At 42.8% G+C, this 72,089-nt stretch overlaps 3 protein-coding genes across 3 annotated transcripts; 2 read left to right on the top strand and 1 right to left on the bottom strand.

The window, feature by feature from the left end:
- Positions 1–3,672: 3,672 nt before the first annotated feature.
- On the top strand, positions 3,673–4,614 carry ora6 (olfactory receptor class A related 6; the record flags this gene model as incomplete). The annotated part of the gene is made up of 1 exon (XM_079215718.1): positions 3,673–4,614. The coding sequence occupies one exon, from the start codon at positions 3,673–3,675 to the stop codon at positions 4,612–4,614; it is 942 nt and encodes a 313-aa protein (XP_079071844.1).
- Positions 4,615–28,968: 24,354 nt separating this feature from the next.
- Positions 28,969–52,920, top strand: LOC306734359 (mitogen-activated protein kinase-binding protein 1-like; the record flags this gene model as incomplete). Its single annotated transcript, XM_079215717.1, has 33 exons — positions 28,969–29,070; positions 30,023–30,114; positions 32,016–32,078; positions 32,178–32,235; positions 33,313–33,483; positions 34,245–34,382; positions 34,745–34,927; positions 35,621–35,781; positions 36,259–36,448; positions 37,727–37,870; positions 37,970–38,157; positions 38,255–38,346; positions 38,455–38,580; positions 38,948–39,018; positions 42,126–42,247; positions 42,345–42,420; positions 42,587–42,698; positions 43,211–43,274; positions 43,592–43,702; positions 43,839–43,993; positions 44,190–44,227; positions 45,350–45,550; positions 45,654–45,799; positions 45,942–46,060; positions 46,826–47,017; positions 47,517–47,583; positions 48,598–48,753; positions 49,178–49,341; positions 49,624–50,178; positions 50,247–50,361; positions 50,446–50,534; positions 51,421–51,506; positions 52,681–52,920. The coding sequence occupies 33 exons, from the start codon at positions 28,969–28,971 to the stop codon at positions 52,918–52,920; spliced, it is 4,587 nt and encodes a 1,528-aa protein (XP_079071843.1).
- Positions 52,921–54,339: 1,419 nt separating this feature from the next.
- Positions 54,340–56,875, bottom strand: LOC306734358 (uncharacterized protein; the record flags this gene model as incomplete). The annotated part of the gene is made up of 5 exons (XM_079215716.1): positions 54,340–54,587; positions 55,360–55,531; positions 55,665–55,753; positions 55,918–56,559; positions 56,834–56,875. 5 exons carry the CDS (start codon positions 56,873–56,875, stop codon positions 54,429–54,431), a joined length of 1,104 nt encoding a protein of 367 aa, XP_079071842.1. The 3' UTR covers positions 54,340–54,428.
- Between the last annotated feature and the right edge of the window lie 15,214 nt (positions 56,876–72,089).

Here is a 72,089-nt window from a genome sequence, read left to right as displayed (position 1 = left end):
TAAGGTCTGCGGATGTAAATCTTGTGACGATCCCTCCGCTCCATTTAGTGTCCCTGGTTCATCTTTATCTAGCAGGATCTGGGTTGTCAACTGAGTACAAGCCGTTAGTGTGGCTGTATACATGTTTATGTATGTGTCCCTAACCCCCCTAAATATATATGTGTGTGTGTGTGTGTGTGTGTGTGTGTGTGTGTGTGTGTGTGTGTGTGTGTGTGTGTGTGTGTGTGTGTGCCAAACCAAAAACCCATTTTGGTTCTTTCTACTTAGGGAGGTTATAGCATTTTTTGCATTGTCATTTAGAGTATGTTAGCGTATTATGACGTTAGCATTTGGCTCAAAGCACCGCTGTGTATAAGTAAAATCCATTAGTGGCTGTAGACTTTATGTCTAATAAGGAGGTTATAGTTGTCCACTAAACACAGTCCAGTGAGTTTACCTACAAAATATGCAAGTCAACAGATGTGATGTGTGGAAACCCCAAACTAAATCTCACTGTATTGAACTGAAACAACAGTGCTTTGTGGTTTGGGTTGAGCTATTAAGTTATCAATTAACTATATTTCACCTTAACAGAATGAAACAAGGAAAATGCTGTTCGAGCAGGGCCCTATTTCTCGTACCTGGCTTACTGAGTTAGCGGGCTAATTGTCAGGATAAGATTACGTAGGTCAGGCTTTCTCGGTTTCTCGAAGCAAGCTTCGATTAATCACCAGAGCAACACAGCCAAAAATGTAAACCTGCTCCCGGGCAGGCTTACTGAAATTCATTGGGTAAGCTGGCCACTCCCACGGACAAAAAAGGCAGCTCCCTTCCTCATTGATGAAGGAGCAATATTAGTTATATTAGTTTTATAGGGAGAGAGTTCTTTCAGATCACCAGGATCCATCCTTTACATTATCATGACTTTCTGCACGTGGCGATATAGATTTTGCAGGCAAGAAATACTTTATTTCCGAAAGCTTCTTGAGCTGCAGACAATGAACACCACAGGTGCAGCTGATCGCCCGTCTCACAGACATAGACTATCAGCCGCTGCAGGCCACACTGTTCTAACGTTTATTTAGCGCTTCGGAAACTTATGGATGTGTTGAAAGCACTCATAATTATATGACAGTGCTATTAGTACACCATACATATCATTATTATAGAACATGATTAAGGTGATCGTGATAAGAATACAGAGAATCACACACAATTTATTTTCACTGCTTCAATTGATTGAATTTCTGATTATGAATAATACATACATACTGATCCGCCCATACAGATATTCAAACTCATAGTTATATGGTAATCGACACATACATGTATATACACATATATAATACATGATTCATACGTGCATGCAGTACATATATCCTCATAAGTATATATTTATTTGTAAATAGAATCTGATTGATTTGGGTGATGAAGCACTTACAATTTGCCGATACATTTTCCCAAGACTGACGCATTTAACTTGTCTGATATATTTGCGACGCTTATGTCTCGCAGCGGGGGCGTTGTTAAAGTTGCGTTCACGGCAACAATGTTGCAAAAACTTTGGAATATTCGCAACGCGTTTGCTGTGAATGACTACGGTATTGACTTCCTCATATGCCTTCATGATCATCTCCTGCTTCTCAGTAGAGAAATAAAAAGAGGTTCCTCTGAGTTTATTTGCCATTGTACTGTTAGAACATCGTGGTGTCAGTGCTCGATTATTATCCCTTCTGAAGAGGAGCGGGCGCGCGCATTTATCCAGATGACTGACGTCTGGCTAGAATTAACGAGACCGTTTCAGCGCGGATCAGCCGTGAAGAAACCCAGATAGCCTGATGTCAATCATCTCGCTAATTTAAACTGGAGATTAGGACATTTGCTTGACTTTGTTTAGCCAGGTACGAGAAACAGGACCCAGCTCTCCGATTGATAGCTATTGAATGCTGGAAAAAGGACTTTACAAAGCTGTCCAGGTTCTTTATGTAACTAGTTTATCCATTTACTGCCAGTGTAGAGCTTATCCTTCTTTTTGCACACACACATACACACACACACACACACACACACACACACACACACACACACACACACACACACACACACACACACAGATACACACAGTGGGATTCACAATTAAGCTGAGTCAGGATGCAGGGCTTGATTGAAAATAAAGTCTGCTAACTAGCCGACACACTAAAAGAGGGAAAGAGACAAGCTGGAACATGAACTGGTTCTGGGTAAACAAGGGTCCAGGAGCCATTATGTCCCATTATGTCTTTTCCTCTGTTTGTCCACCACACACACACACACACACACACACACACACACACACACACACACACACACACACACACACACACACATGCATAAACACAGATTATTTATGATATTCTAATTATTTACATTGAAATCAAGAGATATTCATCTAACATCATCAAATTGGTTTGTCAAAGTCAATATATTTGCAACTTTCTCAGTTCTTCTCTCCTCTTCACAGATTCTCTTATTCCGAAACAGGAAGTGATTCCTGATTCCACTGATTTATAGAGACATAACTGGCACTGTGAACTTCTGGCCTCAGCTGCTATCATTTCCTCTCTGAAATATACTTAATACTGGCAACATATATGCAGTAAACAAGTAGAATAGTATCAGTTTCTCAAAGTCAAACCACTTACATTACTTACCTTTTTCCAATGGTATTACTATCTCAGTATCTCAATTATATGTATTTTACTTTCCTGAAGAGGTGACAAAGGCTTTGACATTATCCCCTCAAAATATGTTACACTTCTAATGAATGGAGGAAGAAACATAACTCAAATGACTAATAGGACAATATTTGAAACTGACTTCTCTGAGTTCTTTTCTCATACTCTTTAGTGTCTTATTCTGAAACGTAAACTTGTAGCATCATGCTGAGATTTCTGCAAAGCAATGCCAATTGTCCAAACAGATACCGGTAAATTAAACACACACATATACACAGGGTGGATATTACCAGTTAAGAGTTTCTCAAGGTGACACTATTTAAATTGCTGCTCTTTTTCAAATCAAGTATCATGATTTTAGTATTTTAATACTTTCCTGAAGAGGCAGCAAAGGCTTTGACATTATCCCCTCCAAGTGTTTTACACCTCTACTTAGTGGGTGGAGAAACTTAAGTTCCAAATAGTTAATAGGAGGGGTTCAAAGGATGTCATTAGTTGATATATATTTTTTGTTTTTGGTATGGCACAGTTGTGTGTGGTAAGTCGATAATATAGCATGCCAATTAAAGCACGTAATGACAAGGACGAGGCGAGGAACTAGTGGCAAAGGATGTAAATTAGCTCTTGCAGGAATTGCACTCGGTGATGTCAGCCGGTGGAAATAAAAGAAGGAAAAAAAGAAAAAACCTGCTTTAAATCACTGTGCTGGTCTCAAGATGAGGCTTTGAAAAGCTCAGAGGTAAAACTTTAATGACTCCAAGCCTTCGATGTTTCCAGCCTCTCGTCTATAACGAGCGAAGCCAATCACCGAGCTACGTTCTTGCCACCTTTGAGAACTTGATGACAAGGGCGCCTGGTCAGTGATGCGTCAAAGAGAGATGACACAAAACTTCGCCCCGCGCTGGAGGAACATATCTCTGTCTGACGAGAGGAACACGTACGACGCTTGTTTTGTGTGATCAAGGCTATACGTTCAACAATGGTTGGTGTTGCTGTCAACCTCCTGGGCTTGAGAGTATTCATTGTGTGCATAGGACTTGTAGGTAATGTTTTTCTCATCCTCGCCATCATTCAGACCAAGTTCACCCGACTCAAATCCTTTGAGTTATTTCTCTTGGGGCTGGCGGCAGCCAACTTGGAGGAAATTCTCATCATGACCGCCTTTGACGTCGTCGTCCTCCAGACCTCCTCCGCTGCTGTAGGCACTTGGTCGTGCCGCTCGCTCAAGTTCCTGACAAAGTTCGGGGAGATTGCCAGCATCCTCTTCACCGTCCTCATCAGCGTCTTCCGCCAGCAGAAGCTGAGAGACGCCGACAAGAGGGCCAACCATCCGATCTACCTGGACAGCATCCGGTCGGCCTGGATGGCGAGCGGAGCCTGCGTGCTGTTTGCCGCGCTGCTGAGTCTCCCCGTTTTCATCATCGTTGCTGAAGGCCCTGCGGGGAACGCCACGGGAAACGCCACGGCCATGGGAAACGCCACGGCCATGGGAAACGGCAGCGGCTGCCTACCGGACTTCTTTCAGTGTAGCGAAGACCATTGCCCCGCAATCAACGGCGTTTACAAATACCTGTTCCTCCTGCTGTGCAACATGCTGCCCCTGGCCGTCGTCACCGTCACCGGCTGCCTCATCATCGCGGTGCTGCTGGGTCATAGGTCGAAGGTGAGACCAGCGTCCATAGGCCGGAGGGGCAGAGGTTCGAGTCTCCATCGAAGCACCGTAGCCGTGCTGGCGGCCATGGGGTTGTTCCAGCTCGACTGGACTCTCTACCTGATCCTCCAGCTGACCATAATCCCCACTGACTGGAATTTCTGGGCCGAAGCCGAGTTCCTTATCTCATTTTCCTACACGTCCATCAGTCCGTACGTGTACGGGATGGGGAATAACCTGTTCTCTCTCAGGAACTTTAGAAAGAAGTAACCTCAAAGTTTCCTCTGGCTCAATGTGTTTTTTTTTAATGGAATGAGCTCTTATTGTTTTTAGCGATAAAATATAATTAAGCCGAAACAAATCACAGAAGGGCTTTTTGATTGCCAAGATATGCCATCTTGTTAAATTACATGTTTTAAAGCGACAATGATATTTTGTTAGTTCAGGAAGGGAGCGGTTTATTTTTTATAAATGCTTTCAGGCTCAGACATTTGTATTACCTTTTACAGCTTTAATTGTGTTACAATTAAATAATTGATCTTTGATTAAATCTCATTTGAAATTTTAAAGTTCCTTTGCTACACATTTTGTTTTTCAGTCCCAAAGTTTGATATATTTGTATAAGAAACCTTAGAGCGAATGCCTTTTTTTTGGAATGACAAAAGTACTAAAGAACTGTCATTGTTTTGGCTGAAAAAACAAACGTCTCTGCTCCAGGAGATGCTTTCTTACAGACCGGCAGTTGGAGGATGTGATGCAGCTAGAGCCAAAACAGTCTCTGCCTTGCATACATGCCCAAAAATCACACCTTATTTTTAAGTGCAACTATTCACATAACCGCTGCATTTGTATATAAACTTATACAACATGACCACTGAATTATTTTTACAGTACAATACATTGTCAGCTTTCTCTATTTTCTTCTGCAGTTTAAGCTTTTGTAACGTCGCTGAAAAGACGGGTCACATGTTAGTCTTACTGGTTTTATTGTGGCCAGTTTATTTAGATTCATGAGATTAGAGATTGATGTTAAATCTCTGCTAAAACTACATGATTTAGCCTCCAACTGAACAGCAAAAACTGTATGATGTAGGAATCCCTCTGTGAGCGATATGAGTGTCTGACAGTAAGGAAAGACCGGCTGCACTCTGAAGAACTGGTAATTTTCATTCTGTCTTGGCATCTTAATTTGGGTTTCTAAATATGATCCTGTGACAAAATACGGATCACTGTTACATCGTGCCCACAGTCTAAACTCAAAAGTCGTCTCTTATTAACACCGGTTTTGAAAAGGCGATGATAGACTAAATATTGTGCCTGTTTGTGGACATTTTTTATTTGGTTTGACAGTTGTGATAGAAGCTCACAAAGGCCATTCAAAGTCTGCACGCTGCTCTTTGTCTGTGCTGCCACCACTGATGTTACATTAGTGACAATTTGGTGGATATACACTCTGTATTGTTTGTGTGGAAGTAAAACACAAAGTCACACATATTAAAGAGTTCTTATATACTGCAGAACTCTTTAATATGTGTGACTTATTATGCAGCAAAATATGAAGAGCCCATGGGAACTCTATATTAAAAACAGTTTGCATTAAACATATTCAGCGTCAAGATGGGAGCAATAACGTGTGGTTAAATAGTAATAATGTGGGGTGTTTTTCTCTTTAAAATATAAACAATAAGTGTTGTATGTCTGCAGCATTGTAGGTTAACGTCCTGATTCATTTCTTTTCCACCAGAAAATAAGTTTATTCAAATTATTGAAGATATATTCTTAATCCAATATGGAAGTTGTACAGTAAATATTTTCATGAATGACAGTTCAAACAATTGTCTTTTAAAAATGTTTTTTATGGGAGGTTTTGCCTCCTGCAGATTATTGTCTTAATATGACACATGGCCATGGAAGCTTTATGTGAAAGCCTTTTATGTTTTATTCCAGACGGTCAAATGTGTAATTCGTTTCTATATTTTATGAAAGCCACATAACTGTACAGGTATTTTTAAGATAAACTGCTGCTCCACAACAGAAACACGGGAGCAGCAGCATATCGCCACGAGATCCCCACGTGGAGCACAAAGATCGGTAGATTCACGTGGGCTCCCCCCCCCCCCACACTTCCTAGTTCTCCGGGTTAGACCCCGCCCTGTTGGTTTAAACACATATTACTCCCGATGTTGTATTATTTCAGGCTTTCGGTTGGTGTGGGATGAACTATGTAACCCGTTATTGGAGTTTAATATATTAATAGAAGCGGTGTTGTTTGCTTGTGCTAAAAAACACAAACAACTCAGATGACATTTCACTTGATCGTCCCGGCGTTAAACCCGTGTTTACACTCGTGCACAACAGCTGTGATGCACACTCGCCATATTTATTGCCTGTTTTATTTACTTGAAGCATCGAGCTGTTGGAGACCCACCTCTCTCTCTCCCTCGTCGCCACTGAATCACTGAGCCATCTTCCTCACATTCCGTATTTTACTTATATTTACCATCACGTTTTTTTCTTCTTTTTCTAAGCCATAATAAGACACAATAAATCAGCTTGGACAGCGAGCTGCTTATCAGTGTCCAGTCCAGTGTCGCCTGCAGGAGCTTTTGGTGGCAAATATGCGGAATATCTCACACGTTTAGACATCATTTTGGGTGGAAGATGTAGTTCCGGTAGTAGATATATTAAACATACATTAAGGGGATATTCACTTGAGTCATCAACAAAGACTACACATTTTAATTAAAGCTTATTATTTGCTATATATTGGTTTGTTTGGTTACATTATTGACCTGTATTTATCACATTTAGCCGCCATCTTATCAGAGAAACAAAGCCAGTCAACGTTGTTTTGTGGCGTGTTGGTCTTAATGTTTTAGAAAGAGTAGATCTGAAGTTATTGATAGATCATGCGGGTTAATTTTGAGGAATTGTTGCTAGGGTATATTTCTAACTACATTGACTGCCCCGTGCTACAAATTAACTTTTGTTTTGTTTGATTAAATCGGCGGTGTGTTTGGGTCGAAGTCTCAGACCCCCCCTGGCACCACGATGAAACAACTGTCCGGTGAAGTCCTGGGGAGGGAGCCTGCGCATTGGCTGCTGGAGCTCGACCGCTATGGTGAACGTGTGACGTCACCGCTCAAGAGCACGGATGTGTGTGTGTGTGTGTGTGTGTGAGCGAGAGGGACATACAGGAGAGCGTGTCTGTGTATATGAGAGGGTGAGAATAGAAATGTGATCGAGAAAAAAGTGAAGTGAAGGATATACAAAGGAAAGGAAAATAAAAGTCGCGCGTCCGTGCTTTTATATCGGGAATTATCAAAAAAGCGAAACATTGTCGCGCAAACTTGTTGAGAGTTGTCCTGCGCGCGCGGACTGAGCTCGAGGTGGGAGCAAGCGAGAGAAAAAAAAAACATAATCTCCGGGATGGTGGACTCCCGCTTCCCTCGCTCTGACGGCCCGGGAATCACGCGCTATTGAAAGGGGGCCGATATCTTACGTGCATGCGCCTTTGAGCTTCACTTGGCGGCGTGCACGCTCGGGTCGGTCGATCGCGAGCACACACACACTGGCTCGTGGCTCTCGGCCTCCATTTGCCAGTTCGTGTTCACGTTCGAGGGATTCAACCCGAGGAGGCCCCCGTGCAAACGGCGACGACGACCGCGCGCAACAGTTGGAGTCTTTGCCGTAAACGTTGACGTTATGTCGCCGTCGTAGGCCACGAGGCGGTCGAGCCCGACGACGAAAAGGTAAGGCGTGAGTGAAACCTGCAACTTTTCCAACTTGGTGAGTGGCGGAGCGGGAGGCCTTCCCTTTTTCTGCGGTGTGTGTGTGAGGAAGAACAAAAAAAAAAGAGCTGTTGTCAAACAACTTAAATTGTCAAGCGTGGCTTTTTTTTTTTTTTTAAAGGAGTTGAAATATTTACACGGAAAACCGTTGGGAGTTTTTGTCGTAAACAAGCCGTTGAAGACCGATTTAACGTCCTCGTTCGGCCGGTAAACACCTTTTTTAGACCACAGCATCTGCACTGGTGTGATTAGTAAATTGACCCAGAAAGGGCAGGATGACAACAACACAAGGTAACGTTACTCTCCCGTCGACGGAGGTGGATTTCTTCGGGGCTGCAAAGGTGGACACGTTTTTTGTTTATCACGGAAATGTCCCGTTTGAGGGGGTTATCGATACTTAACTTGCATGCCGGTCCTCCGCTGTGTGACGTCAGACTATTCGTCGATCACACCGAGGTGGTCTCCAAATAATATATGAAACTTAAAAAAACGCACTCAAACGTTACTCCCTTTGTGTTATTAGATGATGTAACGCTATATACTATTAGTCAAACATATTGTTTTAAGGGGGGTGCCAGCCAAGGGTCTTGGGGCGTATTTGTTTTGGTGTTTTCACCATGTGCATTGTTCTGTAGGGTTTACAATTAAATTACCATCTTCATGTGAAGTCACACTTGCATAGTGATAAAGCAGGCTTTTAAAAAAAATAAAAAAATCCATTATAGCACGTTGGATATAATTAATAAATGCATATTTGACATGTCCTTACACAGTGAATCAAGTCACCACGAGCTCATAGAAGGACCACATATGATATGTGCCGTGGTTGTAAATAATTAAATCATAATATTCTCCATTAGGAGCTGATTTATTTTTCAGGAGCGTGCATGCAGCTTATTCTAAAGTTGCTCTGGTTTGAGACGATGGCTTTGACCTGATGAGCTGCTCTATGAAATCATGCAGATCAGACATCAGACATCTTGAGATTTAGTCTGGTGTGCTCTGTAGTTTCACACAACCAGCAATGTGAGAAACCAACGGTTTAATGTCTTTTAATTTAGTATAACATGTGAACATTGCTTTGATTTTGGCTGTACATTCAGAGCATGTTTACCACTTGCAACGCTACTGTTGCTACAACTAGCAGTATATTTGCACATTTGTTTGGTTTTGTTCCGGAAAATGATACAATATTTATTATTTTAAGAATGAAGTATGAAGTAAATAACACTACTAGGGTTGTTTCCAGTAGAACTGCACAGTTTTGGATGCATTGACTGCTATAGTGTGTTCACATTTCTTGATGCATCTTTTGTGGTTCTATGGTATTTGCTGTACTTGGTTTTTATCATCTGTCTTGAGCTTTTGTCTGATGTTAGCACTTGTGTTTAATTGGCTATGAAATGTATACTGTACCCACGAAACATCTTGGTGCTGTTTAGTTAACATTGTTGTAATCGTATCATTTTCTCTTAGGCATCAAATGAAGTGGGACAGCCGTTGGTGATGCCAGCCACCGACTCCGACCCCACATCGATGGAGGACCCCCATGCATTGGACGAAGCAGAGAGGAGCTTGACTAACATGCTCTCCTCTGCGCCTTCTACGACCATCCCTTCTTCAACTCCTCTTGAGCCGACCGCCACGAGACCAAATCATTTCCCGAGCGAGATAAAGATTGAGAAAATAGCCGTCTCCGTGACAAGCAACGCTTGCAGCTCAGCTCTCTCTTCACCCGCTGAAGCTAGCCCGGCCAAGCCGGCTACAACGCCGCCTGTCGCCTTTGATGGGACTGTTGAAACGAGCCCAGCTACCTCACATATAGCGTCGGCGTCAGACTCCCTAACATGCACGGGGGCGAGCCTTGTCAGCGTATCAGAGCCGCTGCCGTCGACTGTGTTGCCATCTACCACATATGGCAATCTGGGTGTGAAAAATGACTTTCCCGCAGTGCTGACCTTCAAAGGTGTCAGCGTCACTCTGGAGAATAACAGCGTGTGGAAGCAGTTCTACGGCTGTGGGACGGAGATGATTCTCACCAAATCGGGGCGCCGCATGTTCCCGTATTGCAGGTATCGCCTGTCTGGCCTCGAGCCCGAGCGGAAGTACAGTTTGGTCCTTTCCATCGTTCCAACGGACCAGTACAAGTACCGCTGGAGCGCAACCAAATGGGAGATCACTGGTTCAGCAGAGCACCAGGGCCAGGGTCTGATCCGGGCCTTTTCCCACCATTACTCACCCACTCTGGGCTCGGAGTGGATGACTACCTTGGTTTCCTTCTACAAACTCAAACTGACCAATCATCCTCAAGACCTCGATGGTCACGTGGTCCTACAGTCCATGCATCGCTACATTCCTAGGCTACATGTGATACCTGTCCCAGACGGGAACGTACCCACAGCTGCCCAGCCCATGGTTATGGGACCAGAGAGCATGACTTTTACTTTTCCGCAAACCGAATTCATGGCCGTGACGACTTATCAGAACTTTCGGATCACCCAGCTGAAAATTAATCACAATCCGTTCGCAAAAGGCTTCAGGGAGGACGGGAACAACACCCGCCTGATCCGGGTCACGACTGATGCTCAACCTGTGGTGGTGACGGACACGCAGCCTTCTATTTTAACACCTGCTGAACCAAATGAGAACATTGAGGAGGTTGTGGATCTGAGGTGAGTTTACATATCTTTTTTTGTTGTTGTATGTATGTAATTGTTCTGTATGCAACACATTGATGTACACACCGCTGCATTAATAGGTGCCCCGGTAAAATCTAAAACAATCCAATACCTCTACCTTTTTAGGTAATAATATCCAGTTTTGATAAATCTTGTCTGGGAGCTATTCATTTAACTAGATGTTTAATTTTTTTGCGGTTGTCATTTTCAGTGGCTTTGAAACAGTTGTATTCATACATGTAGCACAACAGAAATGGCAGAGTTCATACACAGGAAGGAAACACAACAAATCTGTTCAGACAAGAACAATAAAATAATAACATTCATATTAATAATATTGTGGGTTTTTTTAATTTGTTTTTTAAAGATGCTTGAGTAACATCTTTTTTTCTGAAACTTTCATGCCAACAAAGCCACACATAAACAGCCATATAAAGATCCTATAGTTGGGTCCTTTTGGGTACCTTTTGACCTCGCCTTAGTGCAAGTGAGTGAGCCCAACACTAGTGTTCTGCTAACTCTCTCTACACGGAGACAGGCAAAACGGGCTTCATAATGTTCAGAAATGACGGGTTATTATCATTTAATCACAGAGGTGGTCCTCTCCTGGTAGTACATAACATTAAAGGTCTTTTGATCCAGTACCACAGAGTAACAGAAGGAGAGGAAAGTGACACATCTGAGAGGGAGACCCAGCTGAAAAATCGTCTTTAAAAAAAAAAGTTTTTTGTAAAAAACGTTCAGCTCCTTTACTGTGCAGTTCTAAGAAAGTGATTAAGTGATAAAGTGATAACTGAGTTTGAACAAAAACTGGCCATTATAAATGGAGGATATGCGACAGCTGGATTGTATTAGACTTTTTAGGTGTACCCAGTAAAGTGGCCAATAAGTGGATCTACATTTGGCATTTGACTATGTGCAACTTTTGTCAAAGCTTATTTTGGCATTCGACCAAAAATAATTTAGTATTTTGATGTTGCTGTTAACAAAATGTTGGCAGACTGATTGCTTTGGTTTAGTTTATTTGTTATGGACATCACACTCATAAGAATATTAACAAACATTCATGCACAAGGGCCAGATGCATTGTGTTCAGTGTTTTTTAGCAAAACGCTAATTTATCTCACCTGCACCGAAGGCTTTTTTGAAAAGGAAAAAAGAAAAATGAGTGGAAATACAGCCACAAAAACGTATACCAAAATAAAAAAATCATCATCTTATTATAACTGTGGTATACAAACATCCGCTGCAGTTTCCTTTCATGAGCATACATTCTGTCAGGTCACTTTAAGACTGAATTTAAACCTGTTTTGAATTCCCAACACAAATTATGGATTGTATGGAGTTTCAAAGTCAGCATTTATTGCAGGGCTGTTGTATTGGATTGCATTAGAGAGATCCGGTTGGGCCGATCGTCTGTGACCGATGGATGAAAGTCATCAATCACACAGCCCGACATTGTGTCTTTCTTGCTGCCTTTGTTACCCATGGCTGCTTTATCAGGTTTAGGATTTGGGGCATGTTAGACTGGTGGTCTTACATCAGTTAAACTGCTGGTATTACCTTTTTTAATAATACCATTACCACATGGCGTGCCATCCCCAGTTATTATATTTTCATAATAGATCATCATTTTTAACTTTTTAGTCGTTAAGCATCCACAAACAAGTACTCCATTTTGTTTTTACTGTCTTACAGCACAAAGGCTCCTGCCGTCTCTTCTTCTTTCTCCAATGAGCAAGGGGACAGACTGGTCCTGAAGCCCATCATGTCTACCTCCTCCACCAAGGATGAACCATATGTCACCTGTTTAAGAGGCAAGCATGCCCTCGGTGAGCTTGTGCTTGTCCTAAAACGTCCGCTTGTCGAGCCCAAAGAAGAACCCCATGCTGAAATAGCCATCACCCCCGCTACCTCGACGCCGACCTCGGATTCACCATCCGGGTGCCACAAGAGGAGAAAGAGGATCAATAGAGGTTGGGCCAATTCGCGGGGAAAAGATTGGAAACCTACAGCTGCCTCCCCCACGGTATACCACAGCCCATCATTGACTGTCGCTATGCAACCAGAGCTGGATGATGTAGAGGGCCTGCTGTTTGTGTCATTTACCTCAAAGGTAAAACCATAGACGATTGAGTGACAGAGGATTATCTGATGGGGGTTTGTTGTTGCATACCAGAATGATTTTGGTTGCACGGTAGTAAAAGTTTTGTCGAGTTTTTAAAGCTTTTATTTTCTTCTACGTGGCAGGAAGCTCTTGAGGTTCACGTTGGGGACAAGCCAGCCAATAGCACACCAGCAGCATCTCCAATTTCCCCAATGACACCGATGCCCTGTAGGGAAGAAGGTAAGCGACGCAAAGACCTCTTTCATGTGTCTCACGTCTGACAAACGCTTTTGTGTTTGAGCTGATATACTGTGAATGTTATACCAATTAGGGCTGCAACAACGAATCAATAAAATCGATTATCAAAAGTGTTGGCAACGAATTTCATTATCGATTCGTTGTGTCGCGCGATTATTACGCCGGGCAATAAGTCGCAGAGGAAAAAAAAAGAGCGGAGCAGAGCAACTGGCCGGCCAGCGTTTCTGAGATTGGAGTGAGACACGAGAAAAGCTGAGGTTGTGATCATCTCAAAAATAGAACATCTTTGATGAATCGAGTCTTGGCCAATCAGCGTCTTCATGTTCCTCAAACTTGTTTTTAATGGAAGCTAGTCAGCTTGCTATCACGTTAGCTAACGTGTTTGGGTTGTGTATTGTCGTTAAAGTTCCGTTATGTTCCGTTACAGTTCAGTCTTGCTTGTAAAAAACCGTAACGTGATGAAACATGCCGTAACCCCCCGGTCTGGTTCAGTTCACGCTGTCACTCGTTCACGTTGAACCGGCACACCGGTGGATCTGGCTGCAGTTTTTTTTTTTTTTTTTTTTACTCAAAGTAGAATGAAGTAAATCACGTAGTTGGGCTTAGCCAACAACGTGACGTCGTGGTCATAAGAGACCCAGAATGAAAGAGTTTAAGGAAGAGGATGCTCTATATGTAGCAGTACAGCCTCCCTCTGTCCCAGTATTTCATACATATTGATAAAGCAGGGTATGTAAATGCAGCCTCTGGAGGGATCAATTACAGTAAAAAGGGCTCACATTTGGCAGATGTAAAGCATACATGTGTATGTTTTTAGTGTTAGTCCATTTTATTGTTTTAATTAACAGCTCAAGGATGTTCAAGGAGCAACCTGTTTGTGCACTTTCTGAAGATGTTTTGCACTGTCACTTCTGTTTTTGAATAAAGGGTTGGAAATGAACGCTTTTTTGATTAAAAAATGTTTTTATCCGATTCATCGATTAATCGAAAAAATAATGAATCGATTATTAAAATAATCGTTAGTTGCAGCCCTAATACCAATGTTGTGAAAATCCTGCGTTAACCTCTTGTCACCTCCTTTCTATTTAATTTCACTAACCATGAATCGAATGTCATGTGCGTGATCCTTAGAAAACATTGCAGTGGATGCAATTCCAGAGACGGATGAGGAGAAGATAGCCCGCTTGGAGGCCATCCTGCTGCAGGACCTCAGGGTTCTCAAACACAGACAAGTCATCCATCCTGTGCTGCAGGAGGGTGAGTTCATACAAACGCACGCAAACATACCAGCGGTTGATGAGGTTAGAAAAAGTATTAGTGTTGATATTTTTCTCCTCCTTTTTGTCCGCTTTATAGTGGGCATGAAGTTGAGCTCCTTGGACCCAATGAAGTGCATCGACCTGCAGTATCTCGGGGTTCATCTGCCACTTCCTCCCCCAAAGCTGCCAGAAAAAAGTGAGGACAAGGATCTGTCTCCTGGTGGTAAGTTGGACTGATCTTTGACAGTTTGACGATGTTTATTGAAGGTACAATCTTGTCTTTAATTAGCTCGGTCTGGACACAGACATGAGATGCCACTGATAACCAATATACGTTGATTTGTGCGCGTCAGAAGAAGTGACTGTGACAAAGCATGTAATCCCCGTAGAACCAGCTGCAGCTAAAAAAACATCGTCCACGGTCAAAAATGACAAACCATCCTGATCTAATTTACAACCGGCCTTACCCATAAATTGTGAGAAGAGCAAATGTGTGAGTAAATAAGCATTCCCGACCATTTTTACTGACATTTCTGCATCACTGTAGCCATTTAGAAGACATCTACTTTTGATGAATCTCAACTTTGTTCTATTGATGCGTTATTGAAAACATACATGCTAAATACTTAATAAATGAGACCGAATTAAAGCATTTACATGGCGTTAACAGGCTCTCATTCATTTCCTATCATCAGTAAAACAAACAGAATATACGCTCGCTTTTTATATCAGATCGGATGTTTTATTTAGACCACAATCATCAGAACTATACAAACATTTAGGCTCCCTCCTGCAGGCATCTGACAAATGGGGTCTATTATCTTGTTGCATTCGTTTTTAAGAGAAACACACAAATGGATATTGAAATAAATGTGTCTTTTGGCCACTTGATGGCCCAAATAAACATATTGTAAGTAAATGTGGTTTTTTTCTTTGTCAAAACAATTCTGAAATTGAGAAATTTGTATTCTACTGGAGCACTTAAGCATTGTGGAGTATCGAATGCTATTGTGCTGATTTTTTTCACAGATAAAGGATCTTCCTTCATGTCACGGACAGGAAAGACAAGTGACATGACGAAAATAAAGGGATGGAGAGACAAGTTCATTAAAAAGAAAGAAACGTTTCCTTCCATCAGTGACGGTAAGGTTATTATAGCTATAGTGTCTCTTTTATCATGCTACAGCACTAATTACCAAGCGATTAACTGTACTGAAACCAACCGTATGTACTTGTGTCTGATTCATCCTAAAGGATCACAAAAGAACCATTCTGCGTTCTGCAGCAACATGTTGGACGAGTACTTGGAGAGCGAAGCTCAGTACATCAGTGAGCGTGCCGCTGCCTTCTCCACATTCTCCGAGGATTCTGTGGCCTATCAGCTGCCCGTCAAGAGCTCCAGCTATGTAAAGACCCTGGACAGCGTACTCAAGAATCGGAAAGTTGCTTCCAAATCCCCCTTTGGGGCCAACCGACCCTGCCCGCTTTCCTACAAACCCCTCCTCTACTCTGCCCTGGCGGCGCCGGCGCCTCCTCTGGCCGGCCCCGAGACCCCTGTTCCGGCTGCAGTCCAGTCCACGCAGCCGCCTGCATCTTCACAGCTGCAGCCCGTAGCACAGAGGTACGCATGTGTTTGTAAATTCATTTTTTTTTTAGGTTCTCAACTTTGAATGAACCTCTTGATTGGGTTCTCGTTCGGTGTGTGTTAAACATCAAAGTCTTTGGTGTTTTTGCCCCCAAACACTTTATTTTCTTTCAATCAACTGGTCTATTAATTGGCTAGTATTTTAAACTCCCAGTTTTTTTTGACCCAAGAGTCCTTTTAAAAAAAAAAGGAATTTTTTACAAATGTTTCTTATCTGATGACATGGATATGAAATACCTAGGGACGTACATTTTACACAATTCATTTTCCTCACTTTCAGATTTTATAAACATGTACTTGAAAAGAGTGAATGTTGCAAAATCAATATCATTAAAAGCTTTTCGAGGGCTCCATTTCTGTTTTGAAGGTTACAGCTGTTATGAATTGCTCTGCTTTTCTTCTAAACGTACGCCTTTTAAATTCTGCTCTAGTCTTTTTTTTAAATAAAATGAACAACACTAATCAGATCGTCCTGCTTCTTCAGATTATCCGCATACCTCCCAATGCTCGACCAAAGACAGGCACCGACGGCAGGCGTTGGGCCGAGCCACACGATGACACACAAACCTTCAGGCCTCACTAAATTCCAGCTGAGAATGACACAGATGGAGTTCGGAGCCCTGAACCAGGGTCTGGACAAAACTCAGCTGACTACAGACCGGCTGTCAGTGGCTCTGGCTGGTTTGCTGACTAAACAGGTATAATATACATATTGTACAAGTGTACTCTCGCAGGGTCCGTTTACAGTGTCATTTGATATTAACGATGCGGCTGATGTCATTTAAATGTCATGTAAATTGATGACTCGGACAACAGTAGTTTTGAGCCAACTTAAACCCTATTCACCGCGGTGGGGTGGGGCTTAAAATCTCCCGAGCTGTTCCCAGCCTCATCAATGCCAACCATGGATGTTTAAAGAGACTGGATGCAGCGTTGTAGGCGGCTCCCAGTTCATTCAAGATGCTCAGTGGTGTATGAAGCAAAAAAAAAAAAGTCTGAGTATACAATTCAGATACAAAATACCCGGCTCTTCTGCATTATGAGGCCCATAGAGCAACAAACACGCGTTTAATTCAACCCCTCCTCCCAGTCATCGGTCCAGCCTCGTTCACGGGCTCATTCACATCAACGGAAGAAGCAAATAACTCTAGATTTGTTTTTTTGTCAATTTTAAAACTTTTAGGACCTAATGATTTGAATAAGGGCGGTTAGAGTGCTCCTACTGGAAAGTTGATTCACCACAAAGAAAAATGTCTGCTGTGTTATAAATGTCTCTTTCCCAGCCAAGTCTATGGGGAAAACAGTATTGGATCACATGACAGACCCGTAAATTGTAATGCCACCATATGGTCAATTTGCTTCGAAGGCCTGCGCTCTTCCAGGGAGCTTGGTGCCACCCAGATAATTACCAACATGTTTGACATCTAGGAGTTAAAATCCGGACTATAATGTCAATACATTCAAAGGGACCATAGTAGCCAATGAAAGAGACGAGCTGCAGCAGCTGACGGTGTTTCCAAGCAACACTAACTGTTCTTGCCCTTGAGGCTGACCTTAGCTAACAAACTACTGTTGACATATATTAAAACTGCCAGTTAAAATCTCACCTCCAGTTCTCGCTGACTAACAGACAACCTGTGTTGACCGCGTCTCATTTTCCAATCCAGACTCGTTCAGCCTTCTGTTTTTTTTTTTTTTTTCACACTGCAAAGGATTACGACAGCAAGTTGTAGTATAACGTCAGTGTTTGTTTTTATTTACATCTGCTTCCCCACGAGATCTTGGGAGGTGGTGCATCACTCCCTCTGCCACGATAATCTTGATAATATCCTCCAGTGTGTGTGTGATGCGTCATTATTTTCAAATCTTGTAGTGTGCATGTTTGAGATTAGAGACAAGAGACAGTGGAGATGGTTGTGGACTTCAGAAAGAATGCAGCCCCACCCGCCCCTCATCCTGTGTGACTCCCCCGTCGACACTGTGGAGTCCTTCCGCTTCCTGGGCTCCATCATTTCCCAGGACCTCAAGTGGGAGCTGAACATCAGCTCCATCACTAAGAAGGCCCAGCAGAGGATGTTCTTCCTGAGGCAGCTGAGGAAATTCAACCTGCCAAAGAAAATGATGGTGCAGTTCTACACCGCCATCGTTGAGTCCATCCTCTGCTCCTCCATCACTGTCTGGCATCATGCAGCCACTGCCAAGGACAAGGCCAGGCTGCAGCGCATCATCCGCTCTGCGGAGAGGGTGATTGGCTGCAATTTGCCATCCCTCCAGGTCCTGTCCACTTCCAGGTCACTGAAGCGGGCAAGAAAGATCGCAGCTGACCCCTCTCACCCTGGACACAACCTGTTCGTGTCCCTCCCCTCTAGCAGGAGGCTGAGGTCCATCAGGACTAAGACCTCACGCCACACTAACAGTTTCTTCCCGTCGGCAGTCGGGCTCAATAGAGCCCGGGTTCCCCACTGACTGACTATCACAGGACTATTCACGGACCTTTTATTTTTATTCCTTTCTCTCCTCCTACCGGTCACTCCACTGCACAATTCATATTTAAACACTCATGCCACATACACTTAACTTTAACTTTAACTTAAACGCACACGTCACTTTAACATGCCACATACACTTAACTTTAATACACTTAATACATACACTTAACTTTAACTTAAACACACACGTCACTTTAACATACACTTACATTAATGTTATCTGTTATCTGAGCACTTTATCCTTATCTTATTTAGACTTTTTGCACTGTTGCTGTCGTTGATTGTTGTTTGTCTCGTCTAATGTATGCACCTTCCGCCCAACAAAATTCCTCGTCTGTGCAAACATTCCTGGCAATAAACGGTGTGTGTGTGTGTGTGTGAGTGTGAGTGACAATGCTCACAACAAATTGACACGTCACATGAGGAAAAGGCTCACATATTTTAAATTGTTTTTTTTAATGGCGCTCCTCTGCTTTATTATCAGATGCTGCCCAGTCAGGTCTGGAAAGTAACCAGGTGTCCAAAGTATACAATGACGGGACCTGAGTGCGGTCAGGAGTTCTGCACACTGGGCTGCGTGTGTTCAAGTCTCAAGCATCTAAACAGAGCTCCCTTCCACTGCCGGCGGCCTGAATGCATGTTTGGCTGTGCTTGCTTCAAACGCAAGATCACGAAGCAGTTGAGCGCAAGCGAGAGAGAAGAGCTGATCCAACCTGTTTACTGTAAGATCAAGTCATTCTGATATTGTTTGTACTTTTTTTTTTTTTTTTTACATACCTACTTACCTAAAATACAAGCATTTTATTGTTTTATAGTTTTATCACATAACTCTCATACATTTTGATGAAATTTGTGTAGCTTTTCTTTCCTGCCCAGTTTGGTCACCGACCCTCTGTAACTCAGACGTGTTAATGAGATGCTTTTATCCCTCTCCAGCTATGACTAATATGGAACATATGGTCCAGCCTCACCCAGGCTCCCATGCTAATAAACTGTGGAACCGCAACACTCATGGAGTGGATCCAGAGCCACTCTTCATCCCCAAAAGTGCTTCAGTGTGTTTGCCGCCTGCAAAGGTCCTGAAACGCAGCAGTGGAGCTCATCTAACGCAACCGGTAAAATAAAATAACTTACTGATGACACTTTAAAAGTACTTGATTTATGCATTACACTGTTGTGTCTATTGCTAATTATTTACTGGTATATTATAAGGCCTGTAAGATTAGTCAGTGTAAATATCGGTTTACCTTTTTTGTTAACAACTGAAATGAAAATTATTGCAGATTCGAGAAGAGGACAAGGATCCGGTCTATAAATACCTGGAGAGCTTGATGACATGTGCACGTGTGAGGGAGTTCAACAGCAAGCCTCCCCCTCAACTCACCATTGAGCCCAAGATCCTTGATATTTATGCAAAACTACAGAAAACGACCCCTGATGAGCGGCCGAAAAAGTCCCCCAGTGCTTTACTGGTTAAAAAAACAGGTAAGGAACCAGAGAAGATGCAATAAGTACATACTTGTATTCTGTAAATGTTTCCGCAGCTACTGAAATCCTTGAATCCTCCATCCTTTTGTTTTGGTTTTGACTGTGTGATATTGAAGATATTCTGCTCTTTGTTGGTAAACGCAACCATATTGATTATGTCCCCCAGCAGAAAGGGTCTCTGAGAGAACCACATCCGGTGAAAAGGAAGCGAAAAAGCAAATTGAGATCCAGTCAGCGTGTCAGTGGGTAAAGGACCGCAAGATGGTCCTGGAAGCTTTGTGTCAGCGCATGAATCAGAATAGGCTGTCTCAGCGCTTCTGGGTAGGACCTTACCGCGTCCGCCCGATCGCCAAGATCTTCATGCGGAAGCCCAGCGGCTCCATCGTCACCTACAGGGTGAGTCTCTGAGGAGTGATGCATCTTGCCTTGATTTATTAGACCAGCCTCTCAATATTATAAGCTCTTATGTCGCATTTGTCGCCATTTCACAACTTTAATTAAAAAAATAACGTCCCGCACCTTTGTTCTAGTTACACATCAGTAAACCATCAAAAGCCAGCGACATTGATGAAGATGAATACGATGACAGCGATGAGGAAAAATCGCCCGATAAAAGCATTGATGGGGAGGTGGATGCAGAAGAGGAAGATGGTCAAAATGTAGAGTCGGATGTGCAGTTTGGAGTCACACCCTTTTTGAGTGGAGTGTTACCGGCTGGCAGATTGAAGGCCAGGACCAAACCTGTCGGCTGCCAAGCATCTGGACTCATACAGGTCGGTCTCAAGGGAATAAGATATATATGTAACACTGTTAAGGTTATATATAGGGTACTGTTATTGGTACTCGACACGAAATAACCCAGTTCCAACTGGTATCAAAACTTCGCTAGTCAATTGATACCTGCCTAGATCTAGAAAAAAAAATGATGTCTTTACCAACTAGTAATATCAATGTATTTATTCCTTTTACAGGTAAATGGTAAATCATACAATCAAGCCAGACTGTTGCTGGGGAACATGGGATCGCTACATCCAGCTAACCGCCTCGCAGCATTCATCACAGGCCGACTGCATCCTCCCGGCGGCATTTCTCTTAAAGTCTCTCGGAAATCCGACCCCACAAACAAAATCACCACTCCTGATCCTCTGCCCATGAAGGCTGCTGGTACAGTAGTCCCTCCAGTTATAACTGCAAAGAAAACCACTCATCTGAAGCCACCAACACAGCCACCAGGTAAAACCGTCTCTCTATTCCTGGACTCCAGCACTGAGACCTTAGTTTTGAAACTGATTGCTCCGCAAAAGGAGGGGAAAGTAATCAACTCGAGAACCCTCCAACACAGACATAGCGATAGCTACTGCTAAACATTGAAATCATCCAAGCAAATCAAACCACCACCATCTAAATAAGTGTGCTCAGAAGTCTAGTTTACAACGGATAAATAATACCAGGAGTGTAACATTTGGAAACTGTAGGGAGGAGAGAAATGGTTACTCACAAACTTGAGTCTATGTGGTCTTTTTATGTTGCACTCAGAAGCCTAATCTGGCTCTCTTTCAGTAGTTACTGGTACAAATACAAAAACTGAGACATATCAACATTAGGGAAAACATAGCCCTAGTGTAATATTAAGGAATTAACAGAAACATGCGTATGACTCCCCAGAATTTAGCTTTAAAGATTAATAAAAAAAAAAGTTTGTTGAAATAGGATTGTTGTTGTTTCTTTCTCTGACCGCCCTGTGATGTTTTTGATTATGCAGTTCAGACATTCCCACCAGAACCTTTGACGAAGGGATCCATCAGCGTCATCCAAAACCCGTCCACCGTCACCCCTTTCGCCTCGGGCCAACGCAGCTCAGTCAGTGCCTTCCAGAAAAGCTCCACGTCCTCGCCCGTCTCTCTCACCGTATCGCAGTCTCTGAAAACCCCCAGCTTCTTAGGACAGAGCGGCACCTATTCATTCAGGATCTTCCCTCCGGCTAACCAGGGCACCACAGGCAAGAAGCTGCCAGGCGTTACTCTGCCCGGGGGCTTCACCCTCATCGAACTCCCACAGCCTGGAGCCGATGGAGCCGCATCAGAAACCCTGAACACTACAAACACGCCTGGTGTGGACAAAGCCCGGCCACGAATAGAAGCATTGTTTAATTTGAGTCACTTGGCAGCTGATTCAGATGCAAATTGGAGGGGTTTGAACACTTGTTCTGCAGCTATGGACCTATCCAGCAGCACATCAGTGGAGCCTGGATCCTCCCCTGAGCTGGTATGTGACGTGAAGGTGCCATCAGAAGAGAATGATGAAACCACCAGCATGCAGGTGGAATCAAACCCGGATATCGCTTCAGAGGACTTGAGCTCTGACTCCGACTCCTCCAACTCCTCCGACTCCTCTGACTACTGTGCAGAGAGGGACGGTGATGTAAGTATAAAGAATAATAAATAAAAAACGGGAATTACAATGCAAAAACAAATCTGCATATCTAATCCATATTGACATTTTAAAAACGGCATGTCGTGTTTTTCTTTTTTCTTTCAGGATGAGGTGGTGGACATTGAGACCGTAGAGGAAGGAAGACAAGGATTGGCCATCGCTCAAATGAGAGAATTTGTCCGCAAGGCAAAGAAGGAGTCAGGGTAATTATATGTCAACAAAATACACGATATATGGACACGCGCATATTTTGTGCCAATGCATGAATTTTATCCTCAAAGTTTTGTTCCATTCTTCTCAACCCGCAGAGAATCCAGCGACGGTTTTGGGTCAACGAGGGAACTCCACATCCAGGTACAACACAGACAGATATTTCTTAAGCTTCTCCTTCATCTTATCTCAATAAATTAGTAAAGTTGAATTGTTTTTTATCCCACGGAGTGTCTGTTTTGCAGCCAAGTGAGAATAGTCACACAGAAGCTATTCGGCTAATTACAACTGGCCAAGTTGATTATGCTACTTCATTTAGCAATAGTTAGCTTGAGTTTTCTGACATGTATTTGTAAGGAGTGGCTTGTGGTGGATGAATGGGTCAAACTAAATTTTTAGTTCAAGTCTCGTGTGAAATCTGTTTTATTACCTTCAGTTGCAGTTTGATTAAACATACCCTACACTGGGCTGTGTTTTATTCTGACACCTGGGTGCTAATAGCATCTGCCTTTTTACATTATGCTTTAGGTTTACAAGTACAGAGTAGTGTCGCTATTACTTGTACTTAATATCATCACCATTCCAGGATAAGGACAATAGGAGGCGGACGAACCACACGTTCCTGGAAAGGCAAAGGCGCTCTGAACAGCGGACCCTCTTCGACAAACTCCAGACTGTCCTTAGGAGCGACCCCCGGGCCTCCAGGCTCCGCCTCCTCTCACTGGTCAGTACCACATCCATCTCTCAGCCAGCTAAGATGAGCCACAAGTTACAAGGAAAAAATATTTCCTCTTTAATGGGATATTCCTACAAGTATCCAAATGCTAGCATCACAAAAATCAGGTCAAACCAGTGAGAAGAGCTAAAATTAAAAAAACAAAAATCTATTGTTTGAAATAACCAAAAACAGTTTGAAAACATTACCAGAAAGTTGAATATCTGTCATCATTCTATACGATGTTGTGTGCCACCATTTGGCATCAAAAAAAGAATGAAGAGTAACTGTCGGCCTATTCCAAATACATGTGCACGAGATGTGTGTGTGTGGCTGCCCACACAACCTGTTTCACAGATAAATAATTTAGATTTACACAAGTTTGACAAGAGCCCTGTTTCCTGGTCTTCACTCTTGTCTTTTCTGTTTTTGTCTGTGTTTGCAGGCCCAAAAAGAAATCCAAAATCTGGCTGATGCCTCCAGATTTCTGGAGGAGAAGAAGAGGAGACTGACTCAGATGCAGGCCGTCTATGTGAAGGAGCTTTCCCTTTTGTCTGGTGTGTACAACTCGTCGTTTCTGCACGCTGTTGCCTTCTGTACTTAAGTCAAAGGTTATTGTGTGAAACCTCTTGTGCTTGACATGATCGTGGTGAGATCGTTTTAACGGTTAAATCTACTGCACGTCTTTATCTGAGATTCATGAATAATGAGCAGCACAGCTCAGTCTTTTCTGTACTGTGTGTGTGTGTGTGTGTGTGTGTGTGTGTGTGCGTGTGCGTGTGTGTGCGCGCGCGCTGAAATGAAGCGGAGGAGATCAACAGACAATCATCAAAGCCAAGTCTTTCATTTTATGTGTTGACAAACTGCTACAGTATATCTTTTTTTATTAATTTGTTCATAGGCCTAAATATACGAGCAAATCCTTTTTATGGGCTTTCGCTATAATTGAGTTCATGTGGTCGTTATACGTTGGTCTTTCATTTCAATAAAAAGCGTGTCCAATTTTTCTTTTGTGTTTACAATATAAATAAATAATGTCTGCAAGTTTGTGGAAAGTTTGAAAGCTTAATGCAAAATAGCCCAGAAGGCTCCGAGGGGGGCTGGGTGTGGCATTAAATTCACAAGGAGAAAAAAAATCCTGCTTGACGTTGTGTGGTCCTCCTGATGTGATGCCTCGTGCATAAACGAGTACGGCGACGTTTTTACATTTTGTTTTACTCCAACGCAGACTGCCTCGAGAGCAGCTGTATCTCTGACTGACGGCCGTAAAGGTTCTCCTTTGACACTATCTTTTTATTTGTTTGTGTGTGCGTGTACAGGCCTTGGATACCACATGTAGTATGAAGCTGCCTTTTTAATGAGACGTGCGTTGTAAAATTTCACTTTTTTTTTTTTATGTATTTTTAGGCAAGTCGGGCATGCTGATTAAAAACAAGCTGAAGGACATCTGCGAGAAACAGAAAGTGAAAGAAAAGAAGACTGAATGGACGCCTTTCTTCTCCAATCTACTCGAGTCCAAAGCTGCTCTCCTGCAATCAACTATTCTGAAGTCGAAGATGCCGCCCAAACCCCTGTTAGATCCGGACTTCTTCAGGTCTCTATCTCAGACTAAACCACCTGCGTCTGCAGCCCAAAACAAGCTGATGTCCCTGCTTCAGTCCAACCTAAAAAGGGCTCTTACCCAATCCAGTGCACAGCCACCCACGTCCCCATTGGTGTTCTCTGCAGCCCGGCTAGAGGTCCCTGCACCCTCACCACAAGGCGGTCAACATGTCAAAGAAGAGGTGGAGCAGGAGAAGATCGGCTCCCCGGCACCGATCTGTGTGCCCATCTCCCAAATGCAGAGCTGCGTCCCTGCAGCACCTCAGGCCCCTGCAGCCCAGGATGGAGCCTCATCTTCATCCCCAAAGCCGCCCGTTGAACCTCTGCAGTCATTTTCTCTTCCTCTGATTCGCTCCAAAACCGGCAGACTCATACTTCCCTCATCTCTGAAACCACGTAAGTGAAGACATCCTGCTCTGGCCATTAGTCAAATTATCTTTTGATGTACACGTATAATTATGTTTTCTTACATATGTATTTCCCCCCCTCTTCTCACAGTTGGTCATGGCTTCTACACACTCATGGTTATGGAACCACAGCCGAAAGGAGAGGAGGATAAAGTCGACTCCTCGGCTAATATGAAACCATGTGATGTGGAATCATTGGTGAAACAAGACGAGAGCTCTTGTGAACTTGACCAACGTTTAGATTCAGGAAGCAATCGTATTTTGGAGAACGAGAAAACTGTCCAAGCGTCAAAGTCTAAACCAAAGCGCTCAGATGTAACGGTCCCCGTGGCTGAGCTTCCACTCTTTAACAAATCAATCTTTATGCCTTTGGTGGCTCCACAGGCTGTGGAGAGCAGCCGGGAGGGGGGCACAGCGGTGGGTTTGAACAAAACTCCGTCAACTGCCTGCTTGAGTTTTAATCGTGCGAAAGACATTCCTGCTTCTGCCCAGCCGGATTCCAGCCCCCCTGTAGCCGGCCGTGGCAGAGGCCGGCCTCGAAATAACCCTGTTAGCCCGGTTGGTACGCGGGAAAAACCTACGGCGGTAGATGACGCCAGCGAAAGGAAACCATCTCTTCTGGTTAAAGAGAGGCCGAATAAAAACCTGACTTTGGTAGTGACCAAGACACGAGCTGTGGGAACCCCAGGAAGTGTTCAAGACAAGCCCGTTCCGGTCAAACGGCGCAGGGGAAGGCCCCCGAAGAAAAAGAAGTCATCTGCACAGCTGTGGAGTCCTCCGGCTGGGCAGGCACGAAGTATTCCATCTGACGCCAAGGAGGACATCTCAGTCAGACTTTCTCGCATTTTTAAAACCCCCGATTCCAAACCCAAAGAAAGTCCCGCAAACGCATCCCGGCCATTAACCCGAGGCTCTTTAGGTAAGGACTTCCCCAGTGCAAAGAAGCGCTCCTGGATCGACGTAGAAAAGGAACTCGAACCAGCGATCGAGTCCGAGTCTGAATCAGAATAGTCCTTTAGTATATTCCTGTAGCTGCAGACGCCAATGCAGACACAGGAGTTTGACGCTGCTCTTCTCTGTACGTGTTGGCACAAATCTCAGTGGACATTTTTTTTCATACTAGAGAGAAGTTTTTTGGTACAAAGAATATAAGATGAAGCATTAATTGACCTGCTGAATGTATGAACGAATAATTAACGCTAACTCCCACATTCAGCTTTTTTATGTTTTCTAAGACACATTTTTGTCACCTACTTTCTTGGTCACTTTTCCGTCAAACGGCAACTTGAGATTTATTCAAATCATGATTTTTGTTGATGTCCTTTTGTTACTGATCTGTCCTATGCAAATAAAAATAAAATGACGGGGCGCTATTCCGATACGCGAAGCCTTTCGGTGAAAGTTTAATCAGGCAACTGCTTCATTAACTCCGTCAAACGTACATGTTAACTTATGTCTTTTCCATTTTTATTGAGAGGTAGTTTGATGCGTGCATCTCTTTTCGAAAGTGATTGTTTTCCGTTATCAACTCCGGGAAAATCATATGTAGTAGCACTTTATGTTTTTTGGTAGAAATCACCCATGATTTATTTGCTTTAGTCTGTATAGTAGGAACAGCTGTCTGTGTTCTGGGGAGTTAACTCAGTAATATGCACATAAACCTGATGTGTCGCAAGCAATCAAGAAAAAAAAGCTATTTGCCATAATGTTGTATCTATGAAAATAACCTCTGTAAATATTATATTTCTTTTTTTCTTTTTAATCGCAATACATTTACTTTGTGGATGATTTTTTGAAACACTGGTTGTCTTGTTACTTCAGTTCCATTTGAAATGTGAAAAATAATGTGGCCTTTAATAAATTTAATAAAAACGACATGCATTTACTCCGTCCCTCTTCAGTCACTCTGAATCAGACATTTTGTATTAGTTTCATGTTGTCTTTTTGAGATGGAGTTCAGCTGTTTTTGTCAACGGAAGAAACATTTCTCTAGAAGATAAAACACTCGTACCTTGAGGTTTTTAAAAACAACCCATAATAGCAAAAATGAGGACCTTTCATGTGGAGTCAATAGAACAAATCAATACTGCCTATCAGCAGCTGCTGTGATAGATGTCTGAAGTGTTCCCTTCTTGAGGAAACGAAGGTGAAGGAATGTGATGACAAACCAATTAACAATTGGTTTTCCCTAAACAAGTGTGAGAAGCGAATTTGTGCGTAAATGAAGGCTACAGACCATTTTTACCACCACTTCCACATCACCTTATATCCTATTGAATAAGTCAACCAGACATGAAGAGCTATCAAAACGTCATTATATGCATGTGTTATTGAAACTATATACACATGTTAAGTACTTATACATGAGATAAAATACATACTTTTAGGCAGAGTTAAGTCTCTCATTCTGTTCATGTCTTGACTTAAACAAACAGTATATTTGCTTGCTCCAAAATGTATTCGCTGACCCTTATCAAATCTCCCGCGAACTACCTATGGGTCCTTAAACCGGTCTTTTGGGAATGACCGCTCTTAATGTTTTTATTGTATACAAAACAACAATATATATCTTTTAATTTGGTTTTAATGTAATCATTTATTTTACAAAGAGACTAAAAGACTGCTGTATTTTTGCAAACATGTATCCCAAAGTTAAATAGTGATTAGCTTGTATTACATAGGGAGATCTCTACAATGACTGTGATTGGTCTGGCGTCATCAGGGAGGTGTGGTCTTTTTTTTTTTTTATAGGAAAGCTGCTCGGGGACAGCACGTGTTTCTTTTCAATGCAAATGACATCATACATGTCAAACACAAGGCTATCAGAATTAAAACAATATATAACCTGACTTTAGATGATAGTGAATAAATGGTAGATAAAGTAGGACAATGCGAAAAACGATTACGTTAGAAAAAGAAAAAGAAAAAAATAATCGCTAATCAGCATTTGATTGGTCGATGTAATGATTCATTATCCCATACAAAACGAACATTTAAAATGACTTTAACTCCAGCCAATTTGCACATAGGCTAAAAGAAAAGTGGACCATTATACATTTAAAAGATAAGCAGACTAAACAATGTCCCCTAAACATCCGCCATGCAGCTTTCTGACTGCCTGCGGTCTGTAATCCTATCAATGAGGTACAAACAAAGGCCACCATTGATGTAATCATGAGACCGGTGCAGGTTGAGATCCATCTAGTGACACCGCCCTCATGTCAGTGCACTTCAGGCGACATCAGTCCAGAAGTGGTGAGAAGCTGCAAGAAGGAGCGCTTGATTCAAAGCGACGGGCGGCAGCAGACAGCAGAGGAGGAGAGTAAACCCACCCAGGAGATTATCATCCACATGGCCCGGCAGCAGGGACACTGTCCGACTTTGTAAACCTCCATAGTTTGTGTCTGGTGGGAGGAGCGTGTTTTATTTTGTTTTACAGGCTGCTCATTTGCTCCCGCAGCCCCCTCCCCCGCCCCCCTGCACGCTCACTTGACTTGGCTTGTCACAAGCAGCACTGGTCCGAGCGGTGACCACCAGACAAGATGCCAGGCGATGGGTTCACGATCAGAAGTCGCATCAGGAATTTGCTGCGTTCCCCTTCAACCAAGCACAAAAAGAGCAGCAAAGAGAGTCTCACCAGCAAGGTATTTAACCACGTGCATCCCTCTTTAAAAGTAGTAGAGTAGGTTAAAAACAACAACAACAACAACAACAACAGCAACAGCAACAAAAACAACACAGCAGTCAAGTAATGATTTTTTTCTTCTACTTGTTGTATTCATCAATCATAAATATGGTGCATTGATTATCGATCCAAACATAAGACACAGGTAGAAAATGCGACATTTATTATTTGTTTTAAACACAATTTTGGGCAGCCAGAAATTTCCTTTGAGTGCTTAAGACTGTTTGCACCAAACGCATTTTTATTAGCTTTATAAAGCCTTTATTAGAGATAACTAACATTTACAACTGCATTATGATCAAATAGAAATGATAAACACGAGCAAAATTGATTTATCACAACCTGACAACCCCAAGCGTGCTCCAAATAATGGTTTTATCAGTCTGGCAAATTAAGTATTAAACATAAGAAGTCATTGGTTCAACTTTTTATTAAAGGGCTCTTTTAAGGAAGTGATAGTCTATTATGACACTAATTAGAAAACGTTATGCTCAAAGGAGTTGGGTTGAGACTGTGTTTCATCATCAATAAGCTTTATATTATTCACTATTAATATTTCACATGCGATAGTACACCACAGAATCAGGTGCAGGTCCGATTCCATTAAATACCCAGGAAATTATTTTGTCCGCCATGCATTATAATATAGTGTGTGTCAGAGGAACACCATACAGTGGAGAATGTGTTAGTGCTCATAGCTATCATTTAAGAGAGTGGAACCTTTTATTTTTTATTAACATTGTTGGATTCATTTTACAATGCAACACCCTGAAAAACAAATGTCATGCACAAGTAAATATGTATTCAAGCCTTAATTATCACATTCCACGTAGATAATTGATTTGTATGTCTTAAAAGTGACATGAAAGTCAGTGTTTTGAAAATGTAACAGCTGCTGTGTGTCTCTACAGGTGACTTTGGAGAAGGTGCTCGGAATCACAGCTTCAGGAAACAGTGGTCTGTCTTGTGACCCTCGATCTGGACTAGTCGCCTATCCTGCAGGGTAAGAGGAGAGAGAGAGAGAGAGAGAAAGAGAGAGAGAGAGAGAGAGAGAGAGAGACCAAGTCTGCATCCTTATCTCGACATCTGACCTTTGACTTACCAATGCTCCATGCTTCCCCTGTTATATCTGCCTCACGCAGACGTTTAGTGTGCAAATTTGCATGTGTGTGTTTCTGTCTGTGTGCGTGTGTGTGTGTGTGTGTGTGTGTTATCTCTGCACTATCTCAGAGGAGTGGAGGAGGAGAGCTCAGTGGGCTTTCTCATCAGAGGAACTCCAAAGCTTCTTTTTATCCTGTCCCTGGGGAGGCTTCCTTTGACTCGCTCAGTGATGTAAAGAGCGTTGTGTGCTTTTGTTAATTCTGTGCAAACAGTGACTCTGGCTGTGTTAATTTAGCTCAGTGCAGAATAAGAGAAATGTGAGCTGCAGGTTGAAGAATTCAGATCCAGAGCCGCTGGTACCAACAGGGTGAAAACCGACTGTGAAAACAGAAACAGTGCACTGAGCCTCTTTTGTTTGGTTCTCAAATCTTCTGACAAAGCTGTATTAATACTAAGAAGGTCAATGGCTGTTAACAGTATTGTTGCGTCATGGAGTGCGTGTTTGTGAGCATGCATACGCATTTCTCTTCACGTAATGTGGCCTTGTGCCTGGTTCTCACTGAGATTTTAGAAAGCCATTGCCTACTTCCCAAATTGTGCTCACTCTGTTAACCCACATGCCATCTCAGTCTGCACAAGCTGTAGCACCATGAATGCAGTTCCCAGGTGCTCTCAAACAAGTTGTGAAGAGGAAGTATTTCTAGCAGGAAACAACCGGATTCCTTGAATATTGAAAATAATAATAAATAAATAACATCATCACAGCATAAAGCAAGACAGTACTTTTACTTTGAAGCATTTAAAATCCTTAAAAGCATCTTATAAATGAAGAAAGTGTATTTTCCTCCTTCACATACGGTTTAATTTCATTCTCCAATCTTACAAGATTATTTTGACATTTGCGAAATGTACTGTCTGTGTGGTCAAATTGGAAGCTAGCGCCAGAAGCCGATTAGCTTAGCGCTAGCTTTAAATGCTGTAAACAAGGGACAAAGCTAGCTTGTCTCTGTTCAAAAGTAGTTTACAAACGGCTCCAATAAAGCTCACAAACTAACTTATTGTATCCAATTTCTTTAATTAGATATCCAATTTATTTCTGTTTCCAGTCTTTATGCTCGCAAAGCTAACCGGCTATAGCGAGCTAAATTTAGCTAATTGTCAGAAAGAAATTGTTGCCAGTTTATCTCCCAAAATGTCAAATATTGAATCATTTAACACTTTTATTTTCCAATGTGGTGACACATGGTTTGGGTCTTTTGTCTACTTTATTTTACAATTCAGAAATACTTATAATTTGTGTTCAACAGTTTTGAATGACCCTCCTTTGTAGCAGTGTTTGTTATTTTGATTAAGTTCAGACCAACCGTATGTTGTCCTTCAGAGGTAATATATATATTAGAATTAAACATCCAGAAGAGACAATGCATGACTAAAATACAGTGTTATTGTCTTTCTTGCTGTAATATAAAATACACAGAATAAAGTAAAAATAAATGTATTCCAACTGAAATTGGTACATTGTTATTATGTTTGTACATTTTAGTTTCTATTAGACTAACGCTAGCTATGTGGATTTCTGTGTTACATAAAACACTAAATGTTTGTGCAAAATGATATGTTAAGCAATACCACAAGTATGCACCGTGAAAAGGCAGTTCAATTTTTTCCCACCAGCCAAGTGTTGACAAAATAAGCAGTGATGGGATTTTCCAATTAAACTTTTACTTCACTACAAGGAATATAAATACAAAAACCCCCACATATCTCTTATGGTGAATTCTGATTCTGTTTTTTCTCATGTAGGTGTGTGGTAGTTTTGCTGAACCCCAAAAAAAAGAGACAGCACCACATCATTAACACGTCAAGGTGAGCCGAACACAAACACAATCTGCATTTAAAGTTAAAAACTGTCGAGACGTGAGTCACCATCAGCTGTCTTTTTGGAAATTCTCTCACTTTTCACAGAAAGACCATCACGGCTCTGTCCTTCTCCCCTGATGGCAAGTACTTGGTCACAGGAGAGGTGAGTCTTCTCACAGCCGATCTACCTTGTTGTTCGGCTTAGAATGCAACATCCTGCAGGCTGCAGTAGTCCACAGTATAAGGAGGAAGCATTGTTGTGAATAACCCAGCAGGATGTGGGCCACCAGTCACTTGTGAATGGTGATCACGCAGAGCTTATTGTGGGAAAAGGCCCAAGACCGTGTTCCCTCATGTTCCCCTGTAATGTGTCAGTCAAGCGTCTGCAGCTATGTTGCAGGTAGACGGCGAGCCTCAACACAGAAAGCACACTTTCTTAATCCGCCCCAGCCAATCAAAGCCGATTAAAGACTTTTGTGTGTAAGTGGATGAGCGCGCAGTAGTTTCCATGTCGGCAGAGGCCCAAGTTTAAAAGACCAAATGCGATGAGGAAAGTCTGTTCTGGGAGCAGTTTAATAGGAACCAAAAATCCAGATTTTGTAGACTGACACAGTGCATTATTAGAATTCTCGAAAGTGATTACAGAACAGATTTTTTTTAAATATTAAACTACTAAATGTACAAATTCACAGGTCGATCGCCCGAGCCAAATGTTAATATATCGGTCAGCAACCAAAGCTCGGAGCATCATAGCTTTTCCTAAAAGCCTTGAAAGAGGAGAACAATTTCTGAATGATCTGAAACACAAACTCATTCAGAGTGGGCAGCAGAAGTGCAGCAGAAGTGCACATCTTGCACATCTCCTTTGTATGCAGCTCAATTCTTGTTGAACGTCATCCATTTTCAGTACCCCGGCTGCTTTTCCTCTCACCTTCCTCTTGACTATGACCTTTGAAAGGTCCTTCTGCCGTATTTAATTTAGAGGCAACGCAAATAGCTTGCTGACCTTTTTGATCCCTGAGAGAGAATAATGTGAGCAGGTCAAACTGTATACAGCGAGCAGAGGACAGAGAGGATAATCTCTTAGAGACCTGGATAAAACGGAGTGGCAGTTGACTACTCTGTGTTGAAAGAATAGACAACAAAACCAGCACGACACAGCGCTTAGACATAGGAAGGAGCCCTTTCTTTAATCAACAATCTCTCTCTCTTGTGTCAACTACCCACTCCCTCTCACCAGAGCGGTCACCTGCCAGCAGTGAGACTGTGGGACGTGGTGGAGCGAAGACAGGTGGCAGAGGTCCAGCAGCACAAATATGGCATCTCCTGCGTGGCTTTCTCCCCCAACAGCAAATACATTGTCAGCGTGGGGAACCAGCATGACATGATGGTCAACGTCTGGGTGTGGAAGGTACGCCTTGCAGCAACAGTCGGCTCCTCTTGGCCGAGGCCGATCGTGTTTGTCATGGTGGCGCAAGCTAGAAGGCTCCTTGTTATGTTAAAGGACTAGTTCAAACATTTGAGGAAATCAGCATATTTGACCTCAGCAGCTGGTTAGGGGTGCAAGTTCAACAGATCATGTAACTCACAGTTAGCATTGTATCACGCTGTTGAGTCTTGGATCGGATCGGCACAAAAGAATAACAGGGAGCAAATATAACTTTTGGAGATCCCCAGATTTTCGCCACTTATACCAATTGCCGATCATCGACAATCTATATTGGCAGATATACACATCGTGTTTATTTTGTTATAGCAGCTGGTATACAAGGCTCCAGACTATATCTCTTTTTTTACCTTAAAAAAAATATTTCAACTGTCCTGAAGTAACTGTAAACCAGTAAAAGTTCTGAAAGTTATCCCTTTACTTTGTTATGGTCATCTAGTGATTATTTTCATAACACACGCAATAAATATGATTTTTGTTCATTCAACTGTCTTTGCAGAAAACCACATTTCACAAGATTACTGTTCAAGATATTATGATAATGTTAGAATTTATCTTATCGCTAAATTATCAGTTTTGCTGAACGTAGCCTGAAAGCATCATAATTAAAAACTTAATTTATACCGTTAACGTTACACCAACTAGCTCGTAGCTTAAGTAAGCATGAAGACAGGAAGCAGACATCAATGCTTTGTTTATAACGTGTAGCGATTGTTTTCTTGCAGAAAGATGTGGTTGTGGCTGCCAACAAGGTGTCCAATAAGGTGACCGGCGTGTCTTTCTCTGTGGACAGCTCCTACTTTGTAACTGTCGGCAACAGACATGTCAAATTCTGGTATCTGGACCACTGCAAGGCCAGCAAGGTAATCTTAGTTGTTTTTATAAACTTTGCTTTGCTTTAAACGGGAGTTTGGTTTTGTCACACTTTCCATTTAATTGTCACAACTGCTTTATTGCATAATCAGATAATCAGATAAAGAAGTGAAAAATAATTTAGTACACATTTTTGACTTATTATTTGTCTTTGTCACACCAAGAAGTTCTACTTTTTAACGAATGATGCACAAAAACACGACAGCGTGTGCAGACATTTCAAACTGACTGAACAGCTGTAACAGACGACATACACAGAAATAACTCTGCATTACAATGTCAATGTAACCAGTGTTCTGCTTTCAGTCTGAGCCTCATCGTCTTAACTCTCGCCTCCCTCGGTGGTATTTAGGCCAGCGCTCCGGTCCCCCTGCTGGGCCGCTCGGGGCTGCTGGGGGAGCTGAGGAACAACTTCTTCTGCGACGTGGCCTGCGGACGGGGCTCGACGTCCGACTCCACCTTCTGCATCACGTCCTCCGGCCTGCTGTGCGAGTTTAACAGCAAGAGGATGCTGGACAAGTGGGTGGACCTGCGGGTGAGTGGCGCACAGGAAGTACCGGCAGTGACAATAAGTTGTTTGGGCTCTTTAGCTCTACCACTACTCTTATGAATTATTGATCCCATATCGGAGTGCTGCAGGGGATATTGATCGGGTCATTCCACCTAATGTGGGTGCTAACATTATTTTCAGTGATATCTCAGCTTGCCTGGCTCTGTCTGAAGGTAAAAAATAAATAAAAATCTGCCTACTAGCAATTCTGCTAGCTTACTAAATATTTTTTGTGGCATCATGGCATTCAATGCAGAATTCTTACTTTGAAAGGCCATAAATGCGACGCTGCTAGTCACTGTAATGCTCGTGGTCAATGTCCAGCTGTGGTGTTTAATCAAGAGGTGAAGATGATGACGGCCTTCTGTTAGAGGATCACAGAGGGATTAGCAGCAGAAACGAGGAACATTGCAGGATGCATTTGGACGTATTCCAGTAAAGACGCATTTTATTTCCCACGTCGACCTTCAGTAACCTATGTCGTTATTGACACGCAGGATTGTTGTGCACCTCCCTTACACTTAATTATGAAACTGCAGTTGATTTCTCCTGATTTATCATTAGTTGACCCACCTTTTTGTTCACCAGTACATTATTGTGGACAGAGTCGTCTGCTCTGGTCCTCTGTAAACGTGAGCACTCTGCAATGATCCGATGTCCCTGTTGTTTTCCTTGCAGACGGGCGTGGCCCAGTCTCTGTCTCTGTCTGAGGATATGATCTTCTGTGGCTGCGCTGATGGAATGGTGCGAGCCTTCAGCACCGTCGACTTTCACTTTGCCGGCACGTTGCCGTGGCCGCACCACCTCGGGGCTGACGTCTCGGCCGTGACGGAGGCCAGGTGAGGAAGAGCTCAGGAGTAACGCAGCCTTTCCTTGGCAGGGATCCACGGCAGGATCAAATGCTCTCCTCTCACGTGGCTCCGTCTCACAGGCTGAATAACTCCTGAATGTTTCCAGCTAGAGCTCTCGTCTAAATCAATATTATATATATAAACAGTATTTTAAGCTTGTTTTAAGTTACTAAACTGAACCACATATCTTCGAAGTCCAAAAGAGATATGATGTCTTATCACAAATCTTATTGCACAACACTTGAAATTAATTAAAACAATGGAACTATTGTTCTGATTTTTTTATGATTCAGTCGGCATACATTTGGCAATTTCTCTACTGTTTTTCTTTAGCAATATTGCTGGTTAAATTATTCAGGAGGCCTTCCCTGCCCCTGGTCAAAATGTGTTACTATTTTTAGAAAAACATCTGTCGCTGATATTCCATTATCTTGGAATATGGATTCCAATCTCATTTTCCATCAGTCACCTGTTTTCCACCAAGACGGACGGCCACTACCCAGACGCCATTGCTGTGACCTACGACCCCGTCAGCCAGTGGCTCAGCTGTGTGTATAACGACCACAGTCTGTATGTGTGGGACGTGAGAGACGTCAACAGGGTGGGGAAGGTGCACTCTGCCCTCTTCCATGCTGCCGGTGTCGGGGACCTGGAGGTAAACAAGGGCACGATACATCACCTCTTTGACCCTGGTGACGCATGCAGTGTGATTCTACCCAGCAGCTGATTCAGTGTGTAGTTAATAATTACACAACGGTTTGAGTGTTGCATTGACTGGGCGACTGATTCAAAACCATTCAAAGTCCCAAAAATTGGGCAGCTTTGGGCAGCTCATGTCTCCACAGAATCCAGGACCAATTTGGAAACACTTAATGGATATTATTATTAGATTCTGCTACTGAATATGTTGTATATTAATAATAATAATAATAATAATAATAATACATTTCATTTATATAGCGCTTTTCGTGGTACACAAAGACACTTGACAAAACATTTTTTAAATCACCATATAAGCTATACAATAAAAGCAGATACATAAAAACAATAAGAACATGGAGCACACAATCACACATTAAAAGCAGTTCTGAAGAGGTGGGTTTTGATTTGTGTTTTGACTATGGGAAGGTCAGTGCAGTCTAGGATGAGTTTGGGGAGAGAGTTCCAGAGGGAGGGGGCAGCTATGGAGAAGGCTCTGTCACCCCATGTCCGGTGCTTGGTCCTATGGGGGATGGATAGGAGGTTGGCATCAGAGGAGTGGAGCTGACGGGATGGAGTGTGGTGAAGGAGCAGGTCGGTGAGTTAGGAGAGGGCCTGATTATGGAGGGCTTTGTGAGTGAGGAGAAGGATTTTGTATTGGATCCGTTGTGGGATGGGGAGCCAGTGGAGGTTCTGGAGAAGAGGGGTAATGTGATCTCGGGCGGGTGTGGGTGCAGACGAGCAGCAGAGTTCTGGATGTACTGGAGTGTATTGAGGATGTTGGATGGTGTGCCAAAGAGAATACTGTTGCAATAGTCAATTATGGAGATGATGAAGGGTCAAGGGTCAGGGTTTCAGCAGATGAGGAGAGTGATTGGCGGAGACGGCTATGTTTTGTGAAAAAAGGCAGTTATGGTGATTTGTTTGACGTATTATTGCACCCTTACTAGTGTTCGTTTTAACATGCTAATCACAGGCAATAAAAGGTCATTTTGTGACATTGCATTATAGATGAAACTTTGATTCTGACTATTATGAGGATGTAAAGGCTTTGCGAGGCCTTATTCATTCCCAATGAGCATTTTCACAACCTACAACATGCATTTGAAATAGAAAAGCAGAGCTAATTATTACATGCTCCATAGTGAATTTAAATCAATGGCCCAGCGCTGGATTTCTGCTTTATTTGTGTACTCCCTCTCAACTAAAACCCTTCTCTCTTGCCCTTCCCCAGATGTTCCCAGATGTTCCCGGGGAATTCGGGGCCGGTTTGTCATCAGGTGCATTCCTTACCTGCTCAGCTGACAACACCATCAGACTGTGGCGCGTGGACGATCGAACACAAAATAATTTTCACTCTCAGAACATCCTCAGTCGTGTGAGTTTATCTGAGAAGAAAATAGTAAATGTTATAGAAACTCACAAAGCCTCCTCCTCGTGATGGCTTATTTCTCTATCCGTGCCGTTGCTTCTGCAGGATCTCCTGAATATAATCTACATAGACGGAAACACGAGTGCCTTGCAGGATCCTGAATGTTTGACGAGTATGAATGCGGACAAACAAGGAGATGGACAGACATCAGAGAGCAGGACCGGCATCAGGACCATCTGTGTCAGTCCAGACGGCAAACATCTGGCATCCGGAGACCGCAACGGGATGCTGAGGTCGGACAAGAAGGCTTAAACTGAGACTGATGAGTGACTGAGGTGACTTCCATCCTAAAAAAACATAAAAAAACATATTTTAAATTATGCTCTACAGGGTTCATGATGTCAGGAGCCTGGAGGAGATTCTGAAAGTGGAATCCCATGATGCTGAGATCCTCTGCCTTGAATACAGTAAACCGGAGACAGGTCAGCGTGTGTGACAGCGTCAGTGATTATAAGGCCGGGACGCTCGAAGAGCGTCCATGTGTCCGCTGCGTGCACGATTATGTGATTAAGTTGTCTCAATGCTGTCAGGCCTGAAGCTGCTGGCCACGGCGAGCAGGGACCGCCTGATCCATGTCTTGGATGCTGAGGATGACTACAGCCTGGTGCAGACACTTGATGAGCACTCTTCATCCATAACAGCCGTCCGCTTTGCTGGTGAGCCACTCGAGACACTGTCAACATCTGACAGCTAATCTTTGCTTAATCCTCGCTTTCATCTCCATTCAGTCCCACTCTTTTATGTCGCTTGCAGCTTCTGCTTGTTAAGATAATAGATGACAACTGCATGTGTTAGATGGCGCTTTGTTTGTTTCATCAAATTATTTTCTGTTGTTTGCATACTTGTATCAGTTACTTCCCTTGTTTTTTAATTTAGATTAATTAAAAAAAATCTAGTCTCTAGACTTTTCTTTAGATTGGAGAAAAATACTATTTGTCGCTGACTGGTGAAGACTGGCCTTAGTGACTTCTTTTAAAGTAAAAAAACAAAAGTAATAATTCAATATTTGTCTTTGTTCTTTAGCCAATGACAACAAGGTGAGGATGATCAGCTGTGGGGCAGACAAGAGCATCTATTTTCGCACTGCACACAAGGTAAGACACGCTTGAGCAAGCTGCAATCCGTTAACTCCCCACATCAAAACATGTATCTTCCCACAGGTAGAATATCTGATGAACACATACATTATGTATTGCTTGTTGTTATGTAATAATTGATTTGGCTCTTCGCCGAGAGTTAGATGAGAAGATCAATGTCACTCTTACAACTGTACACTAAATATGGAGGTGGAGCCATTAGCTGGTTAGCTTAGCTTAGCACAAAGACTGAAAACGGATGGATACAACCTGGCTCTGTCCAAAGGTTAAAAAAAGAAAATCCACCTACCAGCACCTCTAAAGTGCTCTTATTAATACTCTAAATCTGTTTTTTTTTATTAATATGATAAAGTCATTGTCATTGATTTTTAAATATTTGCAGCTAAATTTATCGACAGAGGAACACAATTATTTGCTACATCCAAAAATAATTTCCCAAAAATTCAAATAATTATTTTTGGCCATTAGATGACTCAACGAGGAGCTAATCTTGGTTCGGCATTCTCTGCTGCGTCATTGCTTTTGACTGAATTGAACTATAAATCAATGTATTCCTCACACTGAGTAATCACTTTGCTGCCGGACAGTAACACAATCTATTTAGAATCTGTTTGTGAACACAACTTCCTGCTACCGTCCTCCAGGGCCCTATTTCTCGTACCTGGCTCAACAAAGTCGAGCATATGTTCTATTATCCAGCTTAAATTAGCGAGTTGATTGACGTCAGGCTAACTCGGTTTCTCCATGGCTGATCCGTGCTGAAACGGTCTCCAGACGTCAGTCATCTGGATAAATGCGCGTGCCCGCTCCTCTTCGGAAAGGATAATAATCAAGCACTGACACCACGATGTTCTAACAGTACAATGGCAAATAAACTCAGAGGAACCTTCTTTTTTTTTCGAGATGATCATGAACCCATATGAGGAATTCACTTCCTTAATCATTCGCAGCAAACGCGTTGCGAATATTCCAACGTTTTTGCAACGTTGTTGGTTGAACGCAGACAAGTTCAATGCGTCAGTGTTGGGAAAATGTATCGGCTAATTTTAAGTGCTTCATCCCCCAACTCAATTAGATTATATTTATTTAAAAGTAGTATACGATATATATACTGTATGTGTATGAATCATGTACTATATATGTGTATATACATGTATGTGTAGATTACCATATAACTAGTAGTTTGAATATGTGTATGGGCGGCTCAGTATGTATGTATTATTCATAATCAAAAATTCAATCAATTAAAGCAGTGAAAAGAAATTGTGTATGATTCTCTGTATTCTCATCATGAGTCCACCTTAATCATTTTCTACAATAATGATATGTATGGTGTACTAATAACACTGTCATATAATTATGAGTGCTTTCAACACATCCATAAGTTACTTAATAGCTAAATAAACTTAAGAATGGGTGATAGTCTATGTCTGTGAGACGGGCAATCGGCTGCACCTGTGGTGATCAATGTCCGTGGCTCGAGAAGCTCTCGTAAATAAATGATTTCTTGTCTGCAGAATCTATGGCGCCGCGTACAGGAAGTCATCAAGATGTGAGAACGGATCTCGGCGATCTGAAAGAACTCTCTCCCTATAAAACTAATACAACTAATATCGCTTCTTCATCAATGAGGAAGGGAGCTGCCGTTTTTGTCCGGTGGGAGTGGTCAGCTTATCCAGTGAATTTCAGTAAGCCTGCCCGGGAGCAGGTTTAAATCTTTGTCTGTGTTGCTATGGTGATTTATCTAAGCTTGCTTCGAAGAACCTAAAAGCCAGACCTACGTCATCTTATCCTGAAAATTAGCCCGCTAACTCAGTAAGCCAGGTACGAGAAATAGGGCCCAGCTTGGCTTCTGGGTCACTGGGACTACTTTCTGTTCGGCCAGAGTTGCATAAGTTACAACATTCTTTGTAAACTTAAGTCACGATTCAGGCCACGGCAGTGACTCGTTTATGTTTTGTAGAGCACAATGAAAAAATTACTTGTTAGTCTTCAGTAAAATCTCATTTCTAGAGTGTGAAAGAGCTTCTTCTGTGCTTTCTTTTATCGGGCTCTGTGGGGTTCTAATTGAACCATAATAGTCATTTTTGACCGTGACACATGGCTGAAACTTAGAAACGTATTAATTCCGCCAAACTTTAACTGAGACAAATACTCAATGTTCTGCATGTCGTGCATTTCAAGCAGAACAACTATGTCTTCATGCCCACTTTAGGACATACACTTATTCATATTGACTTGAACTCATCTGTGCAACATTTAGATATCTGAAAGGCATACATCATGTTTGATATTTTCTTTCCAAACAACGTGACAAGCTACAGCAGCCTTCCCTGTCTGACGAAGAGATCAAGACCTTCATCTTCTCATATTAAACGTCAACAAAACTCAGGAGATGCTCCTTGAATCTGAGGCCGGAGTGACCGACCACGAGGTGGGTGGTCATCAAAATCCAGTCATTCAGGAGTCCTAGTACAAATACGCAGACGTCCACGTAGACAACCGTTGGAGCTGGGAAACACACATTGATAACCTGTGCGTCGGGCTGGAGCACAGACTTCGAGGCGATCAAGGCCGTATGGAATGAGCAGCCTAGAGAGCATCATTAGATCTGGAATCACAGCATGGTTTGGAAACTTAACAGAGCAACTGAAGCCGCCAGCATGCACAAAGCAGCTATGAAGATAATCGGGGGGAAGAAAGACCACAAGGCCTTTCGGAGCCTGAGCGAGCAGGCGGTCATGAGATAAGCAACAGAAATCATTGCATACTCTGAAAATCCTCTCTTCTCCGAATATAAACCTCTGGCATCAGAAGGAGGACTCTGCGTGTCAGAGTGCAAATCAAACTTGCTTGAGGCGATCCTTTGTTCCAGCCTCCGTCAAGCTGCTGAACTCTTAATACTGAATCTTACACACACACAAGCATTTTAGCGCTGTCGCATCTTTGCGCTTTAATTCCGCAGGTTCTCTTTTTTAAGATGTTGTGTTGTCAAACGTGAGACATTTTGAGACGTTTTCATGGTGTTTTTATGATGTTTTTTATGCATTTCCCCTCACGGGCAGTACAGTTTACTCCGCTCCGCCTCTCTATTTGTTTCACAGACTGAGAGAAGAACTGAGTTCAGGCGTTCTCACCACCTGGTGAGGAAGACCACGCTGTACGACATGGGTGTAGACCCCACCTGCAAGTACGCTGCTGTCGGCTGCCAGGACCGCTGCATCAGGTGAGTGCATTGGCGTGTGTGTGTGTTTTCTTTTTTTTAAGATCCATGAGGTTTGCAATGGGAAACGAAAACCCATTTTCTTTCCTTCTGACTGTAGGATTTTCAACATCAGCAGTGGCAAACAGAAGAAACTCTTCAGGGGCTCGCTGAGCGAGGACGGCAGTGTGCTCAAGGTAACATGCGCCTCCATAGTCTGCACCCTGCATGCCGTTCCCTCCCTCCCTCTATATATATATATATATATATATATATATATATATATATATATATATATATATATATATATATATATATATATATTAGTATCAACTCTTTTGTCCCCTCTCTCCCTCCCGGCAGGTTCAGCTTGATCCGTCAGGTCAATATGTGGCCACCAGCTGCTCCAATAAAAACATCAGCATCTTTGACTTCTACACTGGGGAATGTGTGGCCACCATGGACGGACACTCTGGTACCGGAACACACACACCTGCACCTTCACACACACATTTTTATAACGTCAACCTGAGCTGTGAGTAATTACATTTCTAAAGCAGCGGAGAATCTTATTACCGACAATTAACCCTTCCCTAAGTCCTGCCCCTCCAACCAGACTGAATGTAGACAGACACATGCTGTTTCCAGTGATCAAAGACCCGGCTTTACAGGAACTGTGTTGTTCCTTCATTTCATTGTCTTCTTTCTTGATCGCCATGGTGATGTGGTGGTTAATGTTTACACTGTCATTTGTAGCTTTAGCTTCTATTTTTATCTTTATAACCTGTTTTCACTGATGAATCTATTTTACATCCTGGATTTATCCTTCAAATGAATATTTTAGACCCTTCTGTTTGCTTGTTTTAGCCAGAAGTCAGATCATATTAATGAAGGGAGTGCAGTTAGTGACAGTGTGGACATGGTGGCAAAGGGTCAATTGTCAGAAACCATAATATAAGGAGCGTCGCCATATTTTTTGTTTTGCAGAGATCGTCACTGGGCTAAAGTTCACCAACGACTGCAAGCATCTGATTTCTGTGTCAGGGGACAGGTGAGAAACAGTCCTGTGCTAGTGGTCCATCTGGAGACAATTAGTACAATACGTTGTATTTCTGAAAAGATAGCAAGCATTAGTTCTATATTTTAAATGTGAGATCTAACAACAAAGAGGCATTCAAATATGAACAGTGTGCTAGAATAAAATGACTGCAGATAACCAAGAGTGGAGCAGCGAATTAAAATCATTTTCGACCTCAGCTGCCAGACGAAATGAGGGGGGAAATGTGTTTGCAGACAGTTTTCTCAATAGTCGAGCTGAAATGAACTGAAATGTTGAATTTTTAATGCCTGAATGCTTTTATCTACCAGCTGCATCTTTGTGTGGCGACTGGCTCCAGAGCTGACAATCTGCATGAGAGAGCGGCTCAGCCAGCTCCGACAAGACCCCAACACGCCGCTCTACAGGACCCCCAGTCTCAGGTGACGGTAGCCCACTGCACCACCTTTGACCCCTGAAGGACTTTCATTTATCACATTTATTCCCTAAAAAAAAGTTAATGAAGCAGCATAAAGACTGCCAGAATCTTCACACATATCCTTTTGACTCTGGTGGTAGGCGAGAGGTGCACAGCGCCCCCACGCTGGACAGCCTGTCCGCCGACAGTGACTGCGAGCACGAGGAGGACGGAGCGGAGAACGGCAACGCCAATGACCCACAAGACATCACAGCCAATACTTCCTCCGACAGCAGCCATGGAGAGGAGGACACAGGTACTCATCATGGCCCAAATGAGGATACAAACGCAGTCTCGCTGATTCTGGTCCACGTCGTGTCTGCCACCTGCAGAGATCCTGACCTTTATATTCTCTCTGTGTGGAGGGGCAGTGTCTGAAAAAACAAACAGTCCAGACATCAAACGAGTATTATTTCATTATTTTGAAGCTTCTGTGTTCTTTCATACAACAGGTGATTCAGATGAAGGACAGGACTGGGAGATGACAAAGGTTGGTGGTTATGTTCAGTGTGAAGAGACTTTTATTAGTTTAAACAGTTTAATGCTTTTGTATGAGAAATATTAAACGGGAAGAGCATTGTCATCGCTCCATCTGTTCATTTTTGCATCCTTGTGTTCCTTTTCACATGTTTCTAAGGGCTGCAGATTATAATGCTGTGTGTTTAATACTTTTGTATATTGTGTTTTTCATTTATTCTTTTAAAATGATTTCCTGCTAAGTACAGTACCAAATACCTAACAATACTGTATAACATTGTGTGTATAATGTTTCCCTTTAATTGAGTTCCTAGCAAATACTTCATAGTTCTTAGTAAAAGCTTATGAAAATCGTTAGTACAAGCTTTACGCGTGTAGGATGGGAAGCTGATGAACAGCAGATCGGATGGGAAGCTGATGAACAGCAGATCTGCTGCTTCAGTCTTCTGTCTATATTACTTTTCTGTCAGCTCTTCAGAAGGACAGGGGTGGCTTTAAGATCTCGGGCTTCACTCCACCACACATGAGATTAAATCCTCTGTGATTTACTGGAGGAAGAACTACCCTGCTGAGTCTTAAAAGTGATTCAAAGAAAAGCTATGTGAAATCCAAAGTGTGGGTACTAAAAACTAGATCACAAAACCTCATCTCAGAATTGCACATCTGGGTATAAACAGATACTTTTTCAACGTTTTGACATTTTAATTCCTCCACGCCGGCAGCAGCCGGGCCTGAAGAGTTATATTTCACGAGTTGCCCCTCCCGTCCACGTCAAATTTGGCACAAACGTCCACCTGGACTCAAGGGGAAAATGATTCGATGTTCACAGGTCACAGATCTCACGCCCGTACCGTTCTCGTCCTATCCGAGCAACACCTTGAGGGAATTTCTTCAAATTTGGCACAAATGTCTGTAGGACACACGGTTGAACTGATCAGAATTCGGGGGGGTCAAAGGTCACCGTAAACCTTGATACATTCACATGTTAATTTTAACGATTTTACACAAATGTCTTAACATGACATTTTGGACAGACATGGATGTAAACTCTAGCATTGTGGAGGCATGCTAGTTCATTCATGTCTTTTCAAGTCGTAGTCATGGGTCATTGTGTCGACTTGTACGTCCTTTCTAGCATGCAGCCATCAGCCCGGACCCACCTGACTCCTCTAAACGTCCTCGGAGGCGCTGGTCTCATCGTATGGGCTCTCTGGAGCTAATGGTGAAATCCATGCTGGACCTGAGGCAGCTGGAGACCTTTGCTCCCAAGAAAAAACCCAACTGCGCTCCCCATGACCGAGAGAGATGGAGCACGTCCAGCCTCCACGAGCCCGTGGTATGCATAGATCTACGTTTGAGAGAAAGAAAGAGGATCCATGTGTGTGTGTGTGTGTGTGTGTGTGTGTGATTGCGCCACTAAGTCGCCTCCTTTTCCGCAGCTGCAGTTGGACAAGAAAGCCAATAGGCCTCGTCCCTGGCCACATGCTGACTGGCTGTCCTCACACCCATCCAAGGGCATCGGGGGGGCGGACGGAGCCGTGCTGTACCCCGAGGAGAGCGAGGGCGATGCGAGGGTGCAGGGCGGGTAAATCCCCACTCAGTATACATGCGCTCACTGCGGCAGTCACAGCAACATTGAAAGGGGAACAAAAGTGCTTTTCTATTCTTGGCGTCCCTCCGCCCACGTTCCTCATTGTTTCCACCACCTCTCCGTTTTCATACGCCAGTGAGTACACGGTGAAGGAGCGGCGTTGCAGGAAGCAGAGACGAGGGGTCCGCAGCCCGGACAGCGCTTGCTCGCTGGGCTACGACAGCAGGGACTCCAGCCCGGATCGTGTCTTGGATGGTGAGATCTTACTCTGTCACCAACAATAATAATAAAAAAATATTTAAAAAAAATACTCTCAAAGCAAGACACAATTATGATTGAGATTCATTTCATTCAATGATTTACTTTTGCTAGAATGAAAACACAAGGGCACTACAAGTAAAGATTACTATTTAAAGCCACTTCTGTAGACTTTACCACCCCTCAGTAATACCATCACTTTACCATCAATTTCTGTAAACAAAAGCTAATGCCCCAAAATTCAATTAAGTTCAATTTTATAAATTTTTGTTGCTGAAATCATATCAAATTTCTCCACATCTCTGCTTTCAGTGAAGGTTTTTCTTGCTTCTTTCTTTTGCCTGAACACTATAGTAAGCATGAATGCAGCATACTAATGTTTGAGGAATTTTTAAATAGATCAAAGTTACACGTGTATGCTACACATCAGTATTTCTTTTTATCTGTCTGCTGTTATGTTTCAAGTCATACATACTTTTAAATATGTCAAGGGCTGGATTTTAAAATGAAAAGCTAACATTCACATGAAAGCCACGATATCTCTTCAACATACAGTATAAACCTGATTCCCCGCCGAGAGGGATTTAAGCACACAGAGGCTCGGATCCTCCTTCGGTTTCAGACCTGATAGAAATATGTCAGATATTACAACCGCGTACGCCTCAGTGTCCTGATCAGTGATCTGTTCTGGATCATCTGGCACCTGCCTGCCGTATGCAGGAGATGAATGAAGGTCAATAAATGGTTGTTTTTCGCTTTCAGATTCTGCAGATGTTGAGTCCTTGAGCCCGGACAGCTCCAGCGAGGAGCGTGAAGAGAGGGAGGAAAAGGAGCGAAGGGCAGAAGTGACGAGTATGGACCAGGCTCTGAGGACAGTGACGGACACTGCTGACGTTGGTCGAGAAGATTCCTTCAAGCAGAACTTTGAGACGCCGGAGGAGAGCTGTATCATGGGTAAGAGGAGAGGTCAAACACTCACGTTACTTAAAAGGAATACTTGGAGGTTGGTGAGGCTCGGCTTAGCAGGGGTCTCCTAATGAAGTCTCAGTGGCTCCTGGTAAAGAAATAGTCCGGCCATGAAAATACAATAGAAGTAGAATGGGTATTGAACTGTTTTCTGGTCGTCAATTGACTTGGAAATGGGGACTGTTTGCCTCTATGTCCTGTCTTTAAGCTAAACTAACTGTCTCCTGGCTGGAACCAGTCGGTATCTGTCTTTTCATATTTCTCGGGGCAAGAACATGAATACACTTAAATTCCCAAAATAATGGACTGATCCTCTCAATGACCACATTTGCAAGTAGACATGCAAACAATATCGATTAGTCTTTCGGTTTCTCTTTCCTTTTTTTTGTCTCTCTGTCACTGTTTCTATTTCTCTTCTCTCTGCCACTGCCTCTATTTTCCTTTTTACCCCTTTTTTTCCCTTCTAACGCTTGATGTCCGTCTACAGTCGAGAAGAGCAAAGTCCCTCGGCTCAGCATGTCTTCACGCTTCCTGGCCAGAGGACATAATAACAGGTACTGTTGACCAGTGTGGATTCACAGCTATAATTACAAATCCATGTGGATCACGCACACTGCTCTGCTAAACCATCTGTGCTGAGCTGTCAGGTCCAAAATGACATTGTAATTCTATGTGTGTAGGAAGATTGTGTTTTTTGTCCTCAGATGTTTTCACTTGTTCATTTGTATAATACAAAATTGTGCAGCAAGACAGTGAACTACGATAATTCAAAGAAACTATGATTTAACATTTGTGAAATAAGCTTATTCGCTTTCTTGCAAAGTTGCATGACAAGATGGATACCCTTCTAATGTCATATGATGCAACAACGGTTAGCTTAGCACAAAGACTAGAAACAGGGAAACTGCTCCAAAGCTCACTTAGTACTATGTTATATATAGTTTCTAAATTTGTAAAATAGTTTCAGAGTATTTCTTGACCGACCAGTAACTTCATGCAGTCTCTGATGGTTGCCTGGCAACTGCTCTTGGCCAAGAAATAACCCAGCACATAGCCCTCCCCATGGAACGAGCTTTAGAGGTAATGCTCACTAATTTGAGCCAGGCTAGCTGTCTTTGTGCTAAGCTAAGCTGTCCGGTTGCTCGCTGTAGCTCCACATTCTCAACTTAGTCTTGGCTAATTTCCCAAAGTTTTACTTTAGTGTGACACTGTCCAAAAGTAGCCTTGCATAGCTAGACCTCCACAGCACTGTGTCAGCGCTTAAGAAAGATCTGGCTCCACACATTATCATTCTGCTACAGGGGAAAAAAACAAACACTCTGGCTTCTTTGTATTTCTTTAATCACAATCACAATCGCCCTGAGCGGCGCCAAGCACAGGATGCAGTTACGGTGCCCTTGCAAAACAGATAGCGCAGATAAAGGAAGGGGAGGAGAAGGCCATGTGGGATGTGCAGCCTCCTAAAGCTCACTAATTAGCATGCAAAACTATTTCTTGGTGAAGCACAGTAGGCAGAATGCTAACATTGTGTGTTTGACTCCCCCCTTCCCCTTTCTCTCTCTGTGTAGGGGCATGCCTCTTTTTGCCAAAGTGCATGGAAAGGAACAAGGCAGCCACTCGTCTAAGCCCCCTGTGTCAAAAGTGCGGCCCTTGATGGACGATAACCAGAGCAGGAACACGGAGGACAAGACCCCGGTGTCCCCCGGCAGGATCGAAGGCCCACAGTAAGAAGAAAACACACACTATAGGAGCTGAATGGGGTTTATTTTTATAGTGCTGCTTTGGCAGGCTCGGATTAATGAATCATAAATGCGAAAGATTAAAAAAAGTAGCATAAATAAATGATTCCAAAACATGAATGAGTCCAAATGGCAAGAATGCAAAGAATAATATATCCTGGACAAAACAAAGATTCATCAGGTCACACAAGACTATTTTGTTTACACTGTTTACAACCAGCACACTTTCTGAAAACTCATAACATGTCATGAGTCATGATGATGTGATTAAAATGTAGCACAGATGCGAAGGAAAACAAAATCTAAATTAGCACAACTGATATTTACTTGGGCTTGGTTTATTTTGGCCCTTTTTGGGACTGAATCATTGTGTCCAAAGTGATCTTAAAGCTGCTGTGTTGACTCTCAGCAGGCTAGATGCTCCAGACAGAGACTGTGGCACCCTGAAGAAGAGGAAGACTTCAGGGACCCACCTGTGGAGGATGTCCAACCCGCCATCCAAAGCACCGCTGCTGCTGGACAGAGCGCCGTGTTTGCAGAAATCCCACTCTGCCCAGAACTTGGCCTCAGAATGTACGTTTCATCGGCATTTTGTCAATTTATTGCTATTTATGTGTTGCCATTTCTGTAATATTTAGGTCAGATTTTTCATTGAGCTAGGTATACATTGTGACATTCATTTGCATGGGGATCTTTTGTGAAATATTCCATATAAGTTGCTAAAATTACCTGGAATTGACAATAATAACGTTTATATGATGTACAACTAAACGTAATTCTGAACAATTTGGCACAACATGAATACATTTATGTCTGTTTCTCAAACAAATCTCTGCTTCTTCATCTTCTCCCCAGCTCTTCACTCCCCTGTGCCCTCTAGTGACCGAAGGGAGTTGCGCAAAAGACCTCAGCAGCTTCTCCTGGATCCTGACGCTCCCAATCCTTCCTTCCACTTTTCTTCCCCCTCCTCTGGATCCCCGCAGTCCCCCGATTCCCCCCTGCCCTGGGAGAGCCCCAAACTCAGGCCCCACTCCTATATGAACCCCACTGCCAGCTCCAAGGCCAAAAGCAGCCGTTCCACCTCGCTCGGAGACGTTATCCAGCTGGCCACCCCACCTTGCTCCCCGCACTCTCCCAGGGCCAGGAGGTCGTTTGGGGAGCTCGAGGTCGAACCTGCCGTTCTCACCTCGTCTCCCGTCCCCGCTTTGACCTCCGCCATCTCAATCAGTCCTCCCCATTCTACAGCTGCAGTTTCACCCTCTCCGTTCGCCCAGAGCATCCCGCCCTCCCGCATCCCGCTTCCCAAACAGCCTCTCAGCCCTCGTCGCAGCCTCTGCCTGGAGGTGACGCCGAGCTTGAGTTGTCCCAGCAGAGACCCGGCGGACGACGCACCGACTACAGGAAGCAGAGGTTAGACATGCCAGCCGTGCACTGTTGACGTCGCACATGAGCGCACAAAGTAAAGAACTGAAAAGCAGCGTGTGATTTTGTGTCCATCTTGTCGTCTCCAGCACTGGGCAGGCATCGCTCTTTGGATCCTTCTTTTATGAGTTCCCTACCAGTGAGGCAGAAGAGAGACTCGGTTTTAGAGAGGTACTTTTTAATTTATTTTTTAAACTGCTTCTCAACATTTAGCTGCAAGATTTTTGTTTATAACTTACACACATCTCTTCCCAGTGCCAATGAGCCGTCACAAGCGGCTGTAGCCAAAGAGTGCCCTCTGGTGCCCGAACAGACCTGCACATCCAGCGCTGATCCCCAGCCAGGTCTGACCCCCCCAGAACTCTTTTATCAACCTGTCCGTCACTTCCGTTCCTCCCCTCCATCCCTGCGTCTTGCCCTCGGCCTTCTGGCCTGTCTGTCTACCTGCCTGTCTGTCTCTCGTTCCTCCGTCTGTCTCTGAGCCCGCCTCTCACTGTGAGGACATGGGCGAGTCCCACAGATTTTAAGTCTGCTGTCATGGTTGATTCGGAGATCTGTTTGTGCAGCAGACTCGACATTCCAATCTAAACCGCTTATTACTATAAAAATAGCCAACTAATAGAAAGATTGCGGAGGAAATTGCACACATCAATGATCCCTTTTGATGATAAATAATAATTGCCTCACATTACGCCGTGTCACAGAGAGCCTTCTGCAGATTGTTTCCCTCACATTGCTCACTTGCTCAGTAAATGAAGGTGTCTAATAGAGTTCAAATGCTGAAATGAGGCTTAAAATAACTTCTTCATCCGGTTCTTCACGCTCCTGTGCCGGCTGCTCTGTGGATGATAACCGCCTCACAAAGGCAACAGATTTCATTTCATTTCAATTTGAGAACACAGAAACCATAAATGCCATTAAGTGATATCCAGTCCACATTTGTACCTACAACTGTGTTTCGCCGGAGGATATAAAATGTGAAATCATTATTTTCCTTAGCTGCTGCTCTCTGGCTTTTCTTCTTCTATAGTTTCTCTTCTGCAACCCAAGTTTATTGCATGCTGTTTTAATGTTCTTCAACCTTTTGCTCAACATTTACTGTGTGCCCACTTCGCTCGATAACCGTGTGTTTTGTGTGCAAACACTGTATAGTGTGTGCGTCTTTGTGAATGCTCCGGTTTGCCACATGCTGCGCGGTACTTGAAAGAGCCCTTCACTCTCTCTCCGCAGATCTCTCCATCACCTTGGAAACTTGTAGGCAGGCTGTTACGGAGCTTCACAGCAGTCTGAGAAAAACCGCCATGCTCTACTCCACGGTCAGTGTGTGTGTGTGTGTGTGTGTGTGTGTGTGTGTGTGTGGGGGGGGGGGGGGGGGGTTGGAGAGATGGGGTAAAGAAAGGAAAAGGAAGATATATCAAGAAGAGAGACAAAGAGATCAATTCTGCTCCTAGCACATCTTTATATTATTAAAGAGCTGAAACAGGAAGTACATTAATGGAGGCGATTAACATCAGAATCAGAACCATTTATTTGCCATGTATGTTTTGTAACATAAAACGGAAGCTACTTTGATAACTCATAATGTATTTTAAGTTGTTGTTTTTGGTACACAAAAAAAGGAAAAACATCTGCTCTTTCCAGGTCCTCAAACGTAGGAATATACTGCTATTATTTGTCTCGTGAAAAATCCATCCCATGTTTCAAAAGTCCAGACTTTTCAAGTATATAATCAATCAGTAGTTATTGTCAAACAATATCTTCCCAATCTCTACATGATGTTTTTGTCAACCTTAATTATTTTGGGGGGGTCGAGTATTTTGCTTGAAAAATCCAACAAAATCAATAAAACCAGTCATTCCCAAAGACTGGGCCGGGAGATTTTATTTAGGTGTCCAAGTACATTTGCTGAATTTCTACCTGAGTCTTAAACATGTATATCTTCAGTACACCTTTGAGCCACAAGAGGGCGCCTGAATGTTTGTATTGTTCAGATAATTGTCTAATTAAAACAAACGTTTGTTTTTCTACTGAGGGGAAATTAAAAATGAATGAGAGCCCATTAACTCCGCCTAAATGCATTTATTTTGTCTAATTTATAAAGTATATGTGTATGTATTAATGTGTATATGTTTTCAATAACACATGCATGAAACTAATTTGTGATTTATCAATCAATTGTGATTATAACTTCTAAATGTTTGGTTTACCTATACAAGGTAATATAATTTGATGTGGAAATATCAGTAAAAATGATAAGGAACATTCATTTACACAAAATTTGCTCTTATAGATTTATAGATGAGGCCTATTGTGAAGATAATAATGACTACCGGTACTCCAATCAGGACCATCATGTTGCATTTTTTTATAGACACAAACTTAAATCGATTAATATAGAGAAATACAACTTGGTTGCAACCCTATTTTACACATGGAGTTTTTATCTATAATCCAATGTTTTTCATATGAACTCATTTATTTTAAAATCAGGTCCTACAAGACAACCAGCAACTTAGTGAAGATCAGCAAGAAATGAGGAGCATCCTGTCCGAGGCCCTGTTCACGGTTAAGGCGGAGCTGGACTCTCTGCCGCACGCCACCTCACAGTGTGAGGGGCCCAGAGTGGACCGAGGGGTCAAAGGTCAAGGAGACAAGGCCCTGGCTCTGCTGGAGCAGTACGCTGAGCTACTGCTGAAGTCTGTGGAGAGGAGACTAGATACCAAGACGTGAGGACACACGTGCGGGAACACACACGTGTATACTAGTGGGATCCTGACACACACACACACACACACACACACACACACACACACACACACACACACACACACTGCAGCACTGTGAATCGCACTCTTGTTATTTGAACTGAGATCTTTTGGAACTTTTATTTCTGGAGTGAATGCAGATGATATGAGAAGGAAATGAATGCAGGTACTATTAGGTATTATGCACTGGAAACAAGTAGAGGTTGCCTTATTTTTCAATACACTTTTAAAATCATCTTTTCGTGAATGTAATGAATCCTAATTGTTGTGAGGGGAGGCACCGGAAGGACAAATGATGGAGTTACACCAAGAGGATTTTAAAATATGTATCTGATCCTTGCCAGTAGTAAGGCTCGAAGAATATAAATGTTAAATATGTCCTTTGGGTGGTGTTACAGCCACATAAGGCGATTCAAATCTAAAAGGTTTAAGCTCTTGGGTGATATGAATGTTCTCAGCAATTTGTTTGCAAACATTTATGTTCTTCTGGCCAAATTAACTAGAGACATTTAAAGGGTTCATCCTCTGAGGAACAGGAACACGTACGTTTCATGACTAGTTTGCTCAAATCTTTTAATACAATTTAATAATTTTTAATCAAATCTGATTGTGACACTCGGGCTGAATCATCCACTGAGAACCATAATCACCCATTTTGTAAATGGCCAGCTGGAGCTGCTAGTAATGTTTTGAATCTGGTTCTGTTACCTGGAGATGAATATGTTTAAGTGTGTTTAAGTGGGAGGTTAGAAATGGTTATATTGAGGTACAACAAACCTAGGAAGATGTTTTTATTCAGGCTATTTTTGTGCCAATGGTGTCTCCCTAATTGCAAAGTACTGGAGCTGTAAATATTTCCTTTATGTGTCATAACTAGTCTTTTTTTAAATGTTACTTCTGAAAGTTTGTGCAAGTTTTCGTGCTGATGATTTGAATGTTTCGACTGGGATTTTCTTTTTCTCTGAAAGAAATGTATCTTCAAACTGTTGCACTGCTCTTCTTTTTAGGCTCTTTAAAGAAATAAACAATGAAAACATTGGACCAGATATTTGATAATTTCATTTATTTAAGAATAACTGCAGTTAACAGAACCTCAATGAACTAATATTTTTTTCAGTGGCTAATTAGCACATGTTTAATTCTCAGTTAGCAGCAATTTAATTATATAGAAAGTATTGTACACAATAAATACAGTGGCATCAACAGAGAGAAGAACACTGTGTGTGTATTATGGTTAGCTATGTGGTAAGTAATTAGCATATTAAAGAATGAGCTGAGCTCATTTCATACTTATTAATACATCACATATTGACACATTTGTTTGATCTATTAGCATCATAATAAATTGGAAATTGTAGTTCCTGGAGCCTAGGATTTATATATATATGTGTGTGATTGTGTCTGCATGGATTTCTGCTCATATATGCGTTTACAACACTGTGTCTTTGCCCTGTGTGAATAATAGCCTGCTTCCTATGGAAGCGTCTCCACATTGACGCAGGTGAGGATGACGTCATGCAGGATGTTGATTCTGTCAATCTGGTTGAGCTCTCTGACCCGATGTCGGAACTCAAATAGCGGGACGTTGTCCACTGCCACCCTGAACGTCTCCTGAGTGCACAGGATCTTCATCTGTAATAGAGCACAAGGCCAATGATGCCCTACCTCCACCAAGACTGTGGAGTGGCTTTACATGGAGCACATTTAGTCATTCTGCAGAACTCCTCTAACTGGAGCCCAGAAAAAGAATAAAGATGTATCGTATAATAGGGATGATCTAATGTCAGTACAGTTTTAGACCTTACTAATTAAAAAATACAAAGATTGAAGGGAAATTATATGAAGCTAGTTGTTATTGGTGACAGTGCACATGGACACAGAGACAGAATTAGCTCTTCAGATTAGCGACCTCTTGGCGCCGCCTGTGAAGTATATAACTGGTGTTATTGGTGTTATTGAGCAACACGACACCCTCACTGACCTCCAGGAGTCTTCCTGCAGTGCAGCAGTTCCCTTACCTAGGACCCGCCTGCACAAGCGACTTTCCAACCCTTTCCATCTTTTCCAAACGTTAGCCTTAACCTTGAGAAAGTGACCTAGAGTCAGTCACCATGTGCATTTTGAAAGATCAACATAAGACCATAGTTAAAACAATTAGCAGCTTCTGTGCACGTGTTGTATTTGTGAAAGCAGTAGTGGATTATTAGCAGTAGCAGACACTGACACTTAGAGAAGATATGACTCCAGATTAATTTGGTAATGATTTATTGACGCTAATATGACACACACACGCACACACACACACACACACACACACACACACACACACATGCGTGCGCACAAGCGGCTTCAAGCACTGCTTTTCAATCGGCTGCTCGGTCGGATTCCTTTTTCTTACACTCACCTCGAATGGGATCCCAAGAGCGAAGGGGAAGGGCCCCTTCAGGTCCCTCTCCTCTGGGCCCCAGCGCTCGCCCACTTTGTGGTTACGGACCAATGCCTGCTTGCCCCCCTCACTGAAGCGGGGGTTGATGTGAAAGGCGATGTCTTTGCCTCTCAGAAAGTTCACTGTAAACCTGGAGGTTGATTGAAGCATTGACACATCACGTACTGTCCTCAATCAGTCGGATAGAATTAATACTACATTATAAACAGTATGAGCTTAACAGAACGTGAAAAGGGAAAAGAACGGTTCTTAATGAAGCTCACATTTTAGCGTTAGGTTTGACGTGGCCCAAGATGGTCAACATCATCTTGTCGTAGATGCCTCGGGCCAGGTTCAAGTTGTAGGGCACACTCTGAACAGCAAGAGTGAGAGAATGACATTAAAACAACCTGAAATATACAGCGGACGGTGATCAAACATGTATTATTTTTAATTTATCCTTCTCTTTAAGTCTTCGTCTTTCCTGTACATTAGCAAAGAAGACCGTAAGATGCATGTACGTCTGATTTGACTCACAAGAGGTCCAGATGTGGGTGGAAGCCAGTGGGGCATGACAGCTGGATTCTGTCCAGGCCACCCGGACTGTCCCGGGTTATAAGGCCAGCCGGGGTGGGCAGGCCACACTGGGTGGATGCTGGTAGCAGGAACGGGTGCCGGGACTGGGACTGGAGTCGGAGTTGGAGCTGGAACTTGAGCAGGGACTTGTACTTGAACTGGCTGGGGAGGCTGGTACTGGGTTGGCTGGTACTGGGGAGGCTGGTACTGGGGAGGCTGGTACTGAGGAGGCTGGTACTGGGGAGGCTGGTATTGGGTTGGCTGGTACTGAGGAGGCAGGTGCTGGGGAGGCTGGCACTGCATGCCTGGCCAGCAGGGCTGCACCGGAGCTGCAACTTGACCTGGAACTTGGACTATGGTTGTGGCCGGTGCGGGGGCTGGCGTTACAGCCTGAGCCGGAAATGAAATTGGAGCACCGGCAGAGACCGGGACCGGTTGTGTCCCAGTCCAGCAGGGCGTGTTTGGCTGTCCGGTCCAGCACGGTGCCGGCTGTACTGGCCATGCGGGCACAGCAGCTCCAGACTGCGGCAGGCTCGGCCAAAGGCTGTTTGCCTGTGGGGCAGAACCAGAGGACGGGCAGCTGCCACACAGAGCGTCAGAGGGCTGAGAGGGAGGTGAGGAGGAGGAGGAGGAGGAGGAGGAGGAGGAGGAGGAGGAGGAATAGTAGGAGGAGGAGGAGGAGGAGGAGGAGGAGGATGGACAGAGACAAGGGTCAGGGGCCAGAACAGAGATATGAGGAAGAGAGAGGGTGGACAGGATGGAGGACACCAACTTGCGGTCGCAAACATCGCCGTTTGACATAAGCAAAAAATTCAAGCGTTCATATTCAGATGGAAAATGTGGAGGAAATAACTGCAGTGATTTGTGTTATTCTTACCGGCGTAGAGATATGAGAATTTGATGAGGTACTTACATCCATCTTACCTGCCAGAATGAGATCAAGCGCACTTTTATTCATTTTAAAGCTACGGAAAACTAAAAACAGAACAGAACCAAAATAGTTCTTTGGAAAAAGAGAAATAACATGCTATGGAAACAAAGGCACAATACCAAACTGAAAACTAAAATAAATTATCTTTTTACAAGATGCAGAACAGTCAGACTGACGAGAGGAAATAGTTATTTCGGTGACCACAAAATTACTTCTCAAAATGTCAAAGTATCAGCGCTGGAAAGGTGGACGATTGTCTGTCTCCATATAGATGTACATTGTTAACTGCAGCTGACTGAATGCCATGGAATGTACTAATTAACTGAGTCATGCAGAAACATAATGGCATATTGATTCCGGGTTTTATCAATGACTCATGTGCACTTGGAGAGGAATGTAACAATGTACACTAATATATATATAGTTGTTCTTGTCACTGAGAAATTAAATTACTGTTACAGAATTACTTCATTCGTCTTTTTAATGTTTGTTATCACCTAGAAACGCAACTCAGTGCAGAAAATACATTTGTTAATGATCTAAAAGTGTAATACATCCTATAATAGCCTTGATTGAACATGGCCAATCAGCTGACAGCAATCAAACAGATAATCAATGCATATACAATTATCATATTTAGATAAATTCTCTGACTCATTTAATACACCATTGCACAACTTTTACTCTACAGCAGGACACTAATACAATGCATTCTTTTTCTCATTCTAATGGATCTTCTAGACTTGGATGCAAACAACCTTTCTGGTCTTTAATGCACCGAAATATGAATCATTTTGTCATTTAAGCTGCCACAGATAAGATTTGAGACCAGAAGTTACCTTTTCTTTCTTCGTCTGTGGTCCTCAGGTGCAGGCTGCAGGCCGAGGCGTAGTGGAGGTGAATCAGTCGGCTTCTGCCAAGCACATCGAAAACCCTCTTTTTATAGCCACGAACCCTTGCACCACTTGGCCACTCCTCACCTCATCCCTCCACTGTCAGACAATACCACAGCCTCACATGTCTCGTGATATATATATATATATATATATATATATATATATATATATATATATATATATCACTTATCCTTAGCAGGAGTAGTGGGCTGCTGAAAAGTGTCCGGGAACTAGTGGTTCAGTGTCTTGCTCAAGGACACTTCAATATGTGAACTATGGGGAGAACCAGGGATTGAACCAGCTACCTTGTGGTTTCAGGACGACCACTTTCCCCATGAGCGACACCCCAAATGATTGATCCTAACGTGATTTGAACATGCAACCTTCTGATCTGGAGTCAGACACACTTCTATAGATAAGATATATAGGGTAATGTGTTTGCGTTAAATGTTTTACATATGATATTCATATTGTTTATTTTATCTTTATCTGCATTCCCGAACTTCAGTTGGTGTTTAACGTTATGATGGCACAAGGGAAAGAAGCTGGGAGATGCTTGGTTGGGAAAAAAATATCAAAACATTGGATGTAAAAATGGTATATTCTCCACAAGATGACATTCCTAAGATCCACAGGCAGCACAGCGACGTGTTTTTGTGCTGACGTGGTTTCCTTCACTGTGAGCAGTCATGGGACCGTAAAACAACCGCCATGTGTGTCAAGGCATCGCAGAGTAACGCAATTACAGCAGAGAGACAAAGGAGTCAGGACTCACTGCTGTTCTTTGTGTGTTTCCAGTTACGCAGACAGTTGGGAAGTCAGTCAGGTTAAGTCACTGTATTGGGTTTGTGCCACACTCACACTTCTGATTTAATATTTCTCTGGATGATTTATTGAATACGTGTACAATGTCAGAGCTGTAACTGTCTGACCTCGACTAATGTTTAAGTATCACTTCTGGCATTTTCATGCAATATTAAACAAGAGAGAAGTCAGGTTCAAACTGAGACAAATCAATCTTCACACAATCATCCAATTAATCTCCGGGGCAACGCCGTCAACCATGACAACATACCACTCTCACGTATGTGGTTTCACACAGCTGCACCGGTTGTCCTCCGTTATTAGATTAGCAATCATCTGAGCTGAAAAAAAAGAAGTCAGAAATTGCAGAGCTTCGAATGCTAAGACTTAATCCTCAGAGAATTCAGCGCCTGACATTTATCCAACTGGGTCTTTAATTCTAAACTCTATCCGGAATGAAAAGCATCTTTTATATATATATATATATATATATATATATATATATATATATATATATATATATATATATATATATATAACGTGTATATAATTCACTGTAACTCTTGCTGCCAAGCTTGACTCTTTCATGTCACGTAAGTAGCATCTTAGGCTCTACTGGTTCCTCGACATTATGTGCAACTTATTGCTGCAACACAGGCAATCAGTATCGTATGTTTGTCCTGAAAGGTGACTTTCATGCAAATGAGTCAACGTGGATATGCATATGTATATATACACAGTATATTAGGGCTAGGCAAAGTTTTAAAAAAGTAACTGATTAATCGCATGATTTTCTGTGATTAACTGCGATTAATCGCATTATGCATGTATTAGTGTATTAACTAGTGTATTACACACTTTTATTTTAAAGTAATTTTATCAGAACAATATAACAGGCACTCTCGGAGCAACAGCAAACAACAGTATAAATCAGTTTTTTTTTTTTTTCTGAACAGGTACCAGAAGAAACATTACATTTTTTCAGGGAACAGCATAAACAGTCTGTTCAGTAGTAAGGGTCCTTGTTAGAGGGACAAGCGACTTCTTTTGTCCATGTTCAAACAGTAACGTTAAAAAAAATTCAGAAACAGTCAAAGCATGTGAAGCAGCACCCACAGTTCATCAATATAATAAACTGTGTAAGTAACTCAATATGTGTACTAAAGCTAGAAACGGTTTGTGAATCAATTCAATTGTTTTTGTTGCATGTTTTTTGTCTGCCGTAAGCACAATGTATCTGGTTTCCTGTTTTGAGATAAGGTGTTTTTATTTTGAAGGCGAGAAACAGCGTTGAAACGGAAGTCGCATAGTGTGCCGTTTAACGGCTAAAGCTACGGTCGTTAAAGACCATCTGTCGGAGGAATACGCTACAAACTGTAACTCCGAGATAACGGTGGTTACAGCGATGTCCAGTAGTCTCAGTGAGAGCAACAGTTGGTGCACGTTGTAACGCCGTCGATTGTGTAGTCATACAACTTTTTGTGACGACGGAGCGTCTGGAGGCTCATACGCGCCGTCATCCGTTGCGATTCTAAGGACGCTGGTGGCTGCATCAATGCGGTGTAACATTAAGCCCCTCCCAATGCTAAAAAAACAACATGCAGTCAACGCATGATGAAATCATTGTCAGCGTTAATGGATTGCTGCGTTAACGCATTTATAACGCGTTAACGTGCCCAGCCCTAATATATATATATATATATATATATATATATATATATATATATATATATATATATATATATATATATATATATATATATATATGCTGGCCTAAACAGAATCACAAAGTTATAGCTATTTTATAATTTAATTGTTTTTCACAAATACACTACATGTATTATACTTAAATGGATATATATTTTTAATATATATAAAAAAGAATAATAATAAAAGACAGACAGAGAGATGGAGGCAATAGATTGCCATCGGCCTGAAAGAACAGGTAGGTCTTAAGCGTGCTGTAAGACGACATACATATCATAGTATGCACACACACACACACACACACACACACACACACACACACACACACACACACACACACACACACACACACCCACACACACACACATGGTTGTGTTTTCATAACTTTTGGTGACATTGCGTTGACATACATTCATTTCCTTGAGACCTGCCATTACCTTAACCATAACCGCTACTGCTAATCGTAATCCTAAGTACAACCCTAAACCTCAATTTATCCTTACTCTACCCCTTAAACTAAGCCCTCACTAAAATATAATTATTTGCATGCAATTGGACCCATATTATTCCCTCAAAAAGATGAGTCCCCACAATGTAACTGTGTATGTCCCCATATGACAGGAAAGCAGACAGACCCACACGCACACACTCAAACTCATTAATTCTTCACGAGTGTATGAGAGCATCCTGCAGCCTGACCTCAGGAGCCCAGCTGTGGCTCATAGTGCCACACATTAGCGAAGGGTGTGCCCACGTCGAACAATTTGGGAAGTTGTAGCCTCTGGCTTTGTGTGTGTGTGCGTGTGTTTTTGTTTGTTTGTTTGTTTGTGGGACTGCACTCAAATCTGTTGAACTGAGCATCTGCGCTTATTAGATTCTAATGTCTCATCATCTCCTATAAGCCTTTACAAGGCAAATTGTGTGGTTTATTTTATTGATTGTTTTTTCCCCGATTGATTTTCAAGTGTTTCCAGAATTAAATGATGAGCAGACACATGTTTCTCGTTTGCCCATTAACAACGAGGCCTGTTGTGTATTACAGAAGAAACAGTTATAGGAAATGTAGCAACAATGATTAGTTGTCAGTGTATTGATTAAATGATATGCATCTTAATCATCTGAGTGTGTCCCACTGGTCTTGTTTAGCAGCACCAGTCCGGTCCCCCTTCTTTCTAGATCTTCTTCCAAGATGCTTGGGCCCCTAAAGTCTACCGGGTCGTGAGACCCCCCTGACCAGGAAGTGCATGAAACGCTGCCACAACGGAGACTGGCAGAAGTTGTTGGTCGCTCTAAACTCTAACCAGTTCATGGTGGTCATGTTCCCTCATACTTGTAAGGAGTGAATATCAGATAGTAAAGTAGATGTGTTTTTGTGAGATATTCAGGACTTTATATCGTGACTTGGCAGTAAAATCCCAAAAATATCTATATTGCTACCAGAGGGAACCCGTAGTTATCTGACTGGAGGGGCATGTTGTTGCTTGCAATCTGCAAACTCACTACTAGATGCCACTAAATCTCACTGTGTTCCTTTAAACAAGCAAACTTTAGTCTAACTGATAAAGTTACTATTCCTCAAATATTAGCAATTTTGACTTAAAAAAAACAAACACAAAATATATGTATCTAAATACACATGTCAATGTCGCTCTATATGAATATTATGAATCAATTCATTTAATGATTACTAATTGGCAAAAATCTCAATTCTGTCTCTCTGTTTTCAAATTGCCCGCCAAGCACTTCCTGGAACTATCTGAAGTCTTCCTGAATCAAGTGACAATTAAGCATTTTGACTCTCTTTATGCGGCTCTGTCATATAGTAATATAACAGTGTCTCAAGGACACTTTGTCATTTTGAACTCAAGCTCAGGCCTCGTGGTTGAAGGGTGCTTCTCTCATACAGGCTCCATACCGCTGTTGCACTAATGCAATACATTCCACGATGAACAGAAAGGCATATTTACTATTTGCCACTGAATCCCTGAATCAACTCACTGTATTGACAAAAGAGAAGAGAAATCTGTCCACATTGTCGTATTATCCAGCAAAGTGAGCAGGCTTTAGATAACCACAGAGTGAAGCTGCATGTGAGGATTGAAGGGAGTGGATTTGCTTGGGGCTGCATACTGTCACAAGAAATTGTGTTGCCAAGAAACAATCCAGAACATTTGGTCCACGGTTAGTCTCCTGGTTGGCCTGTCAAGAGCTGGAACTGGCAGCACTAGTTTCCTCAACCCTTGTATGGACTCAACCCAATCTGTTCTTCTTGAATAATGTGATAAAAACCAAAAATAAGTGGCAATAAAAACACCATGCATAACAAATATAGCTCACATAGAGATTCAAATCAGGGAGCGAACAAATTACAGTGCTTCATTTGAGTGGATGGTTACCATGTGGTCATGACATATGTTGTCTAGAGGGAGAAGGAGTAAGGATGTCACTTGCAGAAGATCTCTCCCTTTTGTAGTTTTTTAACCAATAGGAGGAGCCGAGGAAAAAGGAGGAAAAAGGAGGCAACTCTGAGGCGCTGCTGTCGGGCAGAAGAGAGCCTCCTGGCCGGAGCAGGGCTTTCCAAAGCGACGGCAGGCGACGGCGGGCGACGGCAGGCGACGGCGGGCGACGGCGGGCGACGGCGGGCGACGGTGGGCGACGGCGGGCGACGGCGGGCGACATCTGCCTCCGATAATCTCTGGGCCTTGTTCCAACACTCGTAAACTGCGTCCTCCTTGCTTTCCCTTTACCTCTCCTCTTGGCCCCTTTATTTCCTATCAAAGGTGCAATAACAGGTTGAGTGGAGAATAAAAGAGACACTTCTACGATACAATTCCGACAATAGATCAAAAAGGTCAATTGTGTGGTTTTCTATGATTTCCTGTCTTTAGAACACTTCTGTGTTCTCTAAAGAACAAGTGAACAGAGAGATAAAAACAAAGAGTGTGTCGAGAGGGAGGGAGACGGCTTCAAAGAAAACTATTTTGCTACAGTTGCCATGGGGACAGCAGCGTGTTTTTGCAGAGACCTGAGTTTATGTTTACATGTTTATCCTTGTGTGTGTGTGTGTGTGTGTGTGTGTGTGTGTACGTGCGTGCGTGTGTGTGTGTGTGTGTGTGTGTGTGTGTGTGTGTGTGTGTGGGCGCGTGCGTGTGTGTGTGTGTGTGTGAGTTAAAACCATCACGTGTGGACCACTATGAGATCCACTTGACATCACAAAGGAGTACATTATTCACTCAGAGATGTCGTGGCTCATGTTTCAGACGGAACAGCAGCCACCAATGCAACTTACAGTTGGGATGTGACAGAAACCATGCACTCCCACAATCCTCCACTAGATGGAGGTGTCAAAGTCTCACAGGGGTGGCATGGCAGTCATGTGGAGCGATGTGATTGTATGAGTTTGTAATATGACTCCTTCAAAGACGTCATCACTCATCATAACATGACCAGGCCAAAACACAGCATAAAGATCTGATGATGCACTGCAACCAATTCAATTGATATTCCACTAAAAATGTATCTTTTGAGCATAGAAAACTCAGCATAATCCATTTAAACCGTGATCTTTATCATCCAGATATGGCTTATTCCACTGCTCCTATAACATGCTGGGTGACTATTTTGTTTCTCAAAAGATATAGCTCTTCACAGTCACCATATAAGCACTCCCCTGACGAAAATGCATCACTTGGCTTCCCTACTTTCCCCCCCAAGTGGCTATATGAGACGGATAGAGGTGGCTGTCCATAAAGCCCGTAATAAGTGTTGCACCGCCTGGAATAGTCCCGATCTGAAGGGGTGTTCCCACTGCGTACAGTCTTGGCTCACATTTCCCAGGGAGTTTTATGGGCCATATGGGGAGACAGAGCAGGCGAGGACAGAATCATCACAAGAGGACACATCCTTGGAGCAAGGAGACGATCTAGTAGTGAGGGAGAGTCAGCATGCCTATCAATTTCATTTATGGTGATTCCACATATTTTTCGCATATGTTCAGTGAGAGCAGGAATGCATTTTTGATTCATTCTAAATTTTAAAGTCTCCACGAGTATGACCAGCGGGTAGAAGGGAGGGAAGGGAAGCTGCATCCTTGCAAGCAAGTCAACTGGTGAGACAGATCGAACTGATGAGCTTAAGGGAAGATGGTGAAAAGGGAAAGGGCATGTGGTAACAGCACCCCTCATTGATCTCTATGTTTAACAACAACACAAAGAGCTAGTCGTCAGCATGGTGGACACTCAGCGCTCAGTTAACCAGACAGTCAGACATAAGGACTTTCCTGTCACAGGAGGGGGGTGGGGGTGGGGGTCGGGGGGAATTGACTTATGCCCTCGCACATTCACTTCACTGCAGTCTGGGGAAGAACCCTGTGCTACAAACGGCATGTCAGAAACAGAGATTGGAGATCAATGAGGGCTGTGACACTGTCAGAGCCGGCAGAGGCTGTCTCACTGGGTGGATACCCAAATGCTCCGGGGCTACAGCCTTCACTTGAGAAACACTTGTACAAACATGCTCCTCAGAAGTAGGAACAGGAAACAACTTGATACAGCAAAGCCCTTTAAAATGATCAGATCAGTTAAGTATTAAGTCTTAGCAACAAAGATTCAACTATCAATATCACCTAATACTGAGACCCTGTTTTGAGGACCACCTCTGTGCCAAAATTGTGTTGTAAGACATGAATAGTAATAGTAATCAAATAGTACGTCCATCGACCTCCCAGTCCCTTAGTTTACTTAGTATCGCTCAATCCAGGATGCATCATGATTACGTTTGATCCCGTAGAAACTTAACAATTGAGCCAAGATACTGTCCGTTTGACAAAACCTACGACATATACATAAAAAAGTTTAGTTTCTGACTCTGGGAAAGTGGGAAAAACAGTTAACATTCCCCCAAAGTCCTGTATTTCTGAAACAAATCAGACTTATAGGATATTTTGTGTGATCTTCTTTTTGATAAATAATGTTTTATTTTTTCACTTCCATTCACCAAGCCTCCACTGAAACAGTTTGGATATATTATTTTTAGCTAAATATATCATTATTAACAATGAATTTAAAAGTATTTGGTAACTATTTACTAACTACTTGGCTATCCATTGTTTTTTTAAGCTAGCTTAAATACATGTTAACAGGGCTCTCAAGTTTTTAAGACAGGTAAGAGTGACATGCTCACAGACCAGCCCCCCTCCCACCCATATTATTATTATTAGCTTAATTTTCATTGGTTGCTGGATTATATTTCACCCAGATACAACAGATACGTTTCTCTGATTGGCTATTCGTGTAGCCCATTTATTTTTTTTGATTGGCTGATGAGTCCAGGGGATTCGGGGGAGACGTGCTTGATTCCTCCATGGTGAGGGCAGCGCGACCAGGTCATGTTTGCGCGATGCGGCACATTAAATAGCCTAGAGTTCTTTTTCAGCGTGAGAAATACGATGTGTGGCGGGAGGGCGTGACTTAAGACCGAAATGCGTGACACTTGAGAGCCCTGTGTTAACTTCCCTGCTTGCATGCTAGCTAGTTTTCAGGTGAAGGTAACTTAATATGTCGGCTACAGGCCCATATTCAGTTTGTCCCACCAACATGTAATAATAATAATAATAATAATAATAATAATAATAATAATAATAATAATAATACTTGAATTTTATATTTGCTCATTTTAAAATGCTCAAAGACGCTTATATAAAATATGGGCTGAGTAATCTTTTTTAAACATTTAATAATATACCTGAAGCTCACTCAAAGTGGGTGTCGGCTATAGGCACATACTTTGCTAGACAAACTAAACTAAGGGCCTAAAGTTATCATTTTTAACCATTTAGTCATTAATCTTCACTGACTGGTCACTGAGCTACCCGTTACTCTTATACTAAATTGTTAACTTCTCTGCTTGCATGCTAGCCAGTGTTCAGGTGTAGGTAACTTATTGTCAGCTATAGGCCCATATTCTGTTTGTGGCACCGAAATATGGCCCCAGAATAATCTTTTAAAAACATGTATTAATATACTCTGAGCTAACTCGAAGTGTTGAACTCTCTGCTTGCTTGCCAACTCAATGGGGTGTCGGCTATAGGCACATGCTTTGTTAGACAAACTAAAATAAGGGCCTAAAGTTATCATTTTTAACCATTTACTTACTTATCCAACCATTTACCAACCATGTGGCTTTTAAGCCAGTTTAGTGCAGGTTCACTAAACTATGTTGACTTCTCTGCTCACTTCTGTTCAGGTGCAGGCAATGCAACTATAGGACTATATTTTATTAGTCACATGGTATTTTTTCTATTTTTAAAATCCATAGAAAAAACTAATTCTGTGATGGACAGTGCATAAAAAAACACAAACATAAAACCGTTTCAGGTGGGAGTTCCCCATGAAAACGTCTTTATAGTAAACGTAGGTGTGTGTGTGCGTAATTGAGGCAACGTAACGTGACGGCACGTCGACGTGACTGACAGTTGTCCCCGCGCTGCTGCTGCACAGGTGCTCCACAGACCCGGAGCGCTCTCCGCCCTCCGCCGCCACAAACTGCGCTCATTCGCTCCCCGCAACAAGCCCGGATGTAGCGCACAGGACCGCACAGTCCTCCGTGATAATAACATGGCGCTGGCAGACACATAACGGTGCCCACTATAATAATAATATCCACAATAGCGGACCAAAATAAGCAGCGGGACATGTGAGCTCTTCGACCCCGAGACAAGCAGGTACGTGCGGGGCATTTTTGTTCGACAAAACGCGCTTTTTGACGATTGCGATTTGGATGATAATGTGGCTGCTGCTTCTTCTTCTTGCAGGGGGCAAAAAAAGAAAGAAGAGAAGAAGCCTCCTCTGTAAATGCAAAATGCTTGTCCAAGGGTTTAGTTTGTATCTCTGTCTACGCGTCTGCGGGTTTTCATGCCTCACACTGAAACAGCAGTGTCATTCCGGGGGGCGGGTGGGGGGGGGGGGGGGGGGGGGGGCAGGTTTGTGGCGCTGCTTACGATGCATCCGTGCAGAAATAAATCTGTCATTTTGTAGTGCATGATGTTGTCATGGCTGTCAGATCCCTCCGTGCGTCGACCGCTGTCCTTGGTATTGAACCGGGTGGGCATCACACCGATTATGCATGTTGTAAATGCACTGTGCAGGCCCGGCTCTGTGAAATGCATGTCATTGTTTCTCAAACGAGGACGAATATTGTGGAGGATGCTTGGTGGTCGAAAGGGAAAATCTGTGCACCTCCAGCCTCGTAATGTAGCAGTGGCTCACAGTGTCGTTTGCCCTAATGGACTTCAGCTCTGTTGTTATGTTTCTTTACCTTTTTATTGCAGCACTACTCCTCATTTACGATGATGACAGCGCAAAGACATGTATTAATTGCACTGCCCCATATTTTGTTTGTTTGTTGTTGTTGTTTGCAGCTGGGTGCCAGAGCTTGAATGTGCTCGGGCTATTGTAGGCCAGGTAAGAGCAGGAACAGATGGCTTGTTTTCAAGTTCAATGAGGCTTTCGGATTAGAATGTGGAGACGAAAATTAAAAGTGGTGGCTATAGGCCCTCTGAGCTGGGGTTCCCCTGATGAGCTCATAATCGCCCTAAAGGCAAAACTCTATTAATAGGGGTAATAACATAAAGCACAAAACCTCTAAAGCTGTGTGAGGAAGCCTGCATTTTGCCCGAGAACGTGGATCATGTACCGGTGTCGCTTGCCCTTGTGTTCAGCTCTTGTGCCAAGGAGACACCGTGCATTTCCTTATCTGGACAAGCTGTCAGTGTGAAGGGACATAACTGTAACCTCCAGTCTACAACCAACCTCATGCAAAGTAATGGCTCGTAATAATTAGTATATTTTTAACCCTTGTGTTGTCTTGGGGTCAAAATGACCCGTGAACGAGTGTATATGTATGTGTGTTGATGGGTCATTTTGACCCCAAGACAACACAAGGGTTAAAGCAACAGTCTAAACATTACCTTGATCTGCAGCTTTGGATTTATGTTCAAAACAGGACCGTTGAGGAAATTATGATGGGACATTTTACATATAATTCTTCAATTATAGGATGATCAGTTTCTGAGGTTATATTTCAGCAATTTGCATTTAGTCATTTTGGTCCTCAGGAATGGCACTGCTCCAAAAATATGCGGCATTTTATCTGCTGATTTTCTTACCCTTCTCTCATACTAATACTTGTAATATCAGTTTATACACAATTCATATATCATATTATTATATTCAACAATAAACTATGGTGTCTAGCCCACGGGGCTGTTGATAAGAAGTGGATAAAGGTCACCGTGACGACCGCCGTTGGTTTGCGGATTGCAGTTTTAAAAGTCTTGAATTCGGCATTTTGGTGGTCGCCATCTTGGGTTTTTGCCACCGGAGGTACATGAGAGGGTGGAGCTACATATGTACAACCAAACGCTGAATAAGACATTTGCAGCCGACCAAATATGGTACAATTAACTAATTTGAACTGATAATATATAAGGCACGTCTGCCTTGTCTTCACTTTTCAGACCTGGAGTCTAAACTGATCTGAAGAGAGATCACGTTCCTCTTAACGGCTGCACTTTGACCTCTGTTCTTATGCCTTTCTTTAATGTTGTGTTTCTTTCTATAATAAATAAATTTGTCTCCACGCCAAAGCAGAGATAACACTGATTATATCATTATATTCGCAGACTTAACACAAAACTCCTCCAGAACCAAAAATAGACATTATACAACCGTTTTTCGCAGGCTGTGGAGCGCCTCTTGTGTCTATAGAGCACCGATCACCAAGAGTAAAATTGGTGGAGTGGTCCTTTACATACTAAATATCAATGATGGCAGCGCACCATCTCTCACTGCATGTTCATCTCCAGATCACGCGACATGAGGAAATCAGATGAGAAAGCCCTCTTTGTTTCTCCCTCAGAGGTGATAGGGTTGTGTGTTATAACAAACAAATTGGAGGAAACTTAGCTGAGTCAATGTGTTGGTCTGTGTGCACTTGCTTGCACACTCCCTGATTATCCACTCTGTGATGTATATGCAGTGCCTGCACCAAGCACAACAGCTTTACATAATGATCAAAGCTTGAGGTTAGCCAGAGCATGGCTTCAGCCTGCAGTAATAATAATAATAACCTTTTGAAGTTATCACAATCCCACAACCTCATTCCCTTTATATTCTGCTTCTGTCACACTCTCCCCTCCATCAACATTTACAAATGCAACGCACTGACCCACTCGAAGGTCCCTCTCCTGTTTAATGTTTCCCGATGCGGAGATCAGCATTTACAAAAAATAGCGTTAATGAACACATGACTAACTATTTTAGTCCCCATGGCTCTGCACTGTCGCTGTCTGTGAGGAGGCGGCCTTCCTCGCTCACACACTCGTTCACAATTACATAACAGTCGGAAGGAGTCGTACGTTTGACTAGAAGAAGAAAATCGTGCACCCTTTAAAGCACACGCTGTATTTTGTCTCCTGTGTCGTTGCTACTTCCTCAACCTTCAAGATTGACCTCATGTGTCTCTGGCCTGCACCCTATGCCGCTCTGTCTGCGGTTAAACAGTGTTTCTAATGCAACGGTGTGTTATCTGTAATTGAAGTGTCTGGTTCGGCCCCCTATACTTATATATAGGAGCCTCTCGAAAAATATACTAATTTGGCCATTTTAACCAAGTGTCTGGTGGACTTGCGCTGGTCGATCCCACTAATCAAGCAGCAGAGCGAGGGAGCATGCAAACAAGGTTTCGGATAGATGAGAGGAGGAGGATTTTAAAGATGAAGAGGGAAGTACCGAAGGGGGAGAGGAAGAACAGATAGAGATGTGAGAATTAACGTGAAGAGGAGGATGGCGGAGAGGAGGACGAGCAGGACAGGTGATGATGGGAGACAGGGATGGGAGAGGGAGAGAAGCTGCAGCCTAGAGGTAGCGGTGATGGTTTAACTGAAGGAAAATACAGATGGGTAAAGTATTGGGATATGAAAAAATGGGTTAAATCGGGGGAAGTGGAGAATAAAGATGAGGGAAGAAGAAGAAGGGGAAGAATAAGAGGATCAGAAGGGCCAGAGACGAGTACAAAGAGAAGAGTACATGAAAGGAGTGCCCGTCTGTCTGTCTGTCGGTCTTTATTTCTCGGAGTCTGTCGCTTTCGCTCAGCTGCAACCTCAGCCATCAGAATGCCAGACTCATATTCATATGTCAGCACTTTTGTCCCAGGTTATTGCATTTTGCTGTTTTTTTGTCCTGGGATTTAAAAAAAGAAGAAAAAAAAGCTTCCCTTGTGTTTTCTACATGACTTGGCATGTCAGTGACAAAATGAGGTGGTGTGTGTGTGTGAGTGAGAGAGGAAGACGGGGCGAGGTGAGCGTATAAAAGAGACATTTTGATGGATGAGAGATGAACAAGAAGCAGAGAGCTATAGGAACATATCGTATAATGTTTGTGCATAGACTTCATGTTAGTGTCTTTGGACGTAGTCATCGTGATGCCACCTATCGGTTTGTGGACTGACGTTTTGAAACCTCGAGTTTGACGACTCGGCTGCCGCCATCTTGAATGACAGCATGTTGTGGTTTTCTGCCGCCAATGAACAGAAGTTACCATATTTGGAATGCGGAGGAGTGACGTAGAGACGCCGTCTACGTCTCTGGTAGCGGCAGCGACCTTTCAATCACAGTGAGCCCACCCTAAAGCATACCATGTGGTCTATTTTGCTCTAACTGGGACAATAATTTACTAACCGAACATCATGCTGTATTGAAGAAGACTTAAAACTAGTGATTGAGACATAAACTCATGTTTACAATGTTTGTTGAGGGAATAAATCAAGTGAGAACTAAGGTCATTTTCTCATAGACTTCAATTTAATCAGAGGAGTCGCCCCTTGGTGGTCAGAAGAGATAATGCAGGTTTTAAGACACTTCCGCATTGGCTTCACTCGGCTGAACCGGAGGTTACCTCTGTGTCTTTCCAAGCTGCAGAATGAATTACTTCCTCCACCACACGCTGCCACTGTTTACATGTTAAAAGTAAAAGGTACAGGTGTTGTATCATGTCTTTTATCATGGAAACTGGTGATGAAATAATTCAGCTTTACAAACCAATGAATAGCTGCTCAACATCTGACATTATCTGACATTCAGCGAGCCAATTAAAATGCTTAAAAAAAAATCATGGATCTAAAGTGTTGTGCTTACAGACACACACACATACACACACACACACACACACACACACACACACACACACACATAGAGAGAAAGAATTAACCTAGATACTCCAATAGCATCAGAATTAGTAGAAGAGACACAGTCCACCATAACCTACATCGTCTACGGTTTTCTCCGTCAAACTTGTGTGTGTCTGCGCTCAATGAGGCTGTTCTACTTCTTACCCAATTCCCCTCTTGACCGGCTTTGCTCTGGCAGTGTGTGTGCGTCTGTGTGCGTGCGTGTGTGTGTGTGTGTGTGTGTGTGTGTGTGTGTGTGTGTGCGCGCCGTCGGTCGTGGGGCGAAGGCATCAGAGGGCACTGATGAAGAGGCCCAGTGAAGCTTGAATAACCAGCGATGCCCTCCGGCTCCTCACTGCTGCATCTGCCTCCGTTGCTGCCCAACGCAGCTCTGGCCCTTACAGCTCCGTCACCCACCCTCCGGGCTGAGGGAGTTACGCTATTTCTGTGCAAGTGTGGTGGTGAACGTGTGTGTTTGTGAATTGTTAGCATGCCTCAGCTTCACTGTATGTAAGGAGGGTTATGCTGCACGTTTGTAGACGTGCAATAGAGGCCTAAACTTGTGTTTTCCA

Source organism: Taurulus bubalis (assembly GCF_910589615.1).
Source record: "Taurulus bubalis genome assembly, chromosome: 3".
In the NCBI taxonomy this organism is placed as follows: Eukaryota; Metazoa; Chordata; class Actinopteri; order Perciformes; family Cottidae; genus Taurulus; species Taurulus bubalis.
This window is presented reverse-complemented; position numbering and strand designations above follow the sequence as displayed.